This window comes from Cryptotermes secundus, unplaced genomic scaffold (assembly GCF_002891405.2).
Source record: "Cryptotermes secundus unplaced genomic scaffold, Csec_1.0 scaffold267, whole genome shotgun sequence".
NCBI lineage: Eukaryota > Metazoa > Arthropoda > Insecta > Blattodea > Kalotermitidae > Cryptotermes > Cryptotermes secundus.
In genome coordinates this window covers 724,656-796,583 of record NW_019733322.1, presented here as the reverse complement: position 1 = coordinate 796,583, position 71,928 = coordinate 724,656, and the positions used below count along the sequence as shown (strand labels likewise).

Sequence of the window (71,928 nt, the reverse complement as noted above, 5' to 3'; positions counted from 1 at the left end):
TTTTATCAAACTTTTCACCCCATTTTTCTCAATGTTATTTCCCTGAACCAGTGTCCTTTCCAAATGTATTGTGACGTGGCGTATAGCCTAGCAACGCTGTTACCCCTTGGTGACGTCACCGCTGTTGACTCGCTTTGCATAGCTTCAAGGTTGCGGGGACTCAGCTCACTTCGGCTCCGCTCGTGACGTCACCGCGGGGAGAGTTGCGGGGTGATGACTCGCCTATTACGCGAGCGCTACGTTACCGCTACGTGCCGCTAGGGAGGTAGGGGTCAACATGTCACAGTATGTTTTTGTTTTAATTTTCCTCTTACAGTATTTTCTTTTTCATCTTCCTCAGCCCCTAATTTTATTGTCTATTTTTGCTTATTCATAATATATTTATATATTTTACTATACCCGTGGGAAACCTAGCTATCAAGGAGTGTTGGATTAGAAATTAGTCGCATCAAATTCTTATTTTCTTTGTTTCTTCTTCTTCCCTTACCTCTAACATAGTGAAAAGTTCTCGTACGTGAGGGAATACCAGGCCGGAATCATGGGTCGGATCCCGTGTAAAAATATGGCTATCTGTCAGCTATCACCAGAGCAACAATCATCATCGTCACTACCACCACCGCTATGGTCATTATCATGAGAGGTAAACTTGAAATCATTTCCACCGGAAGCTCTTCATCCTAGCCACGTGGGACAATTCAGGATGACCAGAGAGTGAGAAGACAGAAGTGATTTATGATATTTCGTCTTATTGCACAACACGTAGAAGAACTTTTCCCCCATTTCTCCAATTCCTATTTGATATTACAGTTTCTTCCACTGCCTTACAGCAAAATGCATTAACATTTTGCTGTATGCTGCGGACTTCTTTACAATTGTCATTTGAATATATTTATATGTTGTAGTTTCTGAACGTAAACTGGTCATGGGTTTGGAACATGGGGACGAAAACGGTGAAGAAGCACATTCGGAAGCGTTCAGAAACGGAGAGGAATATTATGACGGATCTCAGGCCGTGCCCTATTGCAGACAGTCACCGGCTTCTCAACTCGGAGGCCCGGGTTCAATCCAGTGACAGTCCATGTGAGACTTGAAGGGGCAAAATGGCACCGAAGCACGATTTTCCCCCAAATACCACGATCCTTCCTTGTCAGTTATTATTCCATCAATGTCCTATTGTTATCTGCGATCCGGGGCTGGAAGAAAACTCCGATATTCAGCCACAGTTTCAAGGAACTCGCGTCACCCCGAACAATAAACGAAGGCTGATGTTAGAGGTAAGGGTTTTGAATTGGGAGATATATGGGGATGATCTGCAGCGACGTTTTCCTTTCAGATGTGTTGAAACTCTCGTTCTGCGTCCATAGGGTGTTGGTTGCTCAGCTAATTCGCACTTTGCTCTTCTCTCACAGATATTACGCACGCTGTACGCATCTTCACTAGTCTTTCACAGGACCAGTCGCCATTTCTCAAGTCGAGTGCAGAAATTAGGAGATATTAAACAGAGGGGTCTCATGTTAAGTTGGTCCCCTGTCACCCCGGCATGGCGCGTCCTCAGGTTGCGGATGGAGGAGGCGGCCTCCAGGTATGGAGGGTAGCAGCGAATATACTGAATAATGAGTCACGTACAGCCGAGAATGTGTGGTTCTCCAGCTTGAAGGTTAGGCGCGAGTTTAACAACTCGCCGTAAAAAGGAACTTCTTACGAAATGTCACAAAGGGCCTCGTACTTGGAAGGATTCTAACAAAAATTGAAATATAGGATTTTGGTAGGAATGCTAGAAGGAAAGAGATCACTAAAAAGACCAATACGTAGGTGGGTGGATAATATTAAAATGGGTCTTAGAGAGGTAGGATGGGGTGGTATCTGGATCAAGATAGGGACCAGTGGAGGGTGTAATGAACCTTTGGGTTCCATAAAATGTTTGAAAATTCTTGAGTATCTGCACAGCTGGTGACTTCTCAAGAAGGGCTGAGCTCCATGGAATTAGTTAAACAAGGAAGTATTTGCACATCTAATAATGTAGTTACATGTCTGTAACTAACCAACTGGTTAGTTTCACGTGACATTGAACGACATTGTGGCTTCTTAACACCGTTAGTGGGCACACAAACCGTGACTGCCTGCCTTATCACAGCTGCACGGGCGGTAACTAATCGCTTACCGCTTATGGTATCCGTGCCGATGGTTGGTACTAATGATGTGTCATATTATTTTTATAATTAATTAGGTGCCCTGCGTAAAGTTTCTAGCCAATTCTCAATTCTGCGATCTACCCATTGTCTCAATGTTTTGTTTCTCTTATTCTTCGCCTTTAGCCGCACTATGGCCCTGGGGTCGACTCAGCCTCTAATAGAAATTAGTATCAGGAATATTCCTGAGGGCAAAGGACGGCCGGCGCGTAAGGCTGACAACCTCATCTGTGAACCGATTATTTAGAAAATGTGGATGCCTCGACGTCTCACAATTCTGCGGGCCTCCACGGCCTATTACAGGGATAGTTTACCTTTTCTTACCTCTAATCTGAGCTGATAGAACAGCAGAAGTTTTATATTTCCACCTGGAGAATACGCAGTTGGAATACTGGTCGAGTTACCGACTGCCCTGATCATTGATTTCCATGGTCTTTTTCAGTTACTTTATGTGAATTCGAGGCTATAAAGGCAATGTCATTCCCATGCTTAACTAGTTAGACACCACAGCCTGAATACAGAAAGGAGAGTGGAGGTATAGCTCCATCATTCTTAAGCTCAGAGTGAAACGTAGATGGGAGGCCAGCTTCATGACACTGTTGCGTTATTCCGAGGAAACAGCACCAAGGTGAGCATTTAGTAGGGGACGCTATAGAGGGGAGAAATATTTCTTGGCTCTGCGGGGAATCGAACCCCGATTCCTCGGCCCTCCACCTCGTAGCCTAATTGCTATAATGAGAGCAGTCCTGGGTTCTAAATTCAGGGATTGTATCTTTAAATACAACAAAACCAATTCCTTCCAGATGTTTTGCTATTCATTACACATAATCATATCACCAGTTCATTCATCATACAAGCCTGTCTCTGTACCTCTGCATTGAGCAGCTCTGTCCGCGAATCACTCGTTTCTGTCTTCGCTGTATCACGTTCTAATCCTCATTCTCGCTTTCTGTCTACCAGTAGCTGCGCATGCCTTTGGTCCACTAACATGCAACTTTGCGTTTCCTGTGCGGAGGACGAGGACCTGCAAACATTTTGCAGCGGGATCTAGCACACCGACCAGGAATACCAGTAAGTCGTCAACGTGTACTCGATAAGAGGAGGCCATCCGAGTCCTTTTGCTTAAGAATATAGAGAATTTCCTTTTTATTATATTTCGATACTGACACATAATGTCTGTTAGTGAATGGCCACGATTTGCGAATATATGGGAGGATAATATTAAAAGAGATCTAAAGAAGCAGTTTCTGAAAATGTGAAATGGATTCATATGACTCAGGTAGGGTCCAGTGATGAGTTCTATGAACACAACGATCCTGTCAGTTTCATAAAAATAGGAAATTTCTTAATCACTTGAGAGAACGTTGGCTTCTCAGGACGGACTGACCCGTGAAGGTGGAAAAGCCCCAACTAGAATTGACGGGACATTTTTCTTTCTCTGATTTTCTTAGACAACAAATAATTCTTAATCAGAAGGGCCAGCAGGCATAAGAGAGATTACTGTCACGTGTAGGGGTGACAGTAGACGCTGGTTTGGATTGGCGAATCGATTTATTGACCACTTGCTGGTCGTAACTACAAATAATTATTACACTATTGCTGATTTGCACTATTTACAATCACTCCACACTGATCTCATCAGTCTGTCTCCACTAGTCTTCTCCATCCGTTTCTTGGCAACGGATTTATAACACAGGAACTGTAAAAGTCCCACTAAATTATACACTCCCAATATCGATGTACTACAGCACATGTGACGTCTCACTAAGTCTTCTTCTTCTGTCCACACTGCTGTTCCCTTGGAACTTAGGGACTCAAGTGAAGTACAGCACATGTGACGTCTGACTAAGTCTTCTTCTTCTGTCCACACTGCTGTTCCCTTGGAACTTAGGGACTCAAGTGAAGTACAGCACATGTGACGTCTGACTAAGTCTTCTTCTTCTGTCCACACTGCTGTTCCCTTGGAACTTAGGGACTCAAGTGAAGTACAGCACATGTGACGTCTGACTAAGTCTTCTTCTTCTGTCCACACTGCTGTTCCCTTGGAACTTAGGGACTCAAGTGAAGTACAGCACATGTGACGTCTCACTAAGTCTTCTTCTTCTGTCCACACTGCTGTTCCCTTGGAACTTAGGGACTCAAGTGAAGTCAATTCCCGCTCTCGCATTCTCCCATTTTTGTCAATAGGCTACGTCGTGTAGAAGTAATAGCAGAGGATACATATCCTGTCAGTGCCTAGTTTTATACACAAGGTTCGAACATCCGGTCACGTTGCTACTTCTCCGTGTTCAGAAGGTTCCGAGTTCACATCACGACCTGAAGTCCAGGTATCGAGTATGAGGATATTTGTAGTTTCCTCATTCCTTCCAGGCGATAACTTAAATTGGGCCACGGCCTCTTCCATCTACATCCTTTCGAATGCAATATTTACGACTCTTCCTACCAGTCATTGCTATACAGCCAAGCTATTGCCGACATCCTTTAATATAGTAGATTAAAGTTGTCCTTGTGCTTAATTAATTAAACATCACGCCATGAAGGCGTCTGAGGGAGTGAAGGTGTAGCTCCATCATTCTAAGTCAATAAATAATATATCATTACCTCATTAAAAGGGTCAAGGCTAAAAGGATAATTATCCTGGAAAAGAGACTGGGCAGAAGGTAGTATTGAGCCAGGGAAGGAAGAATGTTCTGTTCATATCAAGAGACAGACGTACACAGGCCTAAGCGAGGTTTGTACTTGTTTAGATCTTGCCGATAAATACATCCGGGATACATTATACGAATCGTATGTTCCAAAACCTATCTATAGTCACTCTAAAATCATGAGAATGTAAATAAGGATATAAACATTCAGAAGCTTTCAGATACCACTGCCGGTACGTTCTCTGCAGAAAAATCATAAACAGAATAAATTATCGAGTCTAAAAACGTTGGCATCGTTTCTATAGAAGAATCCACTTCTTCGCGCACATGACACGGCAATGAATTTTTAAAGTTTGTGACTAACGAATTTGGATCCTGTTCTTCTGAAACTAGAATGCTTGTTAGAACTTATCAGGGTATCATTCGGGACCTCATGATACATTCTCAGCAGCTGGAATGGTTCCTACAGATTGAAGATAATTAACAAAATTTAAACTTTAGCGCAATATGTTCCTGACAAGAGGCAATTCTTTGCAAAAAATAGAAAAAGTGCTGAATATGAGCCCCAATTCAAGGCGCAGCAAGACATCTAAAGGACCCTCTTAAGAAGGCCATAAATCATTCCTTCGGCAGATTGTTGTTACGAAAACATTTAACTATCATGAAGGATTTTACACCACGGAAAAGATGTCAGTTAATTGAAAATTAACTCATGAGTCTGTGGAAATTTAAATGAGAACGAAAATTATGAATTAGAGGCAGAATGTTTCGTACCTAAGGAAATCCTACCGACAATTAAGAAATATGAATATGTTAGAGATATGATGCCGCATATAATAATAGGGATTCTGAAATATGAATATATTCATAAAAATGATAACATTTGTGTGATGAACCAGAGCATGTATGCGATCTGATCATTAAATACCGTATGAAAATTTTGTTACGGGACTGTTCAAAGCAGGTAGAGTAAGTATTTCAAATCGAACGTTTAGAACAAGTGTTTGAATTAACAGATTAATTACACCTGAGCTGGACTAGAAATCCTTGCCGCATGCAAAAATCTAGCTGGCAGAAGTACAATGTTTCCACATCACAGCAATAATAAACACAATTGCAGTTCTGCCTAGGGGAAAGACACTCTCACTCCGATCAAGTCTTAAGGAACAAAAGACGACATGCATGTTCAGATCAGTTTTGGTAAGATAGTCTACGTTCGTCAGGTACTCGATAAATATGGGAATAAAACGGGATGAAGGGACAGTATATCAGCAATTTACTGAAATCCTCTGCCCCCAAGCAATACCTTACTACAGATAACTGTAGAGCTTGGTGCCATGTTGGAGCCTTATATCATGTCGTTTCTAGCATGCTGTGGTTGTTGCGCCNGGGGGGGGGGGTTGAGGAGCTGGACACAAGGAGGTAAGAGGACCTAGTTTAGGGGAAGCAGTACTGTGATGCAGAGATTGAAGTGTGGCTCCTCTAATGGGCAGGTACCACTAAATAAACCAGCTGATCGTATTGGAAGATTCTATTTTTTGTTTCTATAGATCTCGCTCCGATTTTACAGTTAATTTTCTAGGCATACCGGATGGAATCTCACAGTTTGCTACCAACACACCGGATAGGATGCACGTGAAGCAGTGTCAAGCAGACACAAATGCTCTTCACCAGACTTGTCCATTATACCTGCAGTGAGAGCTTGTATCAGCAGAGCCACCAAGGTTCCTAGCAAGAGGTGACAACTTCCGTAGTTGTTCATCAAGGTTCCTAAATGAGAATAATGTTCTCCTTACAAGTAAATTAATTCTTGTCTTGCTATATATTGTGGCCGGTAACAAAGAGTTTATTTTTATCACTGCTTATCAGCTTTGTTTTACTGCACGTCATTACAAAGGTCCAAGAAAACCACTAAACATTGAAACTGAATGTGGAATGTTAGTTTCTGGTCTATACTGAAATTGTTAATTTACTGGGGAAAACGTAAATACCCGGGGAAAACAGACAGAAGGTGTGTTAGAAGATTATAAAGAGAGTCTACAAAAATCATCTTCACGGCTGACATGTGAAAACATAAAGATGAAACTTACAGAGCTGTAATTTTGCTTGTTAGGGGGAACTGCAGCATGGGGTGCTTCATAATCTGTACTACGTCCGATATTGGAAAATGGTGTCGGCGGGTCATGTAGCAAGCACGGAAGAGAAAAGATGTAGGTACAAAGTTTCAGTCAGGTTACCTGCTTGATTGAAAGAGATCACTTGGAAGATATTGGCATAGATGGGGTTAATATTAAAATATATCTTACAGAAATAGATTAGTAGAGTGAGGGTTGGGTTCATTTGGCTCAGATTAGAGACCAATGGTGGAGTCTTGCGAAACCATAACGAAATTTTCGGTTCCATGAAATACGGAGAACCTGACTAACTACAGATGAATTAGGAGGAGCCGGGATAGCACAGTCGGTATAGCGACTGTCTACTTGCTGGACGACCAAGGGGTCAGAGTTCTGAATCTCAAAATGGTCAAGAATTTTCTCCAAGTCGTCCAGACCGGCTCTGGGATCTACCTAACCTCCTATCCAATGGGTACCTGGGGCTTTTCCCCGGGTGGCAAAACGTCTGGGGCGTGAAGCTGACCCACTCACCTCCAACTAATGCTGAGGTCAATAAAAGTGGAGCTATACATCCACTCCCCCATACGCCTTCTTGGCCTAGTGCTTAATTAGTTCAGCACAGGGACAACTTACCATTATCTTACACATGAATTAGCCTTAGAAGTCCTCGGGAGTTAGTTGGAATTTAAGTTGGAAAACGGAGTTCTATTTTACAGGCCTGTATTTCTCGAACATGTTCACCTTCTGGACTGGTTGGTCTGGTTGAATGTAATATTGAATTTAGTTTGAGATATTGCCGTAGAAATGTGAAGGTGCAGTGTAGACAACTACGCCAGTATAGATAATGCTTTGCTAGTTGTGTGAATCCTCTAACAGATGGCACCTCAAGTCCCTTAGAAGTTCAGAAATAACAGAAGGCAAAGGTGTGAATATGCTGGTAATTTTGTGGTTACCAGAGCGATTGTTACCTTTTGCAAGAATGACTCTGCTCCAGATTGTCATCACTACAATTCCAATTTGAATTCGCTTTAAACCTTGAAGCCAATATTTCACCCTACTCATAATTTAATTGAATATTTTCTTAAGCAACAGTTGTGATTTATATGGAGCTGTGGAATGGTGTTTTGATTAAGCCTACGTAAAATTATCAAAGCATTCTTTGCCACTTTGCCTAAGTGAGCAGCATTTATGACCATTTGTTCCAAATAAGCCTACATATCTCTTAAAGCTTGTGTAATTTTACGTCGTGGAAAGCATTCAGTACACAGAATCGTAATATTCACCTCAATTTCGCTGATTAAACATCACATCGAAAAACGTTTAAAATAAATGTACTCATATATTTCAGTCTCTCTTTAATTCTTGCTGAAAAATACTCCTCTTTGAGGAAATACATGCAGTATGGTTTGAGCTTCATGTGAGGTAGGAATTATATTGAACCGGTATGGGCCAAAATTAGAAACGTCAGGCAAGTTTTGTACAGACTTCCTTTACCAGGTTTGATCGAAATTTATTTAAGTAATTTTGAAAATGAAACATGGGTACAATCCGGAGGGAACCATCTCCCAATTGTCCAGTGCTTACAAGCATAACCCTGCAGTAAGCATACAGAGAACTGAGTTCTGAAGGCGTGTGCGTATGCAACATGACATCAGGTTCCTTGTTAATTCCTTATCGAAGGGGTAATTTTAAATTTCGGCCTTCTTATGTATGTAGTCGGTATAGCGACGGGCTATGGGCTGGACGGCCCAGGTTCGATTTTCTGAAGTACAAGATTTATCTATTCTACAAAGCGTCCAGACCGACCCTGGGGCCCACGCAGCATCCCATTCAAAAGTTTTCGGGGGTAAAGCGGCAGGGGCGTGAAACTGGTCACTCATCTCCAACTAATGCTGAGGCCAATAAAAGTGGAGCTATACATCCGCTCTCCCATACTTCTTCAACCCATAATGCTTAATTAAGCACAGGGATTTTATCTTTTATACTTAATCCGTTTCTCCTATACCTTAAGGTGTCGAGGTTGTTATTTGCATTTTGATCAGTTTACAGACGGTAGGACTCCTTGGACGAGTGATCAGCTCGTCACAAGGCCTCTACCTAAACACAGAACAACAAGACATAGAATAAACACATACAAAATATCCATGCCCTGTGTGGGATTCGAAACCACGATCCCGGCTTTCAAGCAAGCGAAGACAGTTCATGCCTCAGACTGCTTGGCTACCGGGACCGGCTTTTATCTTTTATAACTAAATTTAATTTTGATTCTGTTGAAGTGAAAGCTGCGAAGTACGCACTAAAATAACGTAGTTATGTTCCATAGTGTGTTCTATGTGAGTAAGGTATACAAACGTATATAAGGTATGCTGTCCACACAACAATATTCTGTATTTAAAGAACAAAGAAGACACCACTGCATCAACATTTCCTTTTATTGACGCAACATGTTTCGACTCTTATACCGGTCATCATCAGGCGTACAATGCTCCAGTTTAAGTTATTGAAATGCAATTAATTTTCATCTAATTCTTCAAATGGGAAACCTTATTGTGTCTTGAAATTGAAACTGGAGAATTATACTCCTGATGATGACCCGGTATAAGGGTCGAAACATGTTGCGTTTGCAAAAACAAAATAAAGCTGTTGATACAATAGTGACTGCTCTGTTTTTAAATACAGAATATTGTTGTGTAGACTGCATAATTCTGTGTACTTTTATACACCGTATTCATAACACACAACAGGATCCACACTACTGAGATTGTTCTGCGTGAGTCTCTGTGACACTGCCGATGTCCTCATGGTAGGTCAGTTCTGTTCAAGTGCCCTCGTCCACGTCCTGCGTGGCTTGTGTGTTCGCATCTCTAGCCCTTCAGTGCTGCTAGGGACGCGCATCCTCCACGAAGCCCTATAACGAGAAGTCCTGTGTGTGTTGAGGGCTGGACGTAGGTCAGGTTGCCTTAGTCAACAGATGAACATCCAACTTCGGACATATTGGCTCACACTTACGGTTTTAATAAAATCTACTAAAAATCTGAAGAATGCCGTGAAAACCACAGATCTTACTAAAAATACATTTGAAGTTCTTGAGCAAGTTTATAATTACTCTGAATTTAATTCATGTGTTCAGTTGAGGATAATGTAGTAACATTCACAGCACAGACTATTATAGTTGTGCGTGTTTTCAAAGGATTAGATCCGGCAAGCATCAACGTTTCAGAGGAATATATTGATTACAACTTCTTTGTAGAAGATATGCCGTGAACATGCCGACAGTATCTTCCTCCGAAACGTTGGTATGCAGTTAACACACCATCCGACATTATAACTCTGAAAACTAATATAAATCTTCATCGCCATGAAAACGTCAAACTTTGCATGAATTCCACACGTCCGAATCAAGGCTTCCCCCTCCATACGTGTCTGTGTACACAAATGTATTTATGTACTGATCAATGATATATTTATTGTGTTATGGATCGGATTTGTGTAGCGGTTCCCCAAGCTTCCCGTCAACTTTAACGTTGCCATTTCCGGAGCTGGGGTACAAGGGACCGATCACCCCAACATTTATGTCATCTTCATCAAAGTCCACTTTCCCATGGACAGCAACAATTCCTCGTACCGTCGGTGTGTCCAAGCCACCGACACCGTTCCCTCTTCCAAGCGGCGTGATTATGGCGTGGAAACTGCCCGGTTTCCTAGTAGGATGTAAGTGTCCATACGGAGACGGTGTTCTGGGACCATAACCTGGAAAAGAAGTGTGGCCGTACGGTCTGACTCCTGTGTAACCGGGGATATCAGAGATCGGGTAACGTTGTCCCTCATAGTGACGGTAAACACAGCGCAAATCGTGATGCGGATAAGTAGGGTGATACGAACCGTAATTGAAGCCCGGACGCGGGGGCGGAGGTGGACGTGGCACCTCTCCGTAAATGTTTGGACCTGGGTAGGGCTGGTGAAACCCTGGCCTTAACGTCGTTCCATAATACGTTGGAAGTCTGTCGATTCCTTGTCCGTTGCTGTGCCCTGTGTAATAGAAACCATCGTCCTTAACGGCACCTCTGTATCCCACAATCACAGGAATATTAGGATTTTTCTTACCATCATTATGGTCATCATCGTCATTATTACCTTTCAAAGGATCTTCATCAAAATCTGTTACAATGATTGGTTTGAGTTCCTTTGTGTCACCTTCCTTTTCATCATCTTCACTTAAATCTGTATTGAATTCATGAAGTTTGCAATCACCTTCCAAGCTACATATTAGAATATTTGTTTTCGTAGTATTTTTATGTTCTTTCTTATCAGACTTGGCTGGATACTTATCGGTGACGATACTCTCTCCCACTTTCACTTCCAGGACAGCTTTCACCACTCCGGGATTGACACTGGTTTTTTCTTTCTCTATGAAGACCTTGATGTCATCTGGGTTGATCCCAGGAGAGGTGTCACCGAAGTCCACCTTCGGACTCACTTGAATTGCCTTGGCTACAACACAAAATGTTACAGTTATCAGTGTATTCTATGTAGGAATATCAGTCTGCAGCGGTAGTAAAGGCATTATAACCGTGTATCGACAAATTTGTCCCATATGATTTCGCTTTAAGCAAGATGAGAGGTTGCGTTCATAGATTAAAAACGTAGTCTCAGTTTGGAAGAGGGAGAAGTTACAGATCTGATGATGAATCCTATTTCAGGGCTACCTATTTATAAATCGGAGGAAAAAAATGAATGTAAGGTTTTCAGAGGAATTTCATTCTTGCCAGTTTCAGATAAGTTAGGTTCTGTTAGGTTAGACTAGGCTGTCGCATCACACCACTCAGTAACCACCTGAACTTTCGAAGAGAGTTAGTCAGATTGTTTTATATTAAATTCATTTGGCTCACTAGACCATCTCTCTTCCATCTCTGCAACCGGCTGTAACCTGCTCATAATCCTGGGATTTTCTTTTTCTGAACTTGGCTAGATTGTACTAGGATAGTTTATGTGAAGTGAAGTTAGGTAAGGTTAGGTTAGGTTAGGTTAGGTTAGGTTAGGTTAGGTTAGGTTAGGTTTATCGCATCAGGTCACTGCTCATTCACCCCGCATCCACCTGCTCATTCGGGCAGAGCTTGCTTAGATTGCATTATATTATGTTAGATTAACTGTGCTGAACCTCCAGGTTTTAGTACCAGAGTGTTTATTGGTTAGTTAGTTAATTAGTCAGTCTCTCTGTCCATAAGTGAGCTAGTTAGTTAATCGATCACTTAAGTATATATGCAGTGAGTCAAATAGTCATTCTATCAACAAGTCTGTAAGGTGGTCGTTCCATTAGATGCTCACTTGCTCTGTCAGTCGTTCTCTTAGACAATCATTCTATAAGTCACAAGTAAGTCACTCGCGCAGGCAGTCAATTCGTCAGGTTTTGATTCATTTCGTTAGGCAGTCATTCTCCCACTTAGTTAAGTAAGTGAATAGGTGGGTAATTAGGCCCCACTAAGGATATTGGCGTTATATGCCTGGTTAAATTTTATCGAGTAAACTATTCATATCTTTCTGTGTTCTGAAGACACTTCACGAGCTCTGTCTCTATTATGGAAGAAAGCTCCTAAAAAAAAGATAATTTCCATAAAATTTTCCTACTGTGCTGTTCTGTTGCAAGACTGTTACAGATATAGTCTTGAGTAACTTGAGGCCTAAGACCTCTTGCAACATATCCCATTACTGGGCAGCAATAAAAATGTTTCTGCTTCTTAATTATGCCCCGTTTAATTACTAATGCAGCAGCCCATCTCCAACAACAGCAATTACGTTCTTGAAAAATAAACTGGTAGTGTATATTATTTTACTACGGCACGAAAATCTACCATTCCTTAGTGACGCTGAGTAAAAGTGAACAAAATGCATCAAAACTTTTTTACATTAAAACTCTTGCTAATGCAGAACCAAACACAACTACTTAGATAAGTAGACAGACAAGGATAACCCCAGACTCTTCATATCCTCTGTTATCTGTGGAATTCCACTATAAATTTAAAATATTTAAGTGGAAGGAACATTTCTACGAGTCCCGAGCTCTACAATTAGTCGTTCTCACCTGCATTTAAATTGTTTTTAAGTGACCGGAAAGTGGTTTACCATTAATTAGAGAAGTGAATTAGTTCAGTAAAATGTAAAAAAAGTAAAGTTGCCCCTGTGCTTAACTAATTAAGCACTACGCCATGAAGGCGTATGGGGGGCTGGATGTATAGACCCAAATTTTCTTGACCTCGGCATTAGCTTGAGGTGAGTGGTCAGCTTTACGGCCCTGCCGCTGAACCCCCGGTACCCACTGGATAGGAGGTTGGGTGGGCCCCAGGGTCGGTCTGGACGACGTGGGAAAAAGAAAATTCTTGACCCTACTGGGACTCGAGAATTAGTTCAGTAACATCTGTAAAATTGTTATAAATATTTTAGATGAATTAAATCTAAAATATGTTTATCTAAAAATGTTGATTTTAATAATGAAAAACTGTAAAAGCTGTTCTTTATATATATAAACACAGAAATGTAGTAAGGGGACAAATATTATGTTTCATCACCCTGCTTTTAGATAAAAACAGGATCATGGTTAATGTCCAGAAACATAATATTTATAGTTACTATAGGATTCTGACGATGGTGTATAACACACAGAGATATTGGGTTTTTGGACTTTATCCATTGTCCTGGTTTTAAGATAACTAAGAAAAGCACGACGTTTCGGAAACTGGATCTGTTTCCGTCCTCAGGTGAGGGAAAACACCTTTTCTGTTGGGTCCCTTAGTCCGAAGATCGAATATCTCTGTATAATATTTGTACCAACGTACCATTGTCACACAATTTTTGATCCTAATAAGGGGACGCCATGAAATCTTTGCCAAGCTAAGTGGGGGCCATTATATGAAATTTGGAAATCACTGGCGTGGCGTGCAACCACTCTGAGTGTTGGAAAGTTTAAAATAACCCATTTCCTTTTCCTTCCATATCCTTTCCTGCCCACCATCAGACATCTCAGCACAAACCACATACGCTCTAATTATCCCAGATGCTGCATAGTCTCTAGGTAACGTACAAACAAACCAACTCACACCTACAGCATTTTTCTCAAGCTTTTTTAAATCAGAGAATTCCTTACCTGCTTTAAAAGCACACTATGGCCTTTCTTTGCCAGTTCCAATAGCAGCCTTTAGTAATGAACTCTTATACTAAAATACGTAGAATGGGCCTGTCTCAAATGCAATCTGGATTGAAAGGAATGCTGTTTCATCGGAAACTTTTAGTGTTTCGAAAGTTTAATTGAAAACCAGGGTGAAATCGCCTTTAAAATATCGAAACCGTATTATCTGGAACAATGGAAGTTATTCCTGTTGCCTGATACTTACTACTTTTTGTTTATGTGATTTTGGACCTTCCTTTTTTTCCAAGTTTTGTTTGAGAAGGAATATTCATGCAAAAAAATGGCGAAGGATTGAGCTGTCTTCAATAGCTAGTGAAAGATACTCGTATATATTGGGACTGTTTAAAAAGAAAGGTAAAGCTATCCCTGTAACAGGCCGTGGAGGCCCATAGGATTGTGAGAGGTTGAGGGTCCCACATTATCTAGACAATCGGCTCACAGATGGCGGTAAGGTTGTCAGCCTTACGCGGCGGTCGCTCTTCACCCCCCCCCACCCCCAGAAAGATTCCCGATACTCATTTCTGTTAGAGGCTGAGTCGACCGCAGGGGAACAGTGCGGCTGGAAGTTTTAGGTCAATTGAAAGAAAAACACCATATCAGAACTCGAACTCGCCACCTTCCGGCTTGTAGCATAGTACCTCAACCAACTACGCTACCGCGTGCCCCCAATACACAACAATAATTCTGAAAGAGATAGAATAGACATTATTGTGTAAACATTTGTTCTTATTAGCTCTTGGTGGTAACGCTACAGGTTTCGACTCTTTTCTTGGGTCATCTTCAGGCGTACACGAATACTGGCACTAGTTGTTGAATTGCGTTATTAATCAATATGGACTCATGTTGTGTTTGTATGAAACTTTATACTAACAAATACATTTTAATTTAAATGTGGTTCAAATATAGTTCAGAATTTGACACTAAAACTTGACATTAAAAGGATAAAATTAAAATTAAAATTAAAATTACAATTAAAATGGTCATTAAAATATTTATAACCAATATAAGTTTTACTGAAGACTTTGTGTCCGTATATGTGTTGTTTGGTTGTTCCACTGTGGTAGTGGCAGTTCTGATGTGGGGTAACTGCGCACTAGGATCTTTCTTCAGAATCTTGGAGGTGTTTTTGACCTTCCTATTATCGTATGAATGTTATGCTCGTTATTCTGGGTTTCACTCTCAGGCTGTTTGTAGGTGGAGTTGGATATTCAAATTTGATGTTGTGCATGTATACAGTTCCTCGTGGTGATATTATTAAGCTGTAGCGGCTGGGTTTGAAGGTTCAGACAGAATATCCAACTCCACGTATAAACAACCTGAGGGTGGTAGGTGGGGAGGGTTCTCGGAATCTGGGCATTTGGAAAGCCGGGGAGAAGATTATGGAATAACAGGAAACCAGAGTTCACTTAAATAAGTTTTGATGTATAGAAGTGTCTTTAGTCCCCTCACGGCACGCCTTTCCACCACAAATATACACGTATTTTGATTAAATTCAAAATTCTCAGACAAGAACCTGAGTTACCAAATGAGTATTTGTTTTGATGATCAGAAACCATCGCAGCGATCTATTTTAATTTTAAAGTTGTTGAAATTTTGAGACTTGTCGGATTTCAGCGTCATCTTAACGAATGTCGAACTGAGAGTTTCAGAAGACCTGGAGCGGTTAGGACAGCTGTGGGCTACAGTAGTAGCCGTGATGAACATTGTTTGCTCCCAGATGCTTACATTTCAGCTTACATTCTCACGACACTCAAACACTTACTTTACATACATGCTGCACAAATTTCCTCAGAGGTACTGAGCAACCTTTCAATATGTATCGTTAATTCAATAAACAGTGAACTTACCTACAGCGGAGAAAGCAATCAGCATAAAGGACACACAGAAGGAAAACCCGGAGAACTCCATTGTCTTGTAGTCACAGCTGTGAACTGAGTGTCCCCTAGATCCGTACAAATGCGTGACTTTGCTTATGTAACTAGATAACAATGTCTTCACTCTCTGCTGCCTTCAAGACACTTCTGTCACGGTGTCATATTCAGCAATTAGAGAAAGAGAGGGTCATCTCTTTCATTCTGCGTTTCAGTAATAAGCATCGCCTGAAAATATTATAACAGATGTTTATTTTAGTCTACATAGTCAGTCTATTTATTGCAGTACAATTCAATCAACTCTATGGCTCAGCATCTTCCACATCATAGCCCGCCATTGAAGATGATCCTGACGAGGTTCCATTATCTCCCAACCTCACAACGTAATTCTCTGACGTCCACTTCAGCTTCCCTCGCATGTAGCTTTGGATCATTCAAGTAGCTGTTTCTAAGTAGGTTTCTTTATAAGAAATCTATATGAATATCTTGTCTCCCTCATAATTGCCACAACCCAGCTTATCTCAGCATACATTTCGCTATCATGCAAAGTTCCTCGTCGTTTAATGTCCCAGATTTTCTCATTTTATACTTGATAAGAGCAAATATTTTCCCTGTAATTTTGTTTTGAAGCATTTATAATTTACATCCTCAGTCAAATCATGAAACTACTTTTTACAACACTACAGTACACAAAGGAAATATGCTCGTATATGTTCCTACATTAATTCTCCTGCAGACGTGAAGGGAAATATTGCGGGTTCAAAGCGTGCCTCAGTATCACAGAAGAAGTTGTTCCCAAAAAAACAGTAGCCTTTAGAATCGTTAGTTGGTAACGTCGGTTACTAGGCAACGACGGCGAGGCAATCAGAAACCATATAAAATCATGAGAATGAATATGTTCATAGTATTGGACAGGCGATGGCGGTGGTGAAGCTTAAGACCATTAAAGTGACTAAGCTGCTGTTGTAGCATAAGATACTTAAAATAGGCATGATCTGCTTTGCAAAACCTGTATTGACAGAGGGCTTGTATGTAGTGCAAAAAGGAAGAATTTTTATAACATGCTATATGCGAAATACGTATACTTGATAAGAGCAACATATATTCATAAAAGACAAACAACCCATCTTCTCGTCAGAGAGGATGTTACATAAGGACTATGACCACAAGGGTTCAGTCTAAAAAAATATCTGGCCGTGAGCTTCAAGGGGCTTGGCGACAAGACGAACTGAATGGCAGTAAACCTCTAGTCGTAAAGTAACTTTGACTTTAGTCAGTTGTACGGGAGTCTGTGAAGACAGGACTTAGTCGATGCAGTTTAAGAGTCTACATCATTAAGATACATTACCGGGAAACGACTAGTGAAAACAAACTTAAAACAACTCTGTTTGAATATATAAGAATGGCTATGGTAAGCGGTATTTTGTGACAAGAAGAGTAGCTTCTAGATTAGAAAGGTTTAATGTATTTACTGTATAAGTCCGTTGGTCTTGAGCTCCGTTACGCTCTTGAAGATTTCTAGAAGGACGCAGAAAATATAAGGATCTAGATTAACACATATACGAAAATATAACTATTTCCTAGCAATGCTGTAGAGGAGTGGGAATTACAAAGCTAGAAATCACAAAGTAAAAGAATATATCACCACAATTTCTAATTATGAAATATTAAGTAACTATGGCCCTGAGGTCGACTCAACCTCTAACAGAAAAGAGTACCAAGTATCCTCCAGTGTGTAAAGTGCGGCCGGCGAGTAAGGCTGACTTCACCGCAGTCTGTGAGTCGATTATTTAGAAAATGTGGGAGTCTCGACTTCTCATAACACTATAGGCCTCCACAAGCTGTTACAGAGGTAGATTTATCTTTCTCGTTTTGTACACGCAGTTTATTATACATAATCCCAAAGTCCACTCAACATTTCTTCGTGCTCTGGACAAATCAGAGTTGAAAACACGTCTTGGTTTATTTAAAATTCGTTCAGGATATGGTCTCATTATATAAAGCAGTAATGGATCTAACATATAAAATGGAACATTCAGTGCCGCTTCAGGTATTTGTGTGTCCGATGGGACGTTAGGTTCGCCTATTTTTAATAAATGAAATAGAGAGAACTTACTGAAGTTGTCACCATCAATTCGACGTGCTACTCTCCTGATATCGATTTGCAAAGCGCACCAACCAAAGCCTGAAACAATATTAAAAAAAAATTGCTTTATATTACAGTACGAGTATTTTGAGCCACTCTTTGCTGCGTACTAAATTTCAATAGGTTTTCCATCGAAACTTCCTGTACAGTTAGGAAAGTTCTATTTCCCACCCCCAATAACATGTTGCTCTTTCATGCCACATCGAATTTGTAGATTTCGGCATGCACTCAACTTGTACAACGTTTCATATACATTTACAAGTTTCTCTGATAATTTTTTAAATTACTGAGACTCCAATTCGGTATGAAGGGCTAATGAGTGAAATTATTCGCTGGTTGCAAGATAAAGTTGTCTCTGTATTTAATTAATCAAGCACTACGCCATGAAGGCGTATGGGGAGTGGATGTATAGATCCACGTTTTTGACCTCGGCACTAGTTTGAGGTGAGTGGTCAAGTTCACGTCCCGGCCGCTTACCAACTGTATAGGAAGCTGAATGGACCCCACAGCAGGTGTGGACATGGAAAAGTGAAAATTCTTGACCCTACCAGGACTCGAACTTCACCCATCGGTCGCTCAGTCAGTAGCCAGTCGATATACCGACTGCACTATACCGGATCTTGGTTGCAAGATAACTAAAGAATAAATGCTGCTTTATTAAAATGAAATAGGCTTACGTGGTCATTCCTGTGAACAGCAGACCTGTCATGACTCAGCATTCAACAATGTGTTCTCCTTGTTCTGTTTCCTTCGGGTGCATAGGCCTTCTTTATTAAATTCACTAATGTAATATGCTCTCTCTTTAACTGAATCACTCAATGGTTCAAACACGGATAGCTTTTTTTAAGCAAATAAGAAAGAAATATTGACTCTGAAGAACCAATGAAACAGTTCGTCTTTGCTGCGCATGCGTGAATGTGGCCGGAAGTTCAGTTAACAATATAACCGAAAACTGACTCTGAAGACCATTTCAAGGCGTATATTTTATAGCAACAATTCATTTTCTTGATTGTAGATTTGGCAATGCTGCGATAAGCATATTTGATTGAAATGAGAAGTGAAATGCAAGGCTTCAGGACAAAGAGACTTGGAATTGTGATGAAGGTCAGCGAGTTGAGGGGACAGGAAATGCTAGAGAGAGAGAGATAGAAGACAAATGAAGAGAATTATAGTATAAAGAAAAACGAGGATAGGAACTTGGAAGGGGATGGGGAACTATTTCACATTGTGCTTAAATGAAAGCTCATAGAAGGGCAATTCTATGAAAACCTTCGTCCACAACAAAGAACATTTATCACGTGTTAACCATGTTGTTACCTCAGGTCGCGTCACTGCGTCTTAATCTTTCCGTGTCATCATCTGAATTGCCCACGTCCCCCCCCCCTTCTCAACAGACTTTTCTTTCAATGACTTAACGACCTTTACAAAGGAAACAATACCAATATTTCTGGTTGCTTTTCGGTCACAGTAGCAGTTCCACAATAAATACACTTCATTTTAATGGCAAAACCTAGACAAGTTAAATACAAAATTGCTCAGTATACACCACACTGATATTAAATAATCAATAGGGCAGATCAATTAAATGTAAGGATATGAAAAATGAGTTGGCCATCTTCGCTCTAAATGAAAAAAATTATATAATATTAAGAAAAATGTTTAAAAAAATTATTTACAAAGTAAGGAAGGAACTACCTCTCATCTCACTTGAAGCCTCTAAATAATATCTGTCTGGTAGAAGAGACATCAGAGGATCGAGAAGAAGGCAGATGGAGACGTAACAATATTATAAGCCGGAACAGGCTATTCAAGTGACGATCCAGAGACCGGCTACACTCGCTGAGATCCTGCGTAGTTTTCCTCGTTCACTTTAAGCAGATTCCAGGTTAATACATATAATGGACCATGTCCAATTTCTTCGTCGACGTTTAAAATTTATGATCAAATCTTATCATTTGATGCCATGTAACACGTGTGTTCGAAAAAGTGTCGTTAAATTACTTAAGAATAGAATAATAAATATTCAGGAAAATGTTGTTTCCAATCAAATGAGGTAAGGGAGATTAATTCTTGCAGAACCTAATAGGCGTTCCTTGCTCATATGTGAATTGGACCACGTTTCTCATGTTTGTGTGACTGGTACGTGCAACGAGTCCACTTTTTTTCTGACAGATTTCTCGATGAGCTGCCACGTATTTCAACAAAGAGTATCACAGAGTATCACGATGTTTGCAAATTTTTGGACAACTCTATTATTACTCGTACATACGGCCCGGCAAAACAATTGGTAACATTACTTGTGAATTGTTGGAGCCGGGGTAGAGTAATTGGTATAGCGACTGGCTACGGGCTGGACGACTGAGGGGTAGGGGTTCGAGTTCTGGTAGGGTCAAGAATTTTCTCTTCGTCCAGACTGTCTCTGGGGCCCACCCAACCTCCTATCCAATGGGCACCGGGGGCTCTCTCCACGGGGTAAAGAGGTCGTGGTGTGAAGCTGACCACTCACCTCCAGCCAATGCCGAGGTCAAGGAAATGTGGATCTATACATCCACTTCCCCATAAGTCCTCACGGCGTAGTGCTTAATGAGTTAAACACAGGGACAACTTTTACTTGTAACTTGTTTGTAGTTTATTCCCTCTCACGTTTAGGTGCCACTGAGAGAGTATCAGGTGGACAATGAACACAACAATAATTACAGTCAGTTGAAACATATTGTCACGTGTTTATGTCTCCGTAATTAACAATAACGGGGTTTGGTTTGGATGATTGGATTTATTAACACCTTCTTTTACAATCTCTCATAATCACAATCAGTTACAATAGCTCAAGATAAATGACTGCCTACGACTTGTTGTATTCTAGTTGGACGATGACTCACTTCTGATTTGCGACTGATTGACTTCTGTTTTATGAATGACTTGGTTCTTATTTGAATGACTGCTTTGTAGCATCTCGGTATCTTGGGAAATATTTGTTGAATGTTCGTTTATTCGGAAATGTATTTTATAGCGAGCTGGTCTCGAGGAATGGTCAGAAAACGGAGATTAACGGCCGTGGGGATCCGCTGCGCTGACCACGTGACACTTCTATCCGCAAATTTGGCCGACAAGCGGCGGTCGCTCGGTCGGTATAGTTCACTTGCGGACTACAGACAGCGGAGTTCGTTTATGGTCACCACGAATCCGCCTCCATGGAAACGCGTTTGTCAACGTGTTCTCTAGCAGTGAGCCCATATGTCACAACACGGCCTGTATTTACCTTTATAATTTTCGATCCATCTATAATGATAGCTTTATATTAAATTTTTAGGCAATCTAATGATTGTGAAACATCAGTATGAGTAGGAAATTAATTTCACAGTTGAACTTACTATAGTATATTAAAATAATAATTGTATTAAATTGCATATACATATTAATGTCAAATCCACACCAACCCAAACTATCTCCCTAAAATCCATTTTAATATTGTCCACCTACCTACGCCTTGGTCTTCCCAGTGGTCTCTTTCCTTCTGACTTTCCCACCAATATCCTATATGCATTCCTCGTCTCCCTCATTCCGGATTAGTTAAATATTTAAAATAATTGGCGAAGAATTCCTCTGTTCTGTGTGTGTACTGCGTGTCAGAGAGCGAGATGGTACAGTGGTAACACTCAACACTCTTTTAGAGTTACTCGACTCGAATCTTCGCCAGGACACTCTTTATGTTGACTGATAATTTCATGGACTTCCTCAGTGTTTCCAGACAAATGCCTGGATAGTTCCTTGATTAAATCACAAGCGCTTGCTTCTAAAGTCTCTTCCAGTTCAATCGCTCTGTCATTCGAAGCTACCGAAAGAGAGGTGAAACAACCCACAAACATATTTATACATTTATATATACCAAAACTAAGGAGCCGGGATAGTGATTGGCTACTGGCTGGACGACCGAGGGTTCTGACTTCGAGTTCCGGTAAGGTCAAGAATTTCCAAGTCATCCAGACCGGTTCTGGGGCCAACCCAGCCTCCTGTCCAATCACTACCGAGGGCAAAGCGGTCTAGGCGTGAAGATGACCACTCACCTCAAACTAGTGTCGAGGTCAAGGAAATATAGATCTATACATCCACTCCCCAATACGCCTTAATGGCGTGTGCTTACTTACTTAACTTTACCTTTATATATAAAATAATTTGTGGAGGAACTGATGAAATACATTTATTAGTACAAGACTTGAATATGAATGTTCCAGACTGGCAGATTGTTTTGTCTTGAATGGACGAAGCGCCCACAGTCACACAATCTTAGAAGAAAAGATTTTCCTGGACCGAAGAGCCAATTCTTGAAGGTGTCCGTGGGACACATTGGTAAATCTCCGTGCATATTTAAACTCAGTATTAGATGGGATGGCGATTTATGGGGAATTTAAATCACCGTACCCTTTATCCCCAAGGAGCCAGCCGCTTGTTCCAAATGGCGGCGAAGAGACAAAATTCATCTCAATCAAAACCTGGTAGCTCAAAATTTGAGTAGTAATTCCGCTCTCTAATCTGTCCTGGTTCAATGTCAAAACTTACCATACAGACAAGGAGGAGTTTTAAATGTGTATTTTATTTATAAATGCACTGAAAGTAATGTAACAAAATTAGTCATTTACACGGCTTTCCACACATCTAAATACATATGGCATATCCTATTAAGAGCCAGAGCGAATGATAAATGAAATAACGATCTTAGTGTTAAGAAGATGGACAGGCCGTGGAAAAATCATCTTGAATCTTCAGCCAAAGTTCGACCTCCCACCCTTCACCCCAGCAGGACGCCTTCTCCAACCCTTCACTCCCTCAGTACCGAAATCTTCTGTTCCACTAGCAGATCCTGAGGAGCTGTGAGATGAGGATGTAGAACTTCCAGAATATGGGCTTCCTGATCCACCTCCGGTAGTTCCATCGAGACCAGAACCTGAAGTACTTCCATCATGGATTTCATAAGAGTTTCCGGATGGAATACCAGTATTTCCACTGTCCACAGCGGAAACTTCAGAAATTACGGCATCCTTTACGTGAGATTCTACAGTAACTTCACTTAATCCTCCGTGGGCTCCACCTGATACAGAGCCACCAGTTCCAGTGGTGATATCTTTATGTCCACTACCACTCTGGGCTAGCCCCCTGCCATACCCCAAGCTACCGCCGTTTCCACTTACACTGGCGACTCCTGTAATTCCGTGACCTCCATGTTCACCACTGCTGCCAGCTACTTGAGCCCCTGTTCCGCTCAGAACAAATCCTGTACTTTCGCCGAATCCGTGAGTTTTAGCCCCACCAACATTTTTAACTCCGTGTGATATAAGATCAGCAATGCTCTCGGCTTCTGCGTTCCCGACGGTTCCATGGGAGCCAGCATTACCAACACTAACAGAGCCACTACCGCTTACTCCATGAAGACCAGTGCCACTTCCGGCATGAAGTCCTGTACTTTCGCCGACTCCGTGAGTTTTAGCTCCACCGACATTTTTAACTCCGTGTGATACAAGATCAGCAATGCTCTCGGCTTCTGCGTTCCCGACGGTTCCATGGGAGCCAGCATTACCAACACTAACAGAGCCACTACCGCTTACTCCATGAAGACCAGTGCCACTTCCGGAACCAAGTCCTGTACCTTCACCAACTCCATGTGCTACAATACCAAAATTTCCAGCTCCAGCATCACTGCCAAATCCGTGAGCCCCAGTTCCGCTCAAGTCAAATCCTGTACTTTCGCCGACTCCGTGAGTTTTAGCTCCACCGACATTTTTAACTCCGTGTGATACAAGATCAGCAATGCTCTCGGCTTCTGCGTTCCCGACGGTTCCACGGGAGCCAGCAGTACCAACACTAACAGAGCCACTACCGCCTACTCCATGAAGTCCAGTGCCACTTCCGGAACCAAGTCCTGTACCTTCACGAAGTCCATGTGCTACAATACCAACAGTACCAACTCCAGCATCACCGCCAAATCCATGAACTCCAGCTGCGCCCAGGCTAAGTCCTGTACTTTCGCCGACTCCTTGAGTTTTAGCTCCACCGACATTTTTAACTCCGTAGCCACCAGCTCCGTGTGATACAGCACCAGCACTGCTCCCGGCTTCTGCGTTCCCGACGGTTCCATGGGAGCCAGCAGTACCAACACTAACAGAGCCACTACCGCTTACTCCATGAAGACCAGTGCCACTTCCGGAACCAATTCCTGTACTTTCGCTGACTCCTTGAGTTTTAGCTCCAGCGACATTTTTAACTCCGTAGCCACCAGCTCCGTGTGATACACCACCAGAACTGCTTCCGGCTTCTGAGTTCCCTGCAGATCCATGGGAGCCAGCACTACCAACACTAACAGAACCACTAGCGCTTACTCCATGAAGACCAGTGCCACTTCCGGCATGAAGTCCTGTACCTTCACCAACTCCATGTGCTACAACACCAAAATTGCCAGCTCCAGCATCACTGCCAAATCCGTGAGCCCCAGTTCCGCTCAAGTCAAATCCTGTACTTTCGCCGACTCCGTGAGTTTTAGCTCCACCGACATTTTTAACTCCGTGTGATACAGCACCAGCACTGCTTCCGGCTTCTGAGTTCCCTGCAGATCCATGGGAGCCAGCACTACCAACACTAACAGAACCACTAGCGCCGACTCCATGAATATCAGTACCACTTCCGGAACCAAGTCCGTGAGCTCCAGATCCTGCACCCTTGACAGCACCAGTATTTCCACTGGCTGTTGGGGCACCAATTCCACTTACGTCAAGTCCTGTTTTAACACCAGCGTCACTATATCCAGAATCAACATGGATCCCGTGATATCCTGTTCCACTAGTGGCACCATGCCCTGTAGTTTCATCGACACCGTGAACTTTAGTTCCACTTACGTCGCCACGGTCTGTGCTTCCACCTTTCCTGTGAGCTCCAATCCCACTTACGCTGTCAAGTCCTGTAACTCCACCGGTTCCATGAGTTCCATGTCCGCCAATGCCACTTGCTACACTCGGTCCACTGGCTCCATGGGTTCCGGTTCCGCTAGCAGCCGCACTTCCTTCTGCTAGGTGAGAACCGCCGACACTGCCGTCTCCAGTGTTACCAGAACTTGTCACTCCAAGAGTTCCAGTTCCTGTTGCAAGAAGAACAAGATAAGAAACTCTATAAAGCGCTCAATGACACTCTAAATCAAGATTCGCCATTTTTTGTTTTCTATGGTTCCGTGGGAGTGACTGAACCTTGAGCTGATATTTGCATATCTGTATGTGTTAGTCAAAGGGAATTTTGTGAACAGGACATTTGCCTTAGAATGCACTTTAATATTAAAATTTGAAAACTTAGCTGCCTTCAGCACGTCTATAGATTTCAAGGAATGCTACATAGAACATGCTTTATTATTTCAATTTACGTTTTGTTCAGTGAGAATTAGAGTCCTATACTTAAGTCAGAATTACGGTTATGTATATAAAGGTCTGGTTGCCGTGTTTTACTAGCGTGAATCAAATAAGTTACTCGGTCCCTCTAAACAAAGGCTGGAATGGTAACTCAAGTAAGCCACTACCACTTACTTCCAAATTCCTTCCAATTCATCAATCGTTCTATAACGCCATGCTATAGTCTACGTACTGAGGGTGTCGTTAAACGTCTCCTTAAGAATTTACAGCCCACTATTCATGGAGTTTCTGTGAGAGAAACAGGAAGTGTATACGGAATTCTACGCCTTTCAGGGCAGAACACAAATTGTATAGGTTACCTAGTTATTTATTTTTCATCTTATGGCAACTCTGAGGCACTTGAACCCCACTGACCATGAACATTTAGATCTTTGTGCAAATCGGCTCTAGAAGAATTCTGTTGTTCCCTCCAGGCAGAACAATGCAACGTAACTTTGTGATAGCATGGTTAGTTCCCTTTGTTCGTGTTCTAGAGTTCGCGTTTTCGAACCTAGGTCTGCAAACCTGTTATTCTGACTAAGGTTTTCCGTGATTCTCGGTCATTACAGGCAAATATTCGTATAGTACCTTAAATAGACCACAGCCACTTCCTTCCGCATTCTTGTCGATTCATAATTCAGTACATTTACGCAACCAGAAAGATGTAGTTAAATAACATAAGAATCAGTCTGTACGGTATAAAATAATGCCCCATAAGCTGAAGAATGGCAAATATATTTGTGTTTTCTCAGCATTTGAATTCTTTAGGAAGCAATTGGTATCTAATACAAGTAATTAATTTAATCTTAATTGCTTGAGTGTGAGATTAATTTTTACTAAGAAAATAAGTTCTTCTTATGTGTAACCAAATCTGAATGCCGGTCACGGTAGCCGAGTGATCTAAGGCATGTACTGTCTTCGCTCGCTTGGAAACCGGGATCGTGGGTTCGAATCCCACTCAGGGCATGGATGTTTAGTTTGTGTGTGTGCGTTCTTCTGTGTTTGTGTGCAGGTAGAGGCCTTGCGACGAGCTGATCACCCGCCCAAGGAGTCCTACCGAATGTGTAAGATCTATATAAACCGAAGTGAACGGAGAAGTTCATGGAGGTAGGACTAGGCCCACTGGGGCTGTAGTGCCAAGGGGAAAAAAAATCTGAATGCCTTAATTAAGCATCAACCCAATCCTGATATGTGTTACCCATTGTTGAAAATTGGGCTTACCCAGTGTTGCAGATGATCCGGCCTGACTTCCGGTGACTGACGATAAATAGGCTTGGCCAGTGGATAAACCAAATTGACTTCCAGAATGAGACAAGGATCCATCACGCCCTCCGAAACTTAAGGAACCCGATCCACTGGACGAGAGGGATGAAGCACCAGCCTCAGCCGAAGATTCTGACTGGAGAGCAGAGCTGGAGAAACTTCCCGACTGACCGGAGGATCCCGAGCCCCTTTTGACGGAACTGGAGCTGGCAGAGGAATAGGACGAAGACTGGGACGAGGCGAAGGACGAGCTGGCGTCAGAGTTGTGACTGAACTTGTATTCTGGTGAGAGAAAAGTCCTAATTATCAGAGCAGTTGATGGATATTATGACAGTTATATAAAATTTGAAAAATTCTACGTCGAAATGCTATAGTTTATGTTTTTAATTTTTAAATGTGTGTTTATTATGAGTTATTTGTGTGATATAAAGGTATAAGGTCATGTCCGACCATTCATTTGCCCATATATGTATATCGACTCCGAAACTGCTAATTGTATTTCGATAATATCTGGTACCTTTATTGAATTCTACACAAACTGTTTATCAGATATATGTATAAAACAAATTTTGAGGTTTTCGCGGCGGTAATTCTTTTGATTGCTGCCATTTTAACTGTGACGGTATCAAGTCTCATAAGCAGATAACCCTCCAGCGGAGCTGCGTAGATACCTTCCTCGAAATCGGCCCACGTAACTCTGCACGAGTTACTCTGAAAATGTAGGTAGTATTTTCCTCCGATATATCTGTAACCGCCTAAAACGCAATACGATGGCTCTACCCGGAACACCACAATTTGAAAATTTTATTTAGAAAGTTACGTATTTCTTTTTCGTCATGAGCCCTCATGACTGATCATCATCATCATCATAATCATTCATGGAACTGAGCCCTTCTTGAGAAGCTGCCAATTGTGCAGCTACTCAAAACTTTACGGAACTCGAAGCTTCATTACCGTGTTCAGAAGAGCCCTCCACTGGTCCCTATCCTGAGTCAGATCAATCCAATCCATACCATCCCATCCTATCTCTCTAAGATCCATTTTAATATTGTCTACCCACCTACGTCTTGGACTGCCCAGTGGTCTCTTTCCTTTTGACTTTCCCACCAACATCCTATATGCATTCCTCTTCGTCCACATTCGTGCTACATGCCCTGCCCATCTGTTCCTCCTTGACTTGATCATTCTAATTATACTTGGCAAAGAGTACAAGTTATGAAACTCCTCATTATACAGTTTTCTCAAACCTCCTGTCACTTCATCTCTCTTCGGTCCAAATATTCTCCTCAACACCCTGTTCTCAAATACCGTTAGTCTGTTCCTCCCTTAATGTCAGAGACCAAGTTTCACACCCATACAGAACCACAGGCAAAGTTATAGTCATGACTGAACAGTTAAAGTATTTAGTAGTTAGATCTGAGGTTCTCATGGCGATTATTATGTAGAGTATGATATCGCGGAAGCTTCCCAATGTTTCGGAGAAACTTGCTGCATCCATTTTCAGGGTTGAAATTCTTGCCTTAATTACTCTTCTATCCTGAGATGGAGGCAACACTCATCTGCGAAAACTAAGTACATTTCTACCATACTGCACGGTATCACATCCCGGAAGATAGTGCTATTCAATTATCAAGCTACAAATATTGTAAACAATTACATTAAGCCTAAATTAAAATATTAGTTGAGTGGTAACGATATAACGCGAAATAAGTTCTTATAATGTTGAGTGGGTACGAGCATGTGAATGTTAATTTTCTGTAGGGTCCTGCTACTAGTTAATTGCAGACTGTTAAGGACTCACCTCCTTCGATGAATCTCGGAGCATGTGACAACCCCTTCACACCTTTCACACCTGCAAAGAAACATAAAGTAAACTGTGACTTCATATACGTTTTATTTTTATGAAGTCATATTGCACTTTGTTTAGTATATTCTGGCTTCATAAACACACGAACTTGTATTTGTCTCGTATCTGTCCTTGACTCTTGATTCTTTCGTTGACCATGCAAAATAGTACTGGGTTACACCATTTCAGTTGCTATTTTATCGAAAATTCTGGGGTTAAAGACAGATAAGCTCATCATCCATAACGCGAGAACCCTGCACATTGTGTCCAGCTGTTAAAAATCTGGTTACATTAGAGGAAGTCAAGGCCATGTTAAGTAGGTCCCTTGTGACAAGGCCATGGCGCGTTCTCAGGATCCGAACTGAGGAGAAGGTTTCCGGTTATGGCTCGGTGTAAGCGTCTATAAATCTGAAAGAAACTCCAAATGTGGCCGAGATGAAATTAATCTACCTTTCCGCTCGGTAACTAGAAAAATATTGTGGCGTGCCGCCAGAAAGGCGGAATGGTAGTGGGATCAGGGTTCATTTCGTAGGCAACGACCAACGTTACCGCGGCAACGACTAACAATCAGAACGCATCCATTGCTATACAACAGCTAGCAATATCCAAGCAACGAATTGTTTGAAGTAGCGTTACTATTGCTGCTGGTGAAATTAACCCTTCGACAAGGTGTTCCCTATTCAGTCCGAGTGCAAGATACATATAAGAGTTATTCAGTGAATGAAAGATTGTTTTATTGTATCTGGATTATTTGTGCAAACAAAATCAAATGAAGCATAATGGCGAGAGTGGGGCTGCACTTCCCTGCTTATTATCTTCGAAAATACAAAACTGCACTTCGATATATGGATCTAAACAGAGAATTTTCAGGCGAATTTAATTTTAATTCGTATTTGATCTAGTATTACACTTCATATAAAAATCGAGCCGAATTCTATTAATTTTCTCACGAAAAAAATAACGTGCTTGAATTTCAACATGATATAAAATACACATGTCGTTAAGATGTATACATTTTATGGGAATTATTTCTCCGTGTAATGTATATTTAACTAAAATAATTATAAATAATTTACGACTTCATGCATCTGTAATGTAATTGCCTTTCCAAATTTATTTGTACGTGCAATAAACGAACATTAAAGCTAATGAGGTAAGCAATATTTCTAAGAACGTGTTTTCAAAATAGAACTTGATTGGAGTACTGGTTTCCACTCCTGTGACAGTAGCACTCACTTACTTTTGACACCTTCTTCTGGCGGCCTCGCATCGACGACAATGCAGACGAGTGACACAGCGAAACACAGGACTGCTCCGTGTTTCAAAGTCATTTTGCCTATTGTTTCCCTAAATTTCTTGCACGAGTAATCAACAGGTCTTGAACTGTGGCCAGAGGAATAATGTTGGATCAGTCAACGAGCTGGCTTATATATAACTACACTTGTTAGCCGTTTACACTTGGCCTTAGGCTGTCTCTTTTTTAAAGGAAACAACAACTGCCTGCAACATGGTCTTCCAGTTCCCGATTCGTCGTTTGTGCTTGATGAAATTCAATGGGTTCTAAAGAAATGTCGTGCTCTACTGAGAACTGCCCGTGATATCAACAGCTGGCCTGAAGTATGCACGAATGAGCGAGGTGTAGGTTCCGCCCACAAGCTATTATACCTAGAAACAGAGCTTCGTAGGAACCAGCAGGGGGCAGAAGGGATTTCAGCCTTTCATTTCCACCTCAATCGTTTGAGAATTCCGGCCTATCTCGATCATGTAGGGAAGGGAAACATCCAAATTAAGTTACAAATTGAATAATCGCAATAGATTTATCGGTAAGCCGATGCAAAATCAGATAAACAACGAAAAATAAGAATGTTTAAATCTCACAATAAACTGTAAATACATTCTGTTGGGTGATTCTTTAACAATTAATTAACAGTGCTTAGTAGAACCGTGAATGGAATGTATACAGGAAGATTCTTATGTGACAATATGTGAGGATTGAAGAATGCTCCAATGCAGCACCTAAAATACAGCATATAAGCATACCAAGTGCCTCACTGAAGCATTTTTATATAGGTCTGCTTTTCGAAATAATTATCGTCATGACCATCCTTATTATTCTTCAGATGCCATGGATTAAACCCTCTGTCCTCTCCGACCCAGAATTAACTTTCTGAACTATGAACCCTTTTAGACGTTTACGCTCCTTGACAGACCGGTGGTTTTATCGTAAGACCCGTATCTTTTGTATATTAGATGGGTTTGGTATCAAACTAGATGCCATCCAGTGCTGTCTTGAAGGCGGTTTGGGCGTTGTGTAAGTACAAGAACTTTTTGCAGTCGGGGCGACACCATTGTGCCTCAGCTACGATTTGCTGGGTAATGAATCCCAGGAAAGGCAGTGCCCCGAAACGAAACATGAAGCTAACTCAGCAGTTGAGTGCAGACTGGATGTCTAGCATAATGACGAGTAATGTGATTAAGATATAATATAGCTTTCTGTCGTAACTGTAGTTTTATAAGGTATGCAAATTACATTATCCCTTTCATTGTGTCAACTGAAGGCGAACCTTCCATATATAAGAGATACATACATTTCGATTCTCACGTCTTACTGATGTTACTAAGGTAAATCCATCCCTGTAACAGGCCATGAAGGTCCATAGGGTTGTGAGACGTCAAGGCTCCCACAGTTTGTCCAGACAATCGGCTCAGAGACGGCGGTGAGTTTGCCAGCCTTACATGCCGGCCGCCCTTTACCCCCAAGAATATTCCTGGTACTAATTTGTGTTAGAAGCTGAGTCGACCAAAGGGCCATAGTGTGGCTGGAAGGATTAGGTAAATTGAAAAAATCCACCTCATCAAGATTCGAACCTCCTACCTTCTGGCTTCTAGCATAGTGCCTCAAGCTACTACGCTACTGCGTGCTTCTACTGACGTTAGCAACTCTCATATTGCATCCAGCTGAACGTTAGCAATGCAGCTACGTAACAACCATTTATAAATGTGTTTATTGCTCTTCGTTAAGGTACGCCAATAGACAGTTGTAGTTTCAAGAGGTCCTTGGAACGAAGCTCATGGCCGGCTAATGCAACATTCTCTCCTGTGTTATTCTTGATGACAACATACAGACATACACAAAGGAACTAAAACGTTTCCGCTTTACTGCAGCGCTCTATATACCTACTCATCTCGTCTGCAAACCGCAGAGAAGAATCTATGAGTGGGTTTAATTCCGCCAGCAGCGGTTGGTGTTGTGCTGTTCTAAAGCCAGAACAAGAAGCTCTATAGCTATTTGGGTGTGCATTTCTGTCTGAGCATATTGGTTTTATGACTTGCGTAAATATTAATTATGCAGTAGGCTATGTGTGCTATATAGGTTGCGATGTCGCGTAGTCTGATAGGTGGTTTACAAGTTTTCGGAGGAAAATAATGCCTCAAACTTCATGGTGGAATTAAAGATTGTGGCACTATTTCCTCCGAAACTTGGATACACGGCGTCATAAGCCAGAAGACCACAAAATGACGAAACTTGTCAGTAGGCCTAATCGCTTTCCTCCAGTCTCTCTTCATCTCATTCTGTGTCTCCATCGGCGCTTGTTTTGAAACGCCCACAATGCATCTCCTTGTTGTTATGTGTAGGGCGGCACGCGTGACGAAAATAACGGGTACTGATCTGATGATTGGATTTAGTGGTCCTTCTGTTACAGTCTCCCTTAATTACAAAAAATATAGCGCTGCCGCTGATTTCCACACTTTGCAGTTCACCGTTGCACACGCACTAGGATTCTCCGGTTTCACTTTAAATCTTACTTAAAATTTTATGCTTTCGTTTGTGAGAACTGGACATCTTCAGCACACATTATATCCACCATTGCATGAAAAGTACTTTACAAGATGTACATTTTTTTTATTGCTAGTGGGGTGGGAACAAGTCCCTTGTACTGCGGCCACTTCTGGCCTATTGTACCAGCCCCATATGATAGGTGAGGGTGATTGTGGAGCAATTGGTGGAATGAAGATTGGCAGGGGAAACCGAAGACTCGGAGAAAACCTGCCCCAGCGCCACTTTGTACACCACAAATCCCACTTGACCAGACCCGGGCCGCCGCGGTGGGAAGCCAGGGACCAACCGCTTGAGCTATGGCGCGGCCGAGGATGTACCTTACTGAAGAACTGAAACACTGTGTACTAGCGAGGGTCTAAACAAATCAGTTTGTCAAGCTCGGCTGAACACAAGTCAGCCTCTGCTGCCTGTAGAAATTTGCCAAAGGCCACGGACGCCTGTCTGGCTCCTGATGCCGGATTACTAGACGTGTCGGACTAGCGCACGGACGGAATGCCGAGATTGTACTGTATTTACATTTGATGAATTCGTAATTTTAGGAGCAGAGATATAACAATAATGAATTATCATACATGTGGGCCGATCGTGATTGCCGCACGGTCTAAGGCACGAAGAGTATTCCGCTCGCTTAAACCTGGGGTCGTGGCTTCGAATCTCATTCAACGCAGGATGTCTGTATGCGTTTATTCTGTGTTTGTGTCGTTCTGTGTGTAGGTAGCGGCCATGCTACTGGCTGATCCCCCGTCCAAGGAGACCTACCGATTGAGTATAGGATTAAGAAACTGATAAAGCGGCCAAAGTCAAAAGGGTTGTAGAGTCATATATATATGATGTGGACGTGGCCTTTTCGTAACATTATAAAATCTGGAGACTCTCTCTCAGCCAATTAGGAAACAGTTCTCATGACATTCTTTCGCAATGACGTGAGATTCCTGTTGACCATGTCATGTTATTTTTACGATGTAATTCCTTTGAACTATTTATTTAGTATGTTTCGCTTAAGAAATTAATTTTTCTACTACACAACATCACATAAATCTTCTAGGAAATGAAGGAATATAATGAAAACTATTGTTATTGCGTTCAACCTTCAGAACTTATACGAGTAATTCTCTCAGTTTGACATCAAAGCTGCCGCCATGTTTTGCGGAATGATCAAGCAAATCCGCCAACTTATTTCCGTACGGCGAACTGGGATCATATTGAACACGAGGCCCACCAACAAATATATCTGCATGGCTTGATGCTTGTCATAATCACAGATTTGTTTTATTATTTTATTTGGCATTTAACAGAGACAAAAACAAAAACAACAAACTCAGCGGTTTTAATCCGCAAGCGAACTTTACTGACCAAGAGACCTCCACTTGTCGGCGAAGTTAGTGCCAACTTTAGCCGATAGAGGGTGTCGCGCGGTCAGCGCAACGAAACCTCAGGGCCGTTAATTTCGGTTCTCTAGACCGGAGCCGCTATTTCCTTGCAATAGTTCCTTAATTATTCTCGCGAGGCTCAGTGGACCCCGTTCTAGACCCACTACTTCTCAGAAAATCTGGTAGCGCCGGGAATCGAAACCGGACATCTGGATCTGGAGACAGGAACTCTGACCACTAGACCACAGAAGCGGTCAGAGGCCCTGCATAATTCAATAGATAATCACTAGGTGTACCACAGTTCAGAATTTTTACCGCATAAAGTAGATAACAGGATAATATTAAAATTACGCCTAAAGCATTTTGGTGTCTTAAAATAGACATTTTCTTTCATATGGCTCAGAATGAGAATTAATTGCGGGCCTTTATAATACGATAATCAGTATTCTGGTTTCATCTATCTATCTATCTATCTATCTATCTATCTATCTATCTATCTATCTATCTGTCTGTCTGTCTGTCTGTCTACGGCTCTACAGGATGTGAGGACCTTGGCCGCTTCTTCAGTCTCTTAATCCTATACACAGTCAGCAGGACTCCTTGGACGGGGGATCAGCCCATCGCAAGGCCGCTACTTACACAGGACAACACAAACACAGAATAAATGCACACAGACATCCATGCCTCGAGTAGGATAAGAGCTCACAATCCCAGTGTCCAAGCGGGCGAAGACGGTTCATATCTTAGACCGCGAGGCCACTGTGATCGGCATTTAGGTTCGTACAATGCGGAAAATTTCTTGACTAGTTGAGCGACTGTTAACTTCCCAAGAAGAAATCTGCTGTCCACAGATACTCACACAAATAAAATAACATTTCTAGAACAAATTTGTTATTACTACTTAACCCTATTTGTCTTCTTTATTATGTTTTATGATATGTTTAGTAAATCAGATTCTGCAGCATCGAATGGTAGGACAATCAGTGAATAATTAATTGGAAAAGATGTTGAATCAAGCGATCACGGCCTACTTTGAGGTAGCATCCTACCGTGTACGAGGAGATAGCGAAAAATCCATGTTCTTCCAGAACCTCGCGCAAGAACATCATTCCAGATTCTCTTTTGTCAACCAAGAGACGAAGATCTCTTGGAAAACAGCGCCGAATGTGGCCCGAGACCGCACTAGGCCACTAGGCCGGAGTTGTGGAAGGCTGCTGTTGCTGACAGTACGAAACAGTCCGTAAACTTAGATTTCTAATGAAGAGTTCTATCTTCTAGGATAAAGTACCATGTAGACTTGTGAAAGCCAACGGACGTTACGGAGGAATATAACGCCTCCACCTTCAGGGTTGAAAATGAACCAATCAAGAAACCAGCCTAAAGCAGGTGACAGGTGGCAACCACCGCTGTGAGGTCTTCAATTCCTACTTAGATATTTTGTATTTTAATATTTAGGTTCTCATACAGAACTGAAAGACAGGGGATTATGAACAGGATATTAGCATGCATTCCATTCCTGATATCACGGAATTTTTCAGTAGACCTAATCCTTCCAGTGATACTGTGGCCTTGGGCTCGACCCAGCCTGTAACAGAAATGGGTACCAGGAATCTTCCTGGGGGGTAAAGGGCAGCAGGAACATAAGGCTGACAACCACATCGCCATCTGTGAACCGACTGTCTAGAATATGTGGGAGCCTCGACGTCTCACAAACTTATGGGCTTCCACGGCCTGTTACAGGAATAGATTTACTGCTCGATTTCAATCTGCTTTTAAACCCTTTATGCAGTGATACTCACTGTGTAACAAGGCTTTTTATTTTATGCGGCTCTAAAAATGAACAGACTAATACAGTTCAGTAAATTTAGATATTATAGGGTTCTGACGATTCTAATGGACCCAACTGAGTAGGTGTCTTCCCTCACCCGAGGACGGAAACAGATCCAGTTTCCGAAACGTCGTGTTTTTTACTTATTTAGAATCTGGACGATAGACAAAGTCCGAAAACCCAGTATCTCTGTATTCAGTAAATTTGTTTAACTTCGCGAGATAAAATATTTTCACACAGAATTTTGTCTTGGATATGTTAACGTCCTCTGGCCGTGTTTGATAGAAGAATCATGTCATTTCTTAGAGAAACTGGCAGATGAATTTCAGTAAGTTTAAAAACAGAAAATGTTCAGTAAAAAGTTTGAAATGTTGTCTGCAAAACTTCGAACTTCTTTCTTTATATACCCGTAGTAAATATTGTAGCGTGTATATCCTTTGCTAAGCAACGATCGTGATACGGGAGGTTAATCATAACCGTTTCTGGGCAACGGCTAGGTAAACATGTTCCCGCTGCAACGGTTACGCATGCAAGGGGGGAAAAGGTGTGTTGTCTACATGGTCCGCGCCACGGTGTTATAAAGAAGAGTTCTGAACAGGCAGATGTGACAAGAGGACATGAGCGCATGAAGGTGAAGAATTTCCACTCTTAGATGCCTTTGCTAAGGAACGGCTGGTGAAGACATAGCAGGTTGGAAAGAGCTTAGCAGGTGCTGTGGAGATCTGTGAATTATGGAGATTAACACTGGCGCTGTAATTACTTGTAGTTACAAGTTTTGTGTATAAGAGGTCAATAAGTCCATTCACCAATGCAAATCCCTTGTATAGTCACACCCTTACACGCGACAGTATTAATCGTATTATTAACAGTATACATCGTTTACATTGTAAATTTTTTTATTTCTTTTTTTTTTTTTTTTGCATTTTCAATAGAGATTTTAATAAATAACTCCGTGCCCTGTAGTCCGCAAGCGAACTATAGCGATCGCCGCTCTCGGCGAACTAAGTGCCAACTTCTGCGGACAGAGGGTGTCGTGTGGTCAACGTAACGGATCCCCGCGGCCGTTAAGCTCGGTTTTCTAGCTCCTCAGTTATCCTCGCGAGGCTGAGTGGACCCCGTTCCAGACCCACTACTTCTCAGAAAATCTGGAACCCGGGACCCCTGGATCTGTAGCCAGGAACCCTGACCACTAGATCACAGAGGCATGTAACAGAATATTGCGACCCGAACTAGGATACTGGAAATGTATTGCTCTTCCTCATTTGATTCATAGTGAATAGAATGAGTAATTCCGATTTCTTATTAAATTCCTGGAATGTATAATGATACGATTAATTGGCTCCAGGATTCTCCTCAACTTGAACTTTCTGTGACTGAGCTATCAAATGATGACGTCAAGGAAATCTTTGTTTTGGTTAACATAGCCTGCATATTCCCTGTAACATCTTTGTTATCAGTAGATCTGCGGTCGTTTGGCTTGTATCCAATTAAACTGCTGTATGATCAAGCTTATTAAAATTTTAAGAATGGATAGATGATGTATGCCCCACCGATGGTGTCTCCACCTTATCGTGGTGGTGGGGTTTGAGTGCTCCTGAGACGCTGAGAGCTATGCCGGCGGTAGTGTTGCTACTGGTAGGATCACCCATGCCGGATAGGTCAAGGGGTAAGAGCCAGACGTAGAGGAATAACCTGGTCATCCAGGCTGGGGGTTAGGCGTGAGGCTAACCACCTCACACAGTAACAACTAAATTGTTCAGATACCAGACAATCAGCCTCGGAGGTATGGATCAGTAGGCCAAAACTCGCCCTGAACTGCAGCGCCGAGGGGAAGGAAGGAAAGATATATGTCATATAGATGTCTGCTGTTTCGCTTATCTCAGTGCCCTAGATTTTACATGTATAGATCTGTTATTGCAGAGATAAACACAGTAGGTCTATTGTACTGCAAAGGACAAGAAGCGGTTTTGCCTTGTACTTCATTGTCCTTTCGAAATCTGGATGTCTTCAAAATGATATTGTCACGTGTAAGGGCTTAGTGTGATTAATAAAACTGGTTCAGGATTTGATGACCGGGTTTATTGGAACTTCTTTATAACTACAGTCATTTACTCGTATGACAGCTCACACATGAGCACTCTTCGAATGACGTCTGTCTGACGAATCTCTCTGAAGAATCTCTCATTAATCTCTCGCGACTGACTCTCCATGAATTCATGAATGACGAACTCCCTTTTACAAGTGCAAGGCGGCCGGAATAGAGATCACAGCCTCAAGGGTTCCTTAACTGCTCTTCATGAATGCGGTGTCTCGGGAACCGTGTGTTCATTACGAAACAAAGATCTCGTTTCTAAGTTTTTACAACTTTCAGATTCCGTATCCACTGAAATCGTCCAATCTTTCCGTGGCATCGCATTTGCCAGTTCGTTTCCTAGAAACGGCCCGTGTCACAGTATATACAAATTCAGTTCATGCTTCCTCACAGAAAACCCTTCATGCCTCCGCTGCAAAGATGAACCGGTTAATGATATTTAGAGGAGCAGTCGACTTTTATTATGAACGATATGAAACATACCCTCCTTATGATACGTTAAATCAGGTGGTATATTAAGTAGCATGTCCGCTGAAAGCCGGAATAGCGTAATCAGCAGAAACGGCCGTTGAGAAGCAATGGCTCTGTAGACATATTTCCATGGTTACCAGGAACCGTGACCACTTCCGCTCTTACACGCAACAGATGAACACACAATGTCCGCGTTTGCAGTAATGTCACGCGACAATAGAGGAATTGGGGAAGCGGTATTTCCTGTTGGGTTCGTGCTGATACTATATCTGAAGAACCGAAACACAAACCAGTCAGTGACTGACTTTGACTCTGACAGGGGTTAAGCCAGTGTGGAGGCTGGCTCGAATACCTCCACCGTAACTCTGCGAGCAGTGGGAGGCGACGAAAAGAGAACCCAGTGCCCGGGGGTATAACTGGGCCACCCTTTTCCTGGGGGATATAAATACGGCGACTTGGCCCTCCAGGTTGGAGGAGTCTCACAGTAAAATGTGGTCATGAGTACCGCGTGACTCGTACCTGAGAATGACTATGCTGGCGAGGACTAACAGGAACTGTAAACGACAGACCCTTCCTCTCGTTTGAGAGAGTGTCCCACACCAACAAATCCTCAACTGTCTGACAGTAATAAAAATTTGGTCGTAAGCCCCAGATGGATGCTTTATTCGAAGACAGACTGGCCGACTGGTCGCCCGTCGTAATTATAAGACACTGAAACCAGTCAGCCTATACGATACAGGACTAAACGACCAAAGAGTCTGATTTCGAGCCCCAGTAGCAGCAATATTTTTCTCCTCTCCACGTCATCAAGTCCGACTCATACCTACACATCAACTTGGCTTCAGGAAAGGTCACGGAACGATCGAACAAATACATCGATTAGTAAACCAAATTCATAGTGATTTTGAAAACAGGCGCTACTGCTCAGCTGTATCTGTTGATGTAAGCCAAGCCTTCGATAAAGTTTGGTAGATAGCCTTATTATACAAACTTAAGTGCGCTCTCCCACATTCAATGTATTCCTTACTAAAGTCCTACCTTACCGACAGAACTTCTTTAGTTGAATACGACGAAGCCTACACCGAATTATACCGTCTTATCCGGAGTTCCGCAGGGAAGTATCCTAGGGTCCCTGTTATATTCCATATGTACGGCTGACTTGCCAGAAACCGGACAAACAATGCTTGCCACCTATGCCGACGACACAACAATAGTAGCGTCTCATGAGAACCCTACTGAAGCACCCCGGATACTGAAGACGCACTTAGACCAATTCGAAGAACGGCTACAGTGCTGGAGAATTAAGGCCAACGAAACTAAATCCGTGCACATCACCTTCGCCTTGAGGCACGGAACCTGCCCTCCGGTACTATTAAACCAAATATGCATACCACAAGAGGAATCAATGAAATACTTAGGCCTTCACCTGGACAGGCGATTGACCTGGAGCACACATATTCTCGCCAAAACTGGACATTAAATTTAGTCAGATGCATTGGCTAACTGGCAGAAAGTCAGAACTGTCCACCGAAAATAAACTCCTAGTATACAAGACAATACTGAAGCCTATTTGGACTTACGGCGCACCATTATGGGGAACTGCAAGTACATCCAACATGGAAATGTTACAGAGGTTTCAAAACAAAGCACTTCGCGCTATAGGCAATGCACCGCGGTACGTCCCAAACAGACTACTGCATGCCGATCTAGGCATACCCACAGTACGGGAAGAAACAACAAACATCAGCCGCAAATATAAAGACAAGATCACAGTACATCCAAATGAACTGGGAACCACATTATTAAACGAGGCAGACGAGCCCAGAAGACTGAAAAGGCATAAGCCAACCGACCTAACGACGCGCTTCACATAAATGCAATACATACTGTAATAAAGTTACACTCGAAATAGATTCCTAGAGAATGCTCACTGGAGCATTACTCTCCCTGACATGTTCTTTCTTAGTACTTAAACCTTAGATTAAGTATTTCACAAGATGTGCTTATAGTCCTTAATATGGACCGATTGTACAAATAAACGGAGATAAAAAAAAGTTAAATATACGCCGCATCACATGATATTAACGTAAAGATGCCTCATTTTACACCATGTTACAGTGCCGTTTTTGGAAAATTGAGAAATCGGATCTTAGCTTAATATAAATTTTTTGGAACCGCCTCTGTGGTCCAGTGGTCAGAGTTCCTGGTTACAGATCTAGAGGTCCGGGTTCGATTTCCAGCACTACCAGATTTGTTATGAGAAGTAGTGGGCCTAGAACGGGGTCCACTCAGCCTCGTGAGGATAATTGAGGACCTACTTCAAAGAAATAGCAGCTCCGGTCTAGGAAACAGAAATTAATGGTCGTTGGGATTCGTTGTGCTGACCACGCGACACCCTCTACCCGCTAAATTTGGCACTAACTTCGCCGACAAGCGGCGGTCGTTCGGTCGGTATAGTTCGCTTGTGGACTAAAACCACGGAGTTTGTTTTGTTTGTAAATTTTCTGGACCAATCCAAATGTAAAGATATTTAACAATTTATTATCTAGACACTGAGCACCAAATTTATTCAACTTTCTTTATAGACACTGCTTCATAATTTTGTGTTCCATCCATGCAATTGGACATTGTCGAACACGCCAATTGGAAAATGTTGTTCAAAATGACCGTCAGTGACAAACGGCTTCTCGCCGAATTGCCATACGACAGACCGCTCTCTCGGGGCAGCACACTAAGAAAACAGACATCAGGGAATCCAATCCTCATATACAAAAAACTTGATGTTATTTTCATCGCCTCGAGGGAACATTCTCTGTGCATTAAAAATTCTTTGAATCTGATGTGTTATATAACGACTGTGTATGACTTGCTGAATGCCTTTGCAGAAGTGTGCCTCCACTCATGGCCAGGAAAACCCGAAAAGCAGCGGCGCCAGTAAAGCGTGTATGCATCATTTCCAGACGCCACATTATTGAATTGCGGTATCCTGTTGCACTACGTAGATCTGACTTTGCGTTCCGCTGTTTTGCCCTCTACCTGCAACGTCGGTTAATATTCTGTCGTTTTCTCTTTATTGTCGCTACATGTTTCGGCCTAACCGGCCATCATCAGGTGTACAGGTTGCTGTGATGAAGGAATCTGCTGCTTACTGCAATGCTATTCTGTTTTTCTTATGCAGTTGCCTCGGATTAATTCTAGGTTATGTGGGTTAAGCAGCTGTTTTATTTGGATGTCCTTCAACGACTCCTGTGCACGTATTTGTCTTTTGGTCTTGTTGGTTTGTTGGTTTACTTTGGTTCAGTGTGTGGCTATCCTGAAACTTTCTTTTGTTAGGGCTGAAGCTTGTTGTATGGCGGTCGGCCATCACGGTCTTTCGTTGTGCGTAGTAATTATGTACGCGTAATATTGCTCACGTGGGCTGTATTAAAGGCAATTTTAAAATTTGATAGCTGTCATCACAGTTTGGCACACTGCTTTGTATTAGCCTATAGTAGGGAAAGTTTTCAGTTTAATGAACAGTACTGTACAAGCAAATAAATAAACAAAACTAATTGCATGCATTTCTTACCTGATATTGACACACTCATTCACTCACTCACTCACTCACTCACTCACTCACTCACTCACTCACTCACTCACTCACTCATGGTGCTGAGCACTTCTTGAGAAGCTGCCAATTGTACAGCTACTCAGGAACTTTTCAGCATTTTATGGAATCAGAAGGTTCACTACCGTGTTCACAAGATCCCTCCACTGATCCCTATCCTGAGCCAGATTAATCCCCATACCATCCCATCCTATTTCTCTGAGATTCATTTTAATATTGTCCACCCACCTACGTCTTGGTCATCCTAATGGTCTATTTTCTTCTGGCTTTCCCACAAATATCCTATATGCTTTCCTCTTCTCCCACATTCGTGCTACATGCCCTGCTCATCTCATTCTCCTTGACTTGATCATTCTAATTATACTTGGAGAAGAGTACAAGTTATGAAGCTCCTCATTATGCAGTTTTCTCCAACCTCCTTTCACTTCATCCCTCTTTGGTCCAAATATTCTCCTCAACACCCTCAGACTATGTTGCTCTCTGAATGTCAGAGACCAAGTTTCATACACATACAGAACCACAAGAAAAATTATAGTTCTTTATGTTCTATTTTTTGTGATTTTGAACAGCAGACGAGAAGACAAAAGGTCCTGGAGTGAATGGTAGCAAATATTATTTGACTGGCATAAACATTTAATAAAGTATTAAGCAGTAGATCATACGGAGAAGTAAAACGACACATGTATTTATTAAGTTTAGACTGCCTATAACCAGGTTTGTGTCATTTTCTCTACGTATTGCTCTATATAGCAGGACTTTGAATCATGTAGCCTGTTAAACAAGTTAGACTCAGTTAATCTTCCCGCGCAGTTTTTGAACACGCTTTTTTCTTTCCTGTTCTGGGTTATCAAAATGTGAAATTCAGAGGCCTTAAGCTGTAAGCTGCATACACAGGCTGATTAATCATAGTGATAAGAATTCATGGATAATGGGATGTTAATGCACTCTGACATTCCACTTGACCCGTGCACTCCAGTTACCTCATTTATCCCACTCACAAAATCCCCCCTTATTGACATTATTAACCCAGCTTACTCCACTATCCCTATTCTTAATTTCAAGCACTCATTTTTTGCTAATAGGGCGGTTAGCACAGAATTCCACTACTGGATACCTTTCAGAACGCGTGCAATTAAACAGACGTTTCAGTTCAAGTTTTCGAGATACTTCGTACAAGCCTGTAAGATCCGTTTTTGGGATTTATCTTCCTATTTCTTCTCGGTGTTACAAGTGTCTCTTCTCCAAGAAATTTCTTCACCAGTATTATTCACCTATTTCTTGTTTCCTTTCCGATCTACATGTCCACCACATCTGTTCCTTTTCAATAAACTGCAGCAGCCCAAGGTAATATGTTAGAAGTTTGAATACGGCAGGTTCGCTCAGGTCAGTGGCAGAAGAAATCTCAAAATATAAGTCAGATTTAGCGGGAGTACATGAGGTCAGATGGGATGGAGCTGGCATCGCACCCGCAGGAGACTATATAATTTTCTATGGAAAGGGGAACGAAAATCATGAATTAGGTACAGGTTTTTTCGTACATAAGAGAATCGTATCAGCAGTTAAGAGGGTAGAGTTCGTTAGTGATAGGATAGCGGGCCTCCGTAGTCTAGAGGTAACGTTCCCACCTCATGACTCGTAGTACGCGGGTTCAAATACCCGGCGGAGGTCGTCGAATTTTAAGGGCGGAAAAATTCAGGGAACAAGTCCTCCAGGAGGGACTTTAAGCCGTGGGTCCGGTGTCGTAGCTTTACGGCACGTAAAAGAACCTCATATCTCCAAAGGAGTTCACTGAGCCAAAATTGCGGACGTTTCCCGCCCAACAGCAGTCACTAATACCTCTGGTAGATGGGGAAAGCATTATAGATACCTCTCAGCTAGTAGAGCCGGTCTCGCTGGCTGGGCGTGACTGATGGTAAGCACCAATACCGGTAGGATAAAGAGACTGGTAGAAATCATAGAGGGAAACACAATGGACCACTACAGGTCTAAGTGCATGGGGAAACCCACCCTCTCCAATAACTAACTAACTAGTGATAGGATATCATATATAATACTAAAAGGTCCCTGGTGTGATATCATCGTTATGGATGTTCACGACCCAACAGAAGACAATGTTGATGACAAAGGATAGATTCTATAAAGAACTAGAACATGTATTTGATAAATTCTTGATCAATGCCAAAGTAGGGAGGGAAGACATTTTCAAACCAACAATGGGAATGAGAGTTGCTTGAAATTAATATGATAATGGAGTTAGAGCAGTAAACTTTGCCACATCAAAAAATCTTACTGTCAGTAGTACAGTAGTACAGTGTTCCCGCATCGTAACATCCATAAATTTACTTGGACATCTCCTGATGGGAAGATACACAATCAAATAGACCATATTTTGATAGATAGGAGACGGCATTCAAGTATACTTGATGTCCTATCATTCAGGGCAGCAGATTGTGATACTGACCACTACCTGGTGGTGGCAAAGGTTAGGAAGAGACTGGCAGTGAGCAAACAAACAACACACAGAGTTCAAATGGAGAGGTTCAGTCTCAAGCACTTAAATGAGGTAAACTTGAAGAGCAGTATCGTGTTGAAATCTCAAATAGGTTCACAGCTTTGGAAAACTTGGAAACTGAGGTGGATGTTAATAAAGCTTGGGAAACTATTAGAGAGAATATAAAAATGTCTGCCAAAGAGAGTCTAGGTTATTATGAACCGAAGAAGCATAAGCCATGTTTCGATGAAGGATGCTCAAAATTATTAGATAAAAGAAAGCAGGCCAAATTGCAATGGTTACAGGATCCAAGCGAGTTAAATTGGGATAATCTGAACAATATAAGACGTGAAACCAGCAGGCATTTCAAGAACAAAAAGAGGCAATATCTGAAAAACAAAATTGACTAGCTTGCAATGAACAGTAAGAACAAGAACATAGAGACCTGTATAGATGAATGAATGACTTTAAGAGGGGTTACCAGCCTAGCAGTAACTTAGTGAAGGATGAGAATGGTGATCTGCTTGCAGGTTCCCACAACATTTTGAATAGGTGGAGGAACTACTTCTCTCAGTTATTGAATGTACATAGGGTCAGTGCTGTTAGGCAGACCGAAATCCATACAGCTGAGGCGTTAGTACCAGATCCTAGCCCTTTTGAGGTTGAAAGTGCTATTGCATAATTGAAACGGTATAAATCGCCAGGTAGTGATCAAATTCCTGCAGAACTTATTCAAGCAGGAGGCGAAATATTACGTTCTAAGATCCACAATCTAATTACTTCTATTTGGCATAAGGAGAAATTTCCTGATCAGTGGAAAGAGTCTATTATTGTACCAGTTCACAAGAAGGGTGATAGAACTGACTGTAGCACAATTCAGATATTTGGGAACGACGATAACAAATCAAAACTTGATTCAGGAGGAAATTAAGAGATTGAATTCGGGTAATGCTTGCTATCATTCAGTCCAGAACCTTTTGTCCTCTCGTCTGCTGTCCAAAAATATAAAAATTAGAATATAGGTGTACAAAACTATAATTTTGCCTGTGGTTCGTATGAAACTTGGTCTCTGAAAACCATTCATTTCGATTCGCTTCGACTCGAGTGCCAGCAGTCGAAGATCAGTTTTCTTGCTGGAAACTAGTCTAAAAATGAACAAAGCAACAGGCCGGGTCCTGCTAGGGTCACGGTGTTAGTGTGTCACTAGGCACAGATTATGGTATTCATATATGGTAAACTGACAATATATAGGGCATATAATTTATTTTATCGGTCAAGGGCCCTGAGATAACCAGAGAGAGAACAATTAACATTTACAGCAAACTCAGGCAAGCAGGCAGGCTTGTACAGAATCTTCTTCATGCTTATATAAGAAGATGCTGCTGTCTGTTGTACACGTTCTTGTGACTAGCAGCATGCCAGCAACAGTAGAGCGTGTTCTGCAACTGGCGTTGTGCTGTGTCGTCGTCACGGCTAGGCCAGGTAATCGCCGTAGGCCCTTCGCTATTGTTGCATGCTTGTTCACATGATAAATACTCCTGTCCTGTGACAAGTCTTGGCTTAACTTTTTCGTTTATTTTCATGGATATATTTACATGCACGTGCACAACGAATTCATGTATTCAGTAAATATTTAATCTTTATTGTGTGTAATAGCAGTGAACAGTAAAGCCTTAACAGTGATTTTTTATATCTATGTTGTATAGTTTTAACTTCTCGTGAATTTAAGAACGCCTGAACCAACAATGAATAATTTCATGCGATTTTAATGTTGGATTATAACAACAACAACAACAACAACAACAACAAAAAGGTGCTTTCAATGGCACAGTGTTTAGTGAGCCGATTATAGCTGATAGCAAGAAGAGAGAGGCAGTTGCTTTGTTCCACTTTAGGAGGTCCTGGAGGACATGAGAAGGATGTGGCAACATGCAACTCGGGTTAGAAATTCAGGATCTTTTATCCAATAGTTACGCATTTCTCACTAACTAACACTACTACATTTGCAATGAGGTCCGTTTGAGCTAACAGTTTTGTTGATGTAAAGTAAAGGGTCTAAAATGGCGGCCTGAGTTGATGATTGGGAAAAATAAGTAGACTCCTATTATATATACTCGTACAAGGTACATTTTGTATATTGCCACGCTTTAAATGTGTGACTATAGGCGATGTATGGGTTGGATATTGAGTTTATTGACCACTTTAACACACAACTCGTAACTACAATTAATTATAGCGCTATTGCTAATCACCACACTTTACAGTTCATCGTTACACACACTAGGGTTCTCAGTCTTCAATAGTCGTATCCTGACAAGGGATTTCAACACAGTAATTACACCAATATCACTATAAGTGCAGTAAAAATGAAATCTTCTTTTCATATCCGCACCCTTTCAACTCAACTGACTCGTTGACATTTGTTCTCAATCATTTTCGACTGTCGTCTCAAAAAAAATCCTCAATTATTCCGTTATATAGCCTGGGGGCGGCTTCAACACTTTTCCGTCGTTATAGCCCAGCAGCACCTTTATTGTTTCTTGCTTATTCGTTGCCGCGGGAACATGTTTACTGAGACGTTGCCTAGCAATTGAAATCTACTCTGGTTCTACTACTCCGGCTTTCAGGCGTCATGTCACATTATCATACCAGTGATTAATCTGTACACAGATTCTGGGACGCTGGAATCTTAGTCTATATCATACTGTCTAATCACCCAAAAAGCCTCCATTTCATTCAGTCTGCCTGAAGATTTCAGATCATGTAAAATTACAAATAAAATCCCACCATAGCCCGTAGTTTGTGTCCTGTCATATGCAGGTAGTGGCCTTTCGTTGGGTCTGTCCATTATCCAAGCAGTCCTAGGATATAACGCGAAGGTTTACAGTCTCGTATTTACTTCTGAGTCAGAAAAGGCTTGAGCGCCTGGTTCGTTAAGTTCCAAGAATATTTTCACATGATGATCAAGGAAGATTTTTAGAACACAATGTCGGTTCATTTATTTATACAGGGTGTGTACGAAGCCCAGTCTCGCTCTATGTAAACGCATCGTAGAGTTATGTAAATTACGTTACATTGATATATGCTCCTTACTTTTCGTAGCACAAAATGATGAGTCGACAAGTTTGATGTGATTGCAGGAGCAACAATTATAATCCCGCTTATGCATCTCCTTGAGATCATCTCTTCATCTGTATCGAAGTCTCCATATCCACAAAGTGTTGTCACGAGATGAAAGGGTGATTGAGATTTCTCTCGGGCCCGAAAAATCCGTCTGTTTGAAAACACCTTAGTCATGCACTCGCAAAAAAAAGAACAGCAAAATGGACAGATATTTCATCTCTCGTCATGAATTCCCATAATTTTCAACTGTGGCACAAATTATTCTCTTAGCATTACTTTGTTTATTTACTTGACCATCGAAAAAGAATGGTCCAAAAATAGTTTCTCTTGGCAGAGCCTCCCGTATAACAAACTGTGGTGGTTCTTTCTCAGCTCTTCGTGGTATTGTTGTGTTGTTTTTATACCATACGAAAACTTTCCTTTCTCTACAACTTCGATAAATAACATGATCATCTGAAACTATGCACTGTGCCTCTGAGACACGAAATTGATGGGGCTAGGTACTTTGTGCTCACCTTGTACATTAGCCGTAATAGCTGTGACAAGCGTACTCTTGTTCAGAACTTGACCTGATATCCATATTTCTGCTTACTGAATGCTCAAAGGAAAATTACTTATTAAATAATATATAGCCAAAGGATATCTACTCGCAGTTACTATATTCCCTATTTTCTTTTTCAACAGATGACTGTGTACATGGATGCCAAAGAAAGATTCACAGAACTGACTACAGTAAGTACAAAAACGCAAGCGGCAAAGAGAATGGAACGCAGGAACAACCTAAGAAGAATTTAGTCAGATTCACTTCTTTGCTCTTCAAAATTAAGACGTGGATTATGAAAGCAGACGTTTTCTAAATTAAAAGAATAAAGACCTGAGTCGGGATAGCGCAGTCGGCATAGCGACTGGACGACCGAGACGTCGGCGTTCGAGTCCCGGTAGGGTCAAGAATTTTCTCTTCTCCAAGTATTCCAGACCGGCTCTAGGGTCCACCCAACCTCCTATTTAATGAGTGCCGAAGGCTCTTTCTCCGGGTGTAAAGCGACCAGGATGTGAAGCTGACCACTCACCTCCAGCTAGTGCCGAGGTCAAGAGAAAGTGGATCTATACATCTTTATACGCCTTTATGGCATAGTGCATAATTCGTTAAGCACAGGGACAACTTTAACTTTACCTTAGTTTTTATATCAACCCTCAAACACACGACACAGTGAAACAGAAGACTGCTCGCTTGTTCGTTTGCACACTACATAACTTGCTTTCATGCAACATCAGTTGTCTACATTTTGTAGTTATGGTAATCCTACATTTTGTAGTTATGGTAATCCGAAATTACATAATTTCAGAGCTAATATCTCACTGTTACAAAATGTTATATTTATATATAAATGATTTTAATATAACCATGTACCTAACGTAATTCTTTCTACATAAAAAGCAGCTAAATTTGGGTGATGTTTATATATTTGTCACTTTTGGTTTTGATTTCTTCTGCAGGTTGGTCCAGCTCACAGTCCTCACCCAGCAGCGATTCGGCAAACTTCAACTTACAGCATGGTGCAATGCCATTCAATTTTGGATCAGCAAGTAATGATTTTGGCACCCCAGGCTTTGGTCCGCTTGGGACGATTCACTCAGGAACTAGCACTTACAGTAACAGTCCCAGCTCTGCACGAAGCTTCTCTGGATCTGTCAGGACCAGGGAACAAGTGTTTAGTGAACGCGGAGGATACGGTGGTTATGACGCCGTTGGAAGAGGTGGAACTATAGGTGATGCAGCACCAAGTACCAACTATGCTCGTAGTGGGTCGTTAGGTTTTGGGACTGGGACATTTGGCCATGCTTCAGGACTTGGAAATGGCAGATTGAATAATGCTAATGCAGTAATGTTAAGTAGCAGTGGTGGACTGACGCAATTAGGGAATGGAATGGAACACGGACACAGTAGATTTGTCACCAGCTTTGGGAGTGGACTTTCGGGAGAGGGCGGGCCACATGTAGCTAACGGTGGTAACGGAGCACGAAGTTCAACTTCCTTTGTACACCGTTCAAATTTTGAAAAATACACAGAAATCGGTGGAGTTGGAAACAGTGATTTGGGATCCGGAAGGCTGGAATTGTCAAAAGTTAGCGGACCTAGAATTGGAAGTAATTCCTTAAGAAGTGTAGCAAACGCTTTTGGTAGCGTAGGAAATAGCAGAAATAATTTAGAATCAACAGTGTATCCAAGTGAAAATGTAGATAGAGGTACTCGGTTTGGGACTGGAATTAACGGAGCACGAAATTCTTTAAGTTTAAAAAGCGGATCTATGGTAAGGACAACGAATGGAGGATTGTTTGGATCTGAACCCAGCACCAAAGGGGTTGGATTTGGAAGTGGCGCAAGCTCTAACGTATCTAGGACCTCTATTGTTTCTGAAACACGCGGAAGTCACTCTGGAAGGTCGAAAGATTACGGAAGAAGTGGCAGATTATCTGATACCGGTACTTCAGAAGCAGGTAGTGGCCTTGAAGGAGCAGGGAAACAACTTCGATTCTTTGAAAGCGTCAGCAGGTCTCGTAGCGGAAGCTTCTCAGAAAGTGGACGCAACATCGGTGCTAATGACTTCGGGGGGTTGATAGGAAGTGGCACTGGGATAGCGAGCGATGAATTTGGTTCACATGATGGTGCCGTAAACAACTTACACGTTAATAGAGAAAAAGGAGTTGGTGTCGGTGCAGTTGGAGGCAATGTTGTAATTTCTGACGGAGGTGAAGGTGAAGGAGGCTTGAGGCTTTTAGAGAGAGGAAAAGTGTTAAGCAGCGGACCTACTGGCCCAGAAATAATAATTAGCCAATCATCTACCCATAGTTTAAAAAGTAGTAAAGCTCGCTTAGTTCCCACCAGCGGAACGAGCACTAGCGATTTCGATGATGGAATTAAAGGTCTAGAAGTGAAGGGAACAGTTGGTAGAAATAAGGAATTTATACGCTCTTCTACTACGTACACCTTAGGAGGAAGTGAATTGAAAAGAAGTTTCGGCTCTGGACATATGGGATTAACTCCCGATGGAAGCTTTAGTTCACTTGAATCATCAGATAATTCCGGATTTGTCTCAGCATCTAGTAAGGCTGAGAAATTTTCAAAAAGTCCAGGGGAAGGATTAGTCTCTGAGGAAGTTTCTGGAGGAACTGACAGCGATTCAGAAAGTCGTTTAGAGGGCTTAAGAATTCCAGAAAATGTAAACAGCTTAGGAGGTAATGGTGGTAGTAGTACTGGAACTGTTGGTGATTCTGGATTTGAAAATACACGCGGGGTAGAAAGCGGTGACATTAAGAGTCATATCAGACTGAGTAGCAGCGCGTCTGGATCCCATACCCATAGCGTAATTGGCCTAGAAGATTCAGACGAGAGTGTCAGTAATTTTGGAAGTCCTTCTGTCGGCAATAAGAACCCAAATGGGATCATTGTTTCTCGTTCTTCTGCAAGGGGACGGAGTGACGTGGGAGGTAATTCTGGTTCAGGAACCGGCGGTGGCGTACGAGATATTGATAAGAGGTCTGAAGGCGATTTTACTGGAAGTGAAGGGGGTATCGGCAAAATATTTGGAATTAGTTCCAGAGGCAGCAAAAGCGGACCAGGAAGTACCACATCTGGGGGCTCTGCGGGCACTTCAGAAGCTGCATCTGGGTCTGAAGAAATCTCAGCATCTGTACATAGGCCTACTTCTAATCTCAGAGGCGGTTTCAATGGCTCCGGCGGTACTACTAAGAGTGGATTAAGAGGACCTGCAGCCAGTTTCGGACATATTTATGTAGTTCGAGAAAGCTCCTCATTGCAGAGTGGTTTCGACGGAGAAGGAGGCTCCAGCATTCCTTCTCACTATGGGTCTGGTGGTACTAAGGATGGATCAAAGGCAGGAAATGACGGAGGCACTACAATTAGTTTGGGTGGTTTCGGAGGTGGCTCTGGGCCGGAAGGTACTCCTGGCTCAGGAGGAAATTCTGTATCGATAGCTGATGTCAATAAATTAAGGGATATTAGCAGTGATTTTCGAGACGGCTCCGATGACAATAATAGTCGCAGTGGGACCTTTGGAGGACCAGAAGGTGGTTTGGGTGACAGTGTTCTGTCAGGCAGTAGAAGAGATACTGGAAATGCTTATGGCAGTGGGAGTTACATTGTAAGTGGTTCAGGCAGCAGTAGTTTTGATAGTTATGCAGGTAGTTCAGGCAAATCAGGTCATAATTATGGATTTATTGATGGCGGAAAACATAGAGGCAATATTTTCGGCACTGAAAGTAAGAGAAAAACTACATCTGATAGTGATATTACTGAAGGCTCTGCTATTACACGCAGTGGCTTTAGCAGCAATTATGAAGCTAGTGACCTGGGTGAAATAAATGACCATAAGAACATATTTGGTTCTGGGGACAAGAAATCACATAGTCTCGCCTTCGGAAGCTCAGCCGGGAACAGTTACGGGTTAGACAGAAGTGACGGTGGGAAAAAAGTTTCTGTCAGTATTTTTGGAGACGACAGTAATACCGAAAGAGGATCCACGAATGGCGATTTTGGAGACTCTTCTAGTAGCCCGTTTTTAAGTAATTATGCAAATAGTGGTTTGAACGGAATAAGTGGGTCTCAGAACATTTTCAGAACAAGTTACGTTGCCAGTGTGACGCACAGTAAGACGATTGGTAGTTCCAGTGGAAGCGCCACTGGCCTCTTAAGCAACCCTGAATTAGGGACAAGTGGCCTTGTGCATAAAAACGACACTGAAAGTTCTTTTGGAAGAGGGAGTGATATCCACGTAGGATCCAACTCAAGTGATTTTGAAAGCTCTATCGGGAGGACCAGTTACTTGGGCAGTTACGGATTGCAAGGAAATGGGTTCAGCGGAATAAGAGGTACTCGTTCTGATGTTGCTCAGAGTCAGGGTCAAAGCGGATTAGATAGTGATACTTCTGCATCCTCTGCTGAAAGTTTGACAGGTGGAAGTGGTTGTGGTGGAGCCTATGGTTATGATCAAGTTGGAAGAGGCTGTGTTGAAGGTAACATAGGAATTCGCGATGAACATCAGTGGAAAACTGCAAATTTCGCTAAAGAAAGAAGCACAGGAGAAGCTGTAAACTCAGAAGATGTTGGTGAGGACAAAAGTGTAGATGTACATACTACAGGGGACTCAGCGTTCGTTGTTGGGTTGGAAGAAAATACTAATTCCGGTAGAACAAACAGTTTCAATACAGGTACAGGCACGCCAGGTATAGTCGGCGAAAACAAGGAGAGAGCGAGTGCTATTGGCGATATTTATGAAACTAGTAAACTTAGGAGTGGCTCAAGTAGCAGCGTGGTAGGCGGCAGTGTCCGTGGTGGTTTCAGTGGCATTAGGGGTACAGACTCCGGAGGTTCTAGCGCTCAAGGGGGCTCAGTACATGGTGGAGAAGTAAGGGGTCCCTTAGCTGGGAATATACCTGGTAATGAATTCAGCTCAAACGCGAATAACTTCAGAAGCGTTGGTGGTTACATCAGATATGTAGGTGGATTGAGGGAACTGGGCGAAATTGCAGCTCTTCGTGGAACGGGTGAATCTGATGTTAATGTTAGAGGGGATCATAGTAGTAGCAGTCTTGGTGTGCTGAGTAATGGTGGAGCAGACGGAATATTCGGCGAAATAAATCCCTACAGTATTAGAAGAAATATGGTCCAGAGGAGCTCCAGCAGAAGCAGTTTAGGAGGAACTACTAGTGCTGAAGGAGACGCGAGAGGGGAACCAGCTGAATCTGAGATAAGCAATGGTTCCAAAAATGGATTTGTTGTCTCACATTTCTGGAGTTCTGGAGGAATTCCAGACTGTGGAAGTGGTCTGGATGGAACTGATGGCACCAGCAATTCAGGTATGAGACCATAAAATGTGAAATATTTGTTACATTCTGTCTAAAAGTTTTGGTGTTGTATTCACCCGTCCTGTTTAGCGGTTGCTCTGGTAGCGCCCTTCGTCTTCCACTGAGAGTTACTGCTCCTGCAAGAACTTTATTAAAACGATGACAATTATTCAGATGGTGAAGATAAAATCCGCAAGTTCAGAAAGTCTAAAAAACACGTAATTGTATGTTATGTGCCAGCTCAATCTAGTTCGATCCTGTTTATCAAACTTATCTTTTTATTATATCCTTCCACAAACTTTTATATGTCCAAATGTCGCCTCTTCCTCTTAAGTATGTCGATCCAAATAATATATTTATATATCATACATCATCTTCTGCACAGGTCTGATTTGAATCTTATTTTTATGATAGGACACTATGAAACGGATTATTGTAACAGCCATTTTCCGAAGTACATTTTAACCGCATCCCCTCATGTCATTTGACGGTATATAGGCCCTGCTACTTCTAACAACGGAAACAATTCATATATTAAACCTATTATTTGGCTTATGTACATTAATGGAAGCAGGCCTAGAGCTTTAATTAGTCTTTGTTGCTTATGCCTCCAGACTTTTTGATTGTACCTTTTTTCGATTTGTAGCCGTAACTACACTACAAGGAGAACGGTAAAAAACGTTTAAATTAAAAAACGGGAAAGTTATGCCACTCTTCGGAGCAGTATTGATTGATGAGGTGTGCAAAATTACCGTTACCAATTGCACATGGAAGAAACGCCGGCACGGAAATTCGGTGTGAGTTTGTTACCAATCTGATTCTGTGCAGCCATCGACGCCTGAGTTCCATATAGCTCCCTTTGAGTGCGCTGTGCCTAAAACTTGCTGTAGCTGATGTTTTAAGTCGGAAGAAACGAGACTGTGCATATTTATTTCAGTGATTTTATTAAAATCTGAACAAGGCTCGCTAGAGATCATTTGCTATTTTCAATTTATTTAATAACTAAAACCAATTCCAAAAGGCACTGAATATGATCGCTACGATTTAAGAAAGATGTACTTCGAATTAGTTAGTATTGTCACATGACGCCTGAAAGCTGTAATCTGCTCATCTGGGCTGGGCTTCACTGAGCATGTTCCCGTGGCAACACGGAAGGCGCTACTGCTGGTCGGCGAACTGTTGGAACACGTTTCCACAGCAACGAATACAACTGAAGAAGCAATGCATTGCTTAGACGCCGATTAGTAAGTAACGCGTACAGAAACATTACCGTTGCAACAGAGAGGTAAAGGCTGTTCACATGGCAACCAACCTCCACATCACAGAACGCGATAACTCTACTGCTGCAGGAGGTGATCTCCATGCGGTTCGACCAGAACCTTCCTCAGGGAGAGAACTGACCAACAGAAGACAGAAGAGGACAGAACACAGAAGACGAAGTCAGAAGTCAGAAGTAAAGTCTAGTTTAAGTGGTGTCATCATTGTTCGTAGTTACGAAGCATTATAGTTGCAGTACAGTACAGTACGCCAGGAACAAATCAGTTTTCATCATGTGTACGTGGACACTTCATATTCATTTAATGCAATTACAGAAATACTGCTGAAACAGATTAATCTCAGTATCGATAAAACTCTCTTTTCTGTTATGCTATCATCTGTTAAATCTTTGATATTCACATAATTAAAAAAATAGGCAGTTTTCCAGAGCGTTGGGTTCTTTCTTGCGGATGACATATACGTTACATCAAGCAGGTTAGTCTACCGGAAATAACCTTGACTTATAGTATTCAGATCGAATCTCGGGTGGGACACAGTATCCTGAGGTGTTTCGTTGTTTACCTCAGTCCCTCCAATCAAATTTTGGAGTCACAACTCAGTTATGCCACAGCCACTGCACTCTATAATCTGGACACTGACAGCGTTGCGAAATGTACCACAGAAGAAAACACTAATCGTTAAAAATGACCATTCTTCTTTCGTGTTATCCACCTCGTGCTGCATTCGTGTGGTAGAAATGAGACATAATAATCGCTCGCTTATAGCACCATACAGATCTGCTGGCACTCAATGCTAAAAGAATTATATTCTCTTACGTTTAACTGAATAATTCAGACCAAAACATCGGGACTAAGTGCGTTTTTAGACAGTGTGAAGAAACGCGTCTGTTATTGCAGATTATTTCCTTATATAGAGACTTACACCACGAATCAAATTAGAATTGTGGAACTTAATGAAAAGTTATGTCCATCTTGTGTAGCGACTTCCAATTTCTTTGCCTTTCAGAAAACCCTTAAGAGACGAATCTTCATTTTATATAGAGTAGGGATTGTACTGAAATGTCGGGAGTTATATTCATGACTGTCTTCTTTGTCCACACTTAATTGAAAATGTAATTAATATTCTACCAGTGTAGTTTCGTGCATGCAAACGTGCGAATAGTTTCCAATTATGTGTGCATTTCATGAATTAATTTAAAGAACTCAAGAGGAGCTGAAAACATGCACCCTGAACTTGTTACATTTTTTATTGTGCGGGGGCGTTCATATCATCACATATGATTTTCTTTCCCCCAATGGCTCTATAGCATCCTTGGGTCCTGGTCTCTGATTTTGAGTTTCATGATAATTTTACAGACTGTAAGACTCCTTGGACGAGTGATCAACTCGCCGCAAGGCCTCTGCCTAAACAGAGGACAATACAAACACAAATTAAACACATACACATACCAAACATCCATGCCTTATTCGAACCCACGATCCCGGCTTCCGAGCTAGCGAAGACAGTGCATGCCTTAGACAGCTAGACTATCATGACCTATTTCTAGATGAATTAATAAATGCCAATGAATTATTTTTCAGATCCTCCTTCAAGTGTGGGGAAACACGGGAGTGTTAAGGTTGGATAAGGGCGCTGATTGCATACCATGGAACACAAGAGTATTGACGATCACAATTGTTATCATCATCTGCATTGTTATGTTAAACATCTCATAAAATTACCAAGTGTATGGATGAGGGTTATTTATTGAATTTTCTTTCACTACTTTGTAATTAAGACTGATTAATAACTTTGAAATGAGAAAATAAGACACAACTTAATTACAAAATAAAATGGAAAATGATGTAATAATCAGATAAATCTTATTAAAGTAAATAGACTTTAAATAATTCTGACGATGGTGTATATTGTACAGAACTATTACGAGTAGACTTATTTTAGACCCTGTCCATCGTCTGGTATATATAAGACTGATTGAGACTAGCTCTTTCTGACGGGCCCAACTGAGGAGGTTTATCTTGCACCATCCACCTGATGACGGAGACAGATCCAGTCTCCGAAACGTTGTGGTTTATTGTCTTCTATATATACTTGTACCAGACAATGGATAGAGTCCAAAATAAACTTATTAAAGTAAGTTTATAATTTTACAAAACTGCTTAAAATTAAATTTGTACGCCTTTGTATAATGGGGAACGCGGTAGCGTAGTTGGTTGAGGGACTATGCTACAAGCCGGAAGGTCGAGGGTTCAAGTCCCGATGAGGTCACTGGATTTTTTTCAATTGACCTAATCCTTCCAGCCGCACTATGGCCCTGGGGTTGAATCAGGCTCTAATAGAAATGAGTATCAGGAATTAATTAAATAATTTTCCTGGGGAGTAAAGCGCGGCCGGCGCGTAAGGCTGACAACCTTACCGCCATCTTTGAGCCGATTGTCTAGATAATGTGGAACCCTCAACGTCTCACAACCCTATGGGTCTTCAGGCCTGGTACAGGGATAGCTTTACTTTTACTTACTTTTACGCCTTTGTGTAACATTATTAGAATGACCACCTGTAGGATGAGATGGGAGTGTAGCACAAATGGAGAAGATGCGAATCACATTAAAAGTTCTGTTGCAAATTTCAAGAGCGGGAGTTACGTGGGACGCTTCAGTGTACGTAGGAAGGAAAGCCTATAATTAAAAAACAGATTATAAAATGTATTGTAGGGTTGTGTGACCTGGGTTTAAATATCCCATAGCAAATAGAAGAATGGTGTGAACATGGTAAGGAACTTTTCGACTTCAATAAAATTAAGGTATTTCGTGAATATTCTCTAAAAATGAGCCTATTTCGCAGAGTCAGTCACTTTACGACTACACTCTTACAACGGGTATTTTCCATACGTGTTTTCAATCGTAAACAGTTTCACTAATTGTGATCCACATAAGATTCATCAGCTCATAATTCATGAAACTGATGCCAGTAATTATTGAAAGGACTGAATTCAATCAGCTGAAATCTTCATTTTGAGGACTGTGGTACTTGAACAATCGCTGAACCAACGAAACAACTTTGCTGAGTGAAGAAATCCACTTGTACTAACAATTTGTATGAACGCGGTTAGTGATTTTAATTATGAACTCTCTAAAAATTGCATAATGAAAATATCCGATGGGTTACTAAGTTACTGGAGAGGATATAAACTCACACAAATCCACCCTGGTAATCAAGTCTTCCTTCCGGGAAAGCACATCAAATGCGTACACATTAGCAAGACGAATAGTAATTACAATTTGAGGAAATATCGGAGTAAATTACGAAAACCGTATAGGTCGTAAAACTTGTTGAGTGCCTAATATGCATCATCTGACAGAAACTGCATTTGATAGAGGTAATGAGACCCTTATAAAACTTATCTGTTTGGTATAAATACGTTGAAATCAAGGCACAGCACATTAGAATTTAAAATGGCTTCCTCAACTACATTCGCACTTCTGGATCTNATAATTATTAATAATTATTAAACATTATTCATAAATGTTTGTTATAACTCTGAACAGCTTATTGCGAGACTTTTTGGTGTGCTAGAAAACAAGTTTACGACGGAACTATTACTCATTACATTAAAGTAAAATATTTAGCTTGTAAGTTATTATTCAAACAACTCCATTTCAGCAAACATATTTCCCATGTGCTTGTCTTTGCTAATATTCATATATCAATGTCCCTTATTCTCATCTCTTTCAGACAATATGTTACTACGAACTGAGGAGAAGGAAATTAATGACATTGCACACATAATCATAAGATATTTGTCATTATATTTAAGTAAATATTAACCACATAGAAAAATTGTCCACACTTAACTCTTATATCTTAATAAGGTCTGTACAAACCAAACAATAAACAAACTCCGTGGATTTTAGTCCTCAAGCGAAGTATATCTACCGAGTGACCGCCGCTTATCGCCGAAGTTAGTGCCTACTTTAGCTGATAGAGGGTGTCTTGTGGTCAACGCAACGGATTCCCACGGCCGTTAATCTCAGTTTTCTAGACCGGAGCCGCTATTTCCTTGAAATAGCTCCTCAGTTATCTTCATGAGGCTGAGTGGACCCCGTTCCAGACCCACTGCTTCTCAGAAAATTTGGTAGCCCCGGAAATCGAACCCGGGACCTCTGGGACTATAGCCAGAAACTCTGACCAGTAACCAGCGGTTAGTGACCACAGCGACGAGTTACAGAGGAAAATTATTACACGCTTTCTGTGCTTCGTATTGAATCGTTGTGTTTAAAATTTTTAATTACGATACAAATTATGAAAATGTAGAAATTACTCAGACGTCTCTTAAGCTTTCCTACCGACAGTCAAATGCCTCCTTATGTATTATGATTAGGACATTATTGAATAAATTGTAAATTTTTATGTGTTTTTCGAATTAGGCATATTTTAGGTAAACAAATTTTACTTCTCGGGAAAATATATGTTTTTCTCTTTGGTTCATATACAAATTGCCTCTCAGGTATAAGCGCTCTGCAGACGTAGTTGCATCCAGGGATAAGTTAGACCGGAAGTGGAATTGACCTATAGTATATATTATATACTATATTATGTTGTATTGTGACGTGGCGTCTGATAGCCGGACTATAAGAAGTCAGTCACTAGTCAACGGCTAGCAATTCTTAGGCAGGGAAGCCTAGGAAATCGTTGCCTTCGAAATGAAAATCTAATAATGGGGGTTCCGCCGTTACAAACGAATTGTTTGAAGCAGATACATATTCCCTCGTTCGTTTCGTGGCAGCGGGAAAAATTAACCTTTCGACAAGATATTCCCTATTCAGTCCAAGTGCAAGATATAAGACCCCAACTGCGACAAGAGACTAATTCACTTTGTATTCGACTTTAGCAGGAGAGAGTTCTTATCTGACTAAAACAGAAGAGTTCTTATCCGCATTGGTATCTGACGGGACGAAGGCCAGTTGAGCTCAGAACAGAAGACACTTCACCAAGCTCAGCTGTTCAAATATTGTAATATTGAAGACGAAACGTCTGACGACGTTATAAGCTGAGTATAATTGTACTTTTTTATTTATTTATTTTAGGATATTTACAATCTACTCATAATGTACTAATACAGAGTAATAAGCAAATGTTAGAGCGTTGCGTGGCTTGTAGGGAGTACCATCCACTGATGGGTTACCCTCTGTTACCTAGAATAGGTCTTCTGGCCATTGACGTTTGAGTCTTCTGTTCACTAAGGGTTGGACGGCGAGTTCTTTTATTAGTTGGTTTTCATGATCCACAATGCGGTTTCTGTATTTGATGGCCTGTTTGTTTATAACCTCATTTATATAAGGAACTCCAAGATCTTCGTGGAGAGTTTGATTTGATACGAACCATGGAGCGTTAGTTATGTAACGTAATGTTTTTGACTGGAATGTTTGTAGGAATTTGGTGTTGGATGGCTTACTACAGTCCCACAGTTCTATACCGTACGTCCATATGGGTGTGAGTATAGTTTTTTAAATGAGAAGTTTATTTCCAATGATAGCTGGGATTTTTTTACCAATTAACCAGTTCATGTTTCTCACTTTTGTTGATAGTTGTAATCTCTTGGCCCGGATATGGGTCTTCCATGTGAGCTTTTGATCAAGGTGAAATCGGACATATTTGACTGTAGATTACATAAGGATTGGTCCATTGTTTATTGTGATTTGTGGGCACGTGCTCCGTTTTGTTGTGAATGTTGTTTGTACTGATTTTTCGACATTCACTGTGATTTTCCAGAGTTGTAGCCAATCTTGGAGGGCGTTGAGGTATTGCTGTATATTTTTTGCTGCCTTATTAGGGTTTATATGAGAGGACAGAATGCAGTGTCATCTGCAAACATAGCCAATGTTATGTCGTGTGCTTGGGGTATGTCAGATGTATAGATTAGATAGAGAAAGAGGCAAGAACACTACCCTGTGGAACCCCCGAATTGATGGGGTGGTAGTCGGAGTGTGTATTTCCAATTTTGACTTGAAAATGGCGGACAGTCAAGTAAGATTTTTTATCAAGACGTAGATTTGACAAGGCAAGATATTTTTTAATTTGTATAGTAATCCCTGGTGCCATACTTTATCAAAGGCTTGTTGGAGATCTAAGAATACAGATGCACACATCTTCTTACCCTCCAGGGTTTCCTCTATTTTGTTAACCAATCGATGCCACTGGTAAGTTGTTGAGTGGGGGTGCCTGAATCCGAACTGGCATTGGGGGATGATGTCTTCTGTTGCTCTCATTTGTTTTATTCTGGTTAATAGTAATCTTTCGAAAGGCTTGGACATCATAGGCAAAAGACTGATTGGCCGGTAGAAAGAAGCTTCGGTTGGTGGTTTACTGGGCTTAGCAATCATAATTACTTGTGCGAACTTCCATTGTATGGGGAGTAACAGAGTCTTAACATACTATTGTATATCGTTGTAAGGAGTACTATTGATTTTGTGGGAAGGTGTTTAAGTATGACACCTACTTGTAGGTCGAATCCCGGAGCTCTGTGGGAATGCGTTTTAAGGAGTCCATGAGAGAAAAGGGTCGTATGTGTAGGGAGAGTTGACAAGGAAGTCCAGGAATTTTAGGATTTCTGCTCGATCGATGTTGTCATCTTTTGCAGGTGAGAAGATTTTTGCTAGGTGATCTGCAAAGATATTCACTTTTTCTTGGTCGGATCTTGCCCAGTTTCTATTGAAGGTTCTAAGTGGTGATGTTGCCATCATAGGCCTTTGAAACTTCCTCGTTGCCTTCCATAGCGATTGATCTTCAGGAGTTAATTGAAGGTGTCGTTACGAGCTGATTGTGTTGTGGTGTGCAGTTGATGGGTGAGTCGATTGAGAATTTTCTTCTCTGAGGGTTTCTCCCTTGTTGCCATCTTCTGCGAGCTATTCTTTTTCCACTACCCGTTTCCGAATATGTAGAGGTATGTTTTGACTTTGAGATACTATTTTTATTGGGGGGGGGTGATGTCGCTTGCCAAGCAGTCTCTTGGATTAGTTGGGTTAAGTAGTGTACTACTTCTTCGAGCTCATGATTATGCTTTATTCTGTGGTTTAGTATTATGTTTTTATTTATGATTTTTTGGAAGAGTTGCCAATCAGTACTACTGGAGCACAATTTAGGTTGTGGTTCTTTCCAGATTACAGTCATATTTAATGTGATGATTATTGGGCTGTGGTCAGAGCTTAGGTCAAAATTAGACTCTATATGACTGTGAGGTTTGGATATTCCTTTAGTTATGGCGAAGTCGAAGAGATAAGAATTTTGTTCCTGTCTGTTGGCCAGTGCGTTGGTTCACCAGTAGAGAGTATTTGTAGATTCTGCTGTTGTATACTTTGGAGAAGATTGCGTCCTTTAAGTGCTGTTAACCTGGATCCCCTTGCAGTATGCTTAGCATTCCAATCGCCGACAGCAAGAAATCGTGGTCCCAGTGACTGGAGAAATTCTGCATATTCTTGTGACGAAATAAGGTGTCGTGGGGGGGGGGATCTAGACGGCTGCTATGTGCCAGGAGAGCGCCGGTACTGTTATTATAGCAATTTGTATTTTAGTAGTTATTTGGGGTTGCTGTACCTGGTGCTGTAGGTTAGACTTAATTGTGATGGCTGAACCGGCGTGGGCCGTTCCGTCAGGGTGATTGGCATAGTAAATATTGTAATTTGCAATTTTGATGACAGTTCGATCCGTAGCATGACTTTCTGAGACTATAAGGATATCGATATCACAATAAACAGCAATTGCTTCCTTACACAGTATTAACCGGGCGACCAGACATAATATTTTCTGAGATACCAATTGAATTTTTGTAAATTATGAAGCAGAAGTTTAGTCCTTGCAGAATTAATTATGAATTGTATATAGAAGACATAGTTACTTTAACTGACTCTGCAGAAGAAAGTCCATCAATTAGAAGATTATTAGCAATAAACAAGTGAAAATTGGTTTATATTCAGTAGATGTTCATTTTCACTCTGCGTGTCCGAAAATAAAACTTTCTAACAAATATAAATACAACCGAACTTAGAATATTGTGTTTCATTTAGGCGAACCCGGCTTGAGTCACATCACAATACGAACTGCATGAGTACGCAGAGTGGCCAACTTAACGCTCCACAACCGCTCGTAAGGAGCTGGGGGACACCAAAACCCGGTCTGGATTCCGGCCGTTCGGCTCATAGTCAGTCAGGATCTGAAAGCTGATATGTGACGAGAAATCGCTGATCTCGACAGAGGGAGATTTCGGAAATAGAGGTTACTCTCCCACCTTCGTTTCGACTCTCAGCTCGACTTTCAACTGGTGGAGACTATTTCCTATTCTTCCTCACAATTTACATACCAACCATGGCCCAGTGACTTGCAAGAAGCCACTCTCACTTATTGTGCACAATAATCGCGTCGTTTGATTTCACATCTGTTCTCACTGAGCATAATTGTCGGTCACCTGTTTCTACACCTCTGTGTACTGAACACTTGTTTCCCATTTTACATCCTCTTCACAGAGTAAACAGACACCATCATACCGGCAATGTTAGTGTAGTGGTAATTAGTTCTAAAAGGTTTTGACGATGGTGTATAACACTAAGAATTACTGGGATTTTGGACTTTATCCATCGTCCAGTATTCTAAAAAATAGCAAACACGACGTTTCGGAAACTGGATCGCTTTCCTTCCTCAAGTGAGGGGGTGGACACCTACTCTGTTGGGTCCCTTAGAAAGAGCTAACCTTAAGGGACCCGAGTACGTGTCTTCTCTCTTCACCTGAAGACATAAACAGATCCAGTTTCCGAAACGTTGTGTTTTCTAGTTTTTAGAATACTGGACGAGACAAAGTGCGAAAACCCAGTAATTCTGTGTAGTGGTAACCTTCACTTAAATGAACGTTATAACAAGAATTTTATAGTTTACGCGATCTCTATAAAGGAATTTTGATGATTTCTTGAAAAAAGGCATTACAACTTCCTTCCAAACCCCTACTTTCTAATGACTGTTATATGGCAATTTCTTTCGAAATTCTATAGCTATTTCAGATGAAACACAGTCGTTAAATAACTGAAGGATGAACTCAGTTATTATATTCCGATGGCAGCTTTTGCGTCTTTTCTTTTTGAAGATACAAGAACGAACACTGAGATTTTGTCTACGCTTCTTTTTCCGTTATTTCTGGGTTTTTTTACATGATATAGCTTATAAAAGGCACATAAACCTTGTCTCATGAAGCTCTTATAAATGTATCCATTAGCCTGCAAATTTATCGTTTTTCATAGTTGGCTTTAAATTTTCACGGCCAAGTTTTCTGGCCAAAATTAGGAATGATGTGTTAAACCGGTCATTCTTAATATAGGGTTTGGCATGAAAAGTATTAATTTTGGTTTTATTCTTATTCAGGAAAAGTTAATTATCAATTACTGTTTGTGTTTTGTTTCTTCGTATGTGGCTTATGCCATCAGGCACAGCCTTTCATAAAACTAGGATATCCAGATGTTAAACAGGAGGACTCATTGCAAAAGATTTCCATTTTACCTTCGATTACTAGTAGGGCAGGGAACCCAGTTGTGTTGATACTGAGAATATGAGCTCTATAGCTTGGCGTCTGACAGGAACCACAAATCGGGACCGAAGTTTCCCATAACTTTCTGAGATTGTTACAGGCGAGGGAATTGAAGGAAGTGCAGAAAAAATTTCCTTGGACCTCAAACCCTAAATTTACTCTAAGGGAGGCCAACATCTTATTCCCAGTACACCAGAACCTTGTACTCTGCTTTCACCAACGTAAAATACTAGTAGAGATGTTATCCCATAATTTCGTTACTGTGTCTTTGCAAACATTAAATATGCCAGTACTGACTCAACGTACTGTACAGTATGCGTTTTGCTCTCTCCAAGACGTAAATACTCCTACGTGTTGAACTTCATGGTGATATTTAGGTTTTTCCAGCCGTGTGTCTCTCAGCCAAGGTAAAGTGGCAAGTCTGCAAACATTGGTCCAATAGCGGTGAGAATGTAAACAGTTCTTTTACTTTTTAGACTATGTCCCGTATGTTAGCATGGCGGTTCGAAAAACCATTGGCAGGGAATCAGGCACTGGCAGGAAGACAATTTCCCCTTCCAAAAACGATTTTTTATTTTTGCGATTTAAAAAAAAATCATCGATTCGAACTAATCTCATTACATCACATACACTGCAAAGGACCATACATTATTTTTTCTTTCGGAAATTATAGGGCGGGGAGCGCGGTAGCGTAGTTGATTGAGGCACTATGCTACAAGCCGGAAGGTCTCAAGTTCGATTCCTGATTAAGTCACTGGATTTTTCAATCGACCTAATCCTTCCAATCGTGCTATGTCCCTGTGACCGACTCAGCCTCTAACAGAAAGGAGTATAAGGAATTTTCTTGGGGGTAAAGGGCGGCCGGCGCATAGCGCTGACAACCTGACCGCCATCTATGAGCCGACTGTCTGGAAAATGTGGGAACCTCGACGTCTCACAACCTTGTGGGTCTTCACGGCCTTTTACAGAGATAAGTTTATATATATTTTTTTTAATTATAGGACATGACATCGATAAATATTTCATATAAAATTTATACATGTTAGCAAGATGGAATGTGGCTGATCTTGTAAACTTAATAACAGATTTACGAAGTAACGGACTTCCCCTACAACCAACATTGGCAAGGAAATTTCAGCTCTGCTATGAATCATATCAGAACGTTAATACTTTCGAGAGATATATTAAAGGCAGTCTGTTAACCAAGTTTCTTAGCGTCAAGTACAGTGACAATTTTACTTTTACCTTGCACATGACTGATTGTCAACTATGACAGGAGGATGGTACAATCAAAACCAAGAAGAAAGGAAAAGGTACCAAAGAAGGGAAGCAAAATTAAGAGAAAAAACAGATGGGTTTCCTTGGTTCCATAACCTTGATCTTACGCATACAGGGGCACATGCATAATAACAATGATAAAGGTAAGTCTCATGAATGGGGTGTTAAGAAACTGGAATGCAAGATTTTTGGGAAAATTAGGAAGGTCATGAAGTCAAATATTCAAAGAATACTTCACTGGGAACGCGAAATCCTTCAAAGGTGGTAACGTAGTCGCACCATGCTTGAAACTCTTTGATAATTAATAGAAGATAGATTAAGAAGAAAGTGGAAGATGGTTCACTGATGCGATTGAAACATCAATTTGAATCTTTTATTATTAGATCTTGAAAACTGAAAATTAGGCAAATTTTAACACTTAGTCATGCTTTCAAATTTCTCATAAATATTGTCACGTGTATCCTGGTAACGCAACAGTAAATAAGGGGATTCGGATTCGATAACTCGATTTATTGGATAATTTCACACGTGGTAACTACAATTCCTTATTAAGATTTCAAGATTGCTGTATCTATGTCACACAGACAATTATAACACTCTCAAGGTTAACACATCAACTACTGAACTGCCTTGAACGACGTCTTCGTGACGAATCCTGGAATCCTCCAGCTTACGTCTGCTGAATTGAACTGAACTGCTAGTGTTATTCTGTAAACCTCATTATATAGCCCCCACAAGGAACGTGCATAAAGAAAACACAATTCTGATGTTGCATTAGGAAGACCACACAGACAACAAGTCACGTGATCCCTAGCCAGCGTCTTCATTGGTGCGCTGTTGCCTAGCAACGTGCAGTAACATTCATCCACCGAGACACATCTTCTATTGTTGCACGTTGATCGTGTTTACCTAGCCGTTGCCGAGCAAACCCGTTACATTATATTAAGAACCGGACCAAGGTGAAAAATAGGCCGCGCCATAGCTCAAGCGGTTAGTCGCTGGCTTCCACCTCTGCGGCCAGCGTTCGACCCCGGGTCTGGTGAAGTGGGATTTGTGGTGGACAAAGTGGCGCTGGGGCAGGTTTCCTCCGAGTACTTCGGTTTACCCTACCAACCTTCATTCCACCAATTGCTCCATAATCACCCTCATCTATCATCAGTGGCTGGTACAATAGGCCAGAAGTGGCCGCAGTACAAGGGACTTAGTCCCACCCCACTAGTAATGAAAAAAAGGTAAAAAAAAATCGATGCAGTCATTTTAATGATGATGATGATGATGGGTAGGAAGGAAGTAATGTACCGTCTGCTGAACCAGTGACATTCCGCAGAGGCCATGAAGTGGTTGTCACTGGTTACACACGGAAAGTGACGTCAGCAAGGCACCAGCACCATGTGAATGTAAACATGTGGCAAAATTTACATAGCTGGGGCCAGCCCACGTAAGTGATTACCCAGGTTTCTTGAAATCGGTACTTAAGTGTTGTGCCTCCTTGCAAAACAAATTCCATTCAGATCAAGAAAGTGCCTCGCTCAACATGGCGACAGTGCCACTCTTAACTGTATCTCTTCTTGTCACGCCGTGTTTCTTTCATTTGTGTCGAGGTAAGAAACACTTGCATACAAAATTGTGTAAAATGCAAGATAATAAAAATTACGTTAGAATTTAGGTGAACTACGAGAGTTTAAATGAATTTAATTTTATAGTATTATTTATTTTGGTACGCACGTAGTGTTCATAATATTCTGAGAGAGCTGTTTTCTATGACAGTTGATCCGATAGGCGAAAATGTCTTTAAATGCTAATTAATTCCCATTTATTGAAGTGATTTTAAGTGTCACGTTACCAAGAAGAATTATGGGGGGGGGGGTAACGTGTGGCACAAGTTGGAGGTATACCAGAAATGCTACTAGGAAAACTTGAAGAGAAGCAGAAGTGTGAAACGCATGTGTAGATTGAAGGATTGTGGCAGAATTCGTGTAAAAGAAGCATTGTGTGAGGTGTGGACTGGATTCATGCAGCTCAGAAATGTGTCACAGTAGCGGAAGTCTCTTTAATACCGTAACAAATCACTGAGCTCTAAAAAAGGTCTGTAATTGGAGTTAATATATTAGCTACTGATTTAGAGGCAAATTCTGAGGTTTCGGTGGTCCGAGATAATACTTCCATCCAATTTTGGCCCCGTGTAATAAAACTTAGTCAATTATTATGGAACTTGACATGATGTGGACACTGGAAAGAACATAAATTATTTTTCTGAGTATTTTCTCTTGTGCCGGTCACGGTAGCCAAGCGGTCTAAGGCATGTACTGCCTTCGCTTCCTCGGAAGCAGGGATCGTGGGTTCGAATCCAACATAAGGCATAGATGTTTCATATGTGTATTTGTTTATTCTGTGTCTGTGTTTCCACGTGTTTAGGACTTGCGACGACCTGATCACTCGTCCAAGGAGTCCTACCGTCTGTAAAATGATCAAAAAAAAAAAAAACCTCGACACCGTGAGTCATAAGAGAAACGGATTAAATAAGTAAAAAATTATTTCTCTTGTTCAGCTCGGTGTCCATCCTTGTGGCAGAAAATTGCTACCCCAAAGAGAAATCTGAATAGGGTTTACTGGCTGCACACACTTGAGTGATATGATACATCAGTACGGTGTACAGTCTCACGCGAAATTGCTTGTTTTGCATCCAACGTGTATTTAAAACTTAACTTCATGGAACACAGCCCTGTTTGAGAAGTTTGCTCAGCTAGACGTAAAATTCATTGCTTTCTTGGAACTTGAACTTTCACTATCTTATTCACAAGAGCTTGCCACTGGATCGAAGGCAGATCAATCCGGTACACCCTCTCCTACACTTTTCTTTAATGTCTATTTCTGTACTATACTCCCGTGTCTGTGCGTCTCACGTGGTATTTTTCCTTATTTTGCAAGGCTTAATATTATGTAAGCATTTCTCATCAGCTCTTTTCCTGTGGAGAATTTAGGAGAAAGTGGGCTTTGTCAGTACCCCTAGCACTAGCTAGAATGGATTAAGAAACCCCTAAAAGGCCATAACCGGATTAAATTGTTCTCTGTGGTGAAACTTGAGCCTGGGAGCGCCAACCTTTCGATTGCGATGATCGGTTTGGAATATGAAGCCGACGGAAGTAAAGGGCGTAAGAGGAAGTGCGTGCATTCTAGTTTAGGCTACGTGGATGTACTAGGAAACATTATGAAAACTCTCACTCAGAAAAGGCAGCATTCGGGCCTATAATCGAACCCGACATCTCTCAAATACGAACTTTGCAGTCTTATTGATATTATGGTATATTGTTTTATTATTTTGAAAAACTAATTTTCATTTTTACTTCCAAAGTAATGAATATTAATTGAAATTTATCATTAGCACTCAGAAAATTAATTATTTCCTTCAACAAAACATTTTGCAGGGCTTAACGTCAAAATAAACGAAGAAGTGACGTCACTGACAACTGAAGGATTACTCGGTCATTTCAAGCGCCATCTTCAATCTAAGCCAGCAGACGACAGGATTATATTTCCCGACAGCTCAGAAGAAGACTCAATTGATACTGTAAATAGACGTTTCGGCTATGTTTTTCCACCCACTGAATATACGAGACCACATATCAGCCAGAATAATAACTGTAAAACTGAAGCTGATGTGATAGAAGGGTGTGGACCCCCTTCAGAGAACAACAGTCACCCAATCAGCCAGAGCGAAACTCAGTCATCAAGCTATGGTGGGCCAAAGTCATCCGTCTACAGCCAGAGTCAGGGTGTGAGTCAGTCGCCAAGCCAGAGCGAAAGTTATTCTCCTAACAGTGGTGGACGTCAATCTACAGGCGATACATCTGAACAGTTTCACGCACACTATCCTGAAAACATGAAATCATCCAATGATAATGGGAGCAGATCGGCGACGGCGAGTGAAAGCCAAATTACCAGCAATATCGGAAGTCAATGTATCAGTAATTGTGGAATTCACTCCTCCAGCAATAAGGAAGACAAATTACCCAGCCGGGATGGAAGCCAGTCCTTCAGCAATAGCAACAGTAAATCTTTCAGCAGTAGTGAAAACCAATCCTACAGCAACAGTGAAAGCCAATCCTTCAGCAATAGTGAAAGCCAGTCCTTCAGCAATAGTGAATGCCAGCCCTTCAGCGGTAGTCAAAGCCAATCCTTCAGCAACAGTGGAAGTCAATTCTCCACTAGTAGCGGGAGCCAGTCCTCCAGTAATAGCGGAAGTGAATCCTCCGGCAGTGCTGGAAGCGGATCTTCAGACATTGCTGGAAGCAAACATGCAAGCGGCACCTATGATGGGTTTCGCTCACAGCGTCCTGGAAACATTCAATTTGCCAGCAGTAGCGGAAGTCAATCCTCCAGCAACACTGCTAGCCATCCGTTCAGTAATAGCGGAATCGGACCCTCGGACAGTGGTGTAAGTCATCATGTAAGTGGTACACACGAAGAGTTTTACACACACCATCCTGGGAACTTCGAATCCTGCTGTAGCGACGGAAACGTTTTCTCCAGTAATAGCGGAAGGCAATCTACTGGCTACGCATTGGAAGGGATTCATGCAGAACGTCCTGGGAACATACACACCTTCAGCAACAGCGAAAGTCATTCCTCAAGTAATGGTAGAAGCCATTCCGCCAGCAATGGTGCAGTCCAGTCTTATAGCAAGAGTGGAAGCCAGTCCTTAAGCAATGGTGCAGTCCAGTCTTATAGCAAGAGCGGAAGCCAGTCCTTAAGCAATGGTGCAGTCCAGTCTTATAGCAAGAGTGGAAGCCAGTCCTCCAGCAATGGTGGAACCCAGTCTTCATCTGCTTATGCATATGACTTCTATTATCCACAGTTTCCATGGAACACCCAATCTTACATAAACAATAATGGGCAAACACATACGGGAGATGGAAGCTACATTTCTAGTTCTATTCAGAGTTCCAGCATGGATGGAGGATACGGAAATGGTTATCCAGACACTCTGTTCGGTAACAGTCAGCCATCTAATGTTAATCGAAATGAAAGATTTACAGGTAATTCTAACTGGAATTTGAAAAACTTTCTACCTGGTTTCTCCTACACAGGAAATTCAAATCAGGGTTCTAGAGTATATTTTGGAAGCAATAATCCTGGTTTCACTGGAAGATTTCCAGGATATCCAAGCAGTTGGTCTCAGAGCTCTTCACAGAGTGGCTCCTTTTCTGGAACGTCCAGCTTCAGTTCCAGTAGCAGCAGTAGTGGCGGAGGTGAAGGTGGTGTTGAGCCGTGTATTATTGCCTCATCAACGGAATTCTCCCTACCTGAAGGACTGTGCAGAAGAAACGGGCGTGACTGTTAATGCAGTATTATTGCATAACTCACAGCGACTCTGGTATGATAAGTAACAAAGCGTTTCCAAAAGTTATGTCTCACAAAAGTCTCACACAATTCCGCGTCACGTGAGAGGATTCGAAGCAATTATCTCGAAATTTCACAGTTCGTGGTTTACGTACGAGTATATACAGGTATTGGGTTCTTGGTCCGGAATACAGGTTTTGAGGCTGTGAATTTCTCCAAAACTTCTACATTTCACATTTATTAAATATGTAAACTTCTGTGACGATGTGGTATTTCTTTTCCACTATAGTGGTTAGGGCACTATGCTACAAGTCGGAAGGTCGCGGGTTCAAATACCGATGAGGTTATTGGATTTTTTTCAATTGACCTAATCCTTCCGGCCGCACTATGTGGGGTACACTCAGCCTCTAAGAGAAATGAGTACCAGGAAGTAAATAAATACTTTTCCTGGGAAGTAAAGCGTGGCCGGCGCGTAAGGCTGACAACCTTACCGCCATCCTTGAGCCGACTGTCTAGATAATGTGGGATCCTCACCGTCTCACAGCCCTATGGGCCTTCACGGCCTGTTACAGGGATATATATATATATTATCTATAATTTTAGTAACAACAAGGAGTGTGGGTTTCGCTTTCCGGTAAATTGCACAGCATTCTTGGTTTCGGGCTGCGGGGGGGACCCATAGGCCTACAGAGATCTTGCTTATAAATTACCGAATAAATCACAAAGACTGCTTTCCTCATTATAAATCTAACGGAATTTCAGGTCAGAAATGAAGCCCCAACCGACATCCGAGTTTCTAATAGCGTCTACTACGTGGTTCACAAAAGTCACTGTTTAATTACAATGCACATCACAGATGTTGTGCTGTGTATATTTTTGGATAGTTTTGATATATTTTTATACCTTGACGAGGAAGCTGCTGAAGGGAGTGCGGTCCAGACGGGTGCCCCGGTGAATTTTTGGATGCCGAGGCGTCACCCTGAATTTCATTTCAAAGACAGTACTTTCAAACACAGACGGTGGTTAATGCGAAGTATTATATCTCCACATCTAAAAGGAGTTGTTATAAAAGGATAATAATTTCATTGAAATAATAAAACA

At 41.6% G+C, this 71,928-nt stretch overlaps 4 protein-coding genes across 12 annotated transcripts; 2 read left to right on the top strand and 2 right to left on the bottom strand.

Annotated features, from left to right (window-relative positions):
- Positions 1–9,940: 9,940 nt before the first annotated feature.
- On the bottom strand, positions 9,941–19,280 carry LOC111867930. 3 transcript variants are annotated; one of them, XM_023858160.2, is made up of 5 exons: positions 18,823–19,275; positions 18,116–18,184; positions 15,976–16,227; positions 11,083–11,439; positions 9,941–10,977 (listed from the first exon to the last, which is right to left on the bottom strand). In XM_023858160.2, the coding sequence occupies exons 3-5, from the start codon at positions 16,034–16,036 to the stop codon at positions 10,421–10,423; spliced, it is 975 nt and encodes a 324-aa protein (XP_023713928.1). In that variant the 5' UTR covers positions 16,037–16,227; positions 18,116–18,184; positions 18,823–19,275; the 3' UTR covers positions 9,941–10,420. The 3 variants fall into 3 exon arrangements, with proteins under 3 accessions (XP_023713928.1, XP_033608764.1, XP_023713929.1); XM_033752873.1 differs by having other exon boundaries at positions 9,941–11,439; positions 18,823–19,280; XM_023858161.2 differs by lacking the exons at positions 18,116–18,184; positions 18,823–19,275 and having other exon boundaries at positions 9,941–10,698; positions 10,831–11,439.
- Positions 19,281–22,717: 3,437 nt separating this feature from the next.
- On the bottom strand, positions 22,718–30,181 carry LOC111867946 (putative per-hexamer repeat protein 5). Of its 7 annotated transcripts, none has more exons than XM_033752869.1 (5): positions 29,919–30,181; positions 28,634–28,684; positions 26,791–27,114; positions 23,883–25,268; positions 22,718–23,786 (listed from the first exon to the last, which is right to left on the bottom strand). In XM_033752869.1, exons 1-5 carry the CDS (start codon positions 30,007–30,009, stop codon positions 22,906–22,908), a joined length of 2,733 nt encoding a protein of 910 aa, XP_033608760.1. In that variant the 5' UTR covers positions 30,010–30,181; the 3' UTR covers positions 22,718–22,905. The 7 variants fall into 7 exon arrangements, with proteins under 7 accessions (XP_033608760.1, XP_033608763.1, XP_033608759.1 ...); XM_033752872.1 differs by having other exon boundaries at positions 24,162–25,268; XM_033752868.1 differs by having other exon boundaries at positions 22,718–24,557; positions 24,654–25,268; positions 29,919–30,180.
- Positions 30,182–45,784: 15,603 nt separating this feature from the next.
- LOC111867952 (uncharacterized PE-PGRS family protein PE_PGRS54) lies at positions 45,785–56,477 on the top strand. Its single transcript, XM_023858201.2, has 4 exons — positions 45,785–45,860; positions 48,186–48,233; positions 48,999–53,378; positions 56,225–56,477. The coding sequence occupies exons 1-4, from the start codon at positions 45,794–45,796 to the stop codon at positions 56,269–56,271; spliced, it is 4,542 nt and encodes a 1,513-aa protein (XP_023713969.1). The 5' UTR covers positions 45,785–45,793; the 3' UTR covers positions 56,272–56,477.
- Positions 56,478–66,961: 10,484 nt separating this feature from the next.
- LOC111867950 (hornerin) lies at positions 66,962–70,961 on the top strand. The gene is made up of 2 exons (XM_023858199.2): positions 66,962–67,088; positions 68,913–70,961. The coding sequence occupies exons 1-2, from the start codon at positions 67,022–67,024 to the stop codon at positions 70,826–70,828; spliced, it is 1,983 nt and encodes a 660-aa protein (XP_023713967.1). The 5' UTR covers positions 66,962–67,021; the 3' UTR covers positions 70,829–70,961.
- The last annotated feature ends 967 nt before the right edge of the window (positions 70,962–71,928 follow it).

Bases quoted from the DNA above. Each gene is read 5' to 3' on its own strand.
- LOC111867950 (XM_023858199.2), top strand. From the start codon at position 67,022: ATGGCGACAGTGCCACTCTTAACTGTATCTCTTCTTGTCACGCCGTGT. The intron at 67,089-68,912 runs GTAAGAAACACT...AACATTTTGCAG, and splicing joins TTTCTTTCATTTGTGTCGAG to GGCTTAACGTCAAAATAAAC.
- LOC111867930 (XM_033752873.1), bottom strand. From the start codon at position 16,036: ATGGAGTTCTCCGGGTTTTCCTTCTGTGTGTCCTTTATGCTGATTGCT. The intron at 11,440-15,975 runs GTAAGTTCACTG...TTTGTGTTGTAG, and splicing joins GATTGCTTTCTCCGCTGTAG to CCAAGGCAATTCAAGTGAGT.
- LOC111867946 (XM_033752866.1), bottom strand. From the start codon at position 30,009: ATGACTTTGAAACACGGAGCAGTCCTGTGTTTCGCTGTGTCACTCGTC. The intron at 27,115-28,633 runs GTGAGTCCTTAA...TTCTCTCACCAG, and splicing joins TCCGAGATTCATCGAAGGAG to AATACAAGTTCAGTCACAAC. The intron at 25,269-26,790 runs GTAAGCCCAATT...TTCTTGCAACAG, and splicing joins CGGATCATCTGCAACACTGG to GAACTGGAACTCTTGGAGTG.
- LOC111867952 (XM_023858201.2), top strand. From the start codon at position 45,794: ATGCCAGCAACAGTAGAGCGTGTTCTGCAACTGGCGTTGTGCTGTGTC. The intron at 45,861-48,185 runs GTAATCGCCGTA...CTTTTTCAACAG, and splicing joins CGTCGTCACGGCTAGGCCAG to ATGACTGTGTACATGGATGC. The intron at 48,234-48,998 runs GTAAGTACAAAA...TTTCTTCTGCAG, and splicing joins GATTCACAGAACTGACTACA to GTTGGTCCAGCTCACAGTCC.